At 40.8% G+C, this 60,948-nt stretch overlaps 7 protein-coding genes across 10 annotated transcripts in view; 5 read left to right on the forward strand and 2 right to left on the reverse strand.

Moving 5' to 3' along the window:
- Window positions 1–3,953, forward strand: part of emd (emerin) — a 5,779-nt gene extending 1,826 nt beyond the window's left edge. The window contains exons 3-7 of the mRNA XM_078254220.1: window positions 235–330; window positions 2,482–2,522; window positions 2,624–2,646; window positions 2,750–2,809; window positions 2,897–3,953. Of these exons, the coding sequence (XP_078110346.1) occupies window positions 235–330; window positions 2,482–2,522; window positions 2,624–2,646; window positions 2,750–2,809; window positions 2,897–3,086 (410 nt within the window). The 3' untranslated portion in view covers window positions 3,087–3,953. The remainder of the gene's footprint in view (window positions 1–234; window positions 331–2,481; window positions 2,523–2,623; window positions 2,647–2,749; window positions 2,810–2,896) is intronic.
- Window positions 3,954–4,047: 94 nt separating this feature from the next.
- On the reverse strand, window positions 4,048–11,797 carry LOC144520482 (ninjurin-1). Its single transcript, XM_078254219.1, has 4 exons — window positions 10,694–11,797; window positions 6,902–7,130; window positions 6,138–6,273; window positions 4,048–6,059 (listed from the first exon to the last, which is right to left on the reverse strand). Exons 1-4 carry the CDS (start codon window positions 10,748–10,750, stop codon window positions 5,981–5,983), a joined length of 501 nt encoding a protein of 166 aa, XP_078110345.1. The 5' UTR covers window positions 10,751–11,797; the 3' UTR covers window positions 4,048–5,980.
- Window positions 11,798–16,629: 4,832 nt separating this feature from the next.
- On the forward strand, window positions 16,630–17,460 carry mrpl49 (mitochondrial ribosomal protein L49). The gene has a single exon (XM_078254221.1). The coding sequence runs from the start codon at window positions 16,659–16,661 to the stop codon at window positions 17,196–17,198; it is 540 nt and encodes a 179-aa protein (XP_078110347.1). The 5' UTR covers window positions 16,630–16,658; the 3' UTR covers window positions 17,199–17,460.
- A 1,326-nt stretch (window positions 17,461–18,786) lies between these two features.
- haus7 (HAUS augmin-like complex, subunit 7) lies at window positions 18,787–27,154 on the reverse strand. 2 transcript variants are annotated; one of them, XM_078254222.1, is made up of 9 exons: window positions 27,074–27,154; window positions 25,084–25,199; window positions 24,912–24,982; window positions 24,655–24,716; window positions 24,349–24,539; window positions 23,419–23,530; window positions 22,423–22,635; window positions 22,198–22,309; window positions 18,787–19,617 (listed from the first exon to the last, which is right to left on the reverse strand). In XM_078254222.1, exons 1-9 carry the CDS (start codon window positions 27,128–27,130, stop codon window positions 19,556–19,558), a joined length of 996 nt encoding a protein of 331 aa, XP_078110348.1. In that variant the 5' UTR covers window positions 27,131–27,154; the 3' UTR covers window positions 18,787–19,555. The 2 variants fall into 2 exon arrangements, with proteins under 2 accessions (XP_078110348.1, XP_078110349.1); XM_078254223.1 differs by lacking the exon at window positions 27,074–27,154 and adding an exon at window positions 26,270–26,443.
- Window positions 27,155–28,845: 1,691 nt separating this feature from the next.
- Window positions 28,846–42,079, forward strand: LOC144520487 (tumor necrosis factor receptor superfamily member 14-like). Of its 2 annotated transcripts, XR_013502230.1 has the most exons (9): window positions 28,846–29,011; window positions 29,133–29,225; window positions 35,706–35,831; window positions 38,969–39,127; window positions 40,414–40,498; window positions 40,881–41,017; window positions 41,142–41,166; window positions 41,293–41,483; window positions 41,611–42,079. XR_013502230.1 is itself a non-coding variant. In XM_078254224.1 (8 exons), exons 1-7 carry the CDS (start codon window positions 28,969–28,971, stop codon window positions 41,162–41,164), a joined length of 666 nt encoding a protein of 221 aa, XP_078110350.1. In that variant the 5' UTR covers window positions 28,846–28,968; the 3' UTR covers window positions 41,165–41,166; window positions 41,293–42,079. The 2 variants fall into 2 exon arrangements, 1 of the variants encoding a protein (XP_078110350.1); XM_078254224.1 differs by having other exon boundaries at window positions 41,293–42,079.
- Window positions 42,080–42,781: 702 nt separating this feature from the next.
- las1l (LAS1 like ribosome biogenesis factor) lies at window positions 42,782–45,439 on the forward strand. The gene has a single exon (XM_078254225.1). It carries the CDS (start codon window positions 42,971–42,973, stop codon window positions 44,675–44,677), a length of 1,707 nt encoding a protein of 568 aa, XP_078110351.1. The 5' UTR covers window positions 42,782–42,970; the 3' UTR covers window positions 44,678–45,439.
- A 978-nt stretch (window positions 45,440–46,417) lies between these two features.
- crebzf (CREB/ATF bZIP transcription factor) lies at window positions 46,418–49,491 on the forward strand. 2 transcript variants are annotated; one of them, XM_078254226.1, is made up of 4 exons: window positions 46,418–46,612; window positions 47,601–48,441; window positions 48,630–48,704; window positions 49,104–49,491. In XM_078254226.1, the coding sequence occupies exons 2-3, from the start codon at window positions 47,660–47,662 to the stop codon at window positions 48,637–48,639; spliced, it is 792 nt and encodes a 263-aa protein (XP_078110352.1). In that variant the 5' UTR covers window positions 46,418–46,612; window positions 47,601–47,659; the 3' UTR covers window positions 48,640–48,704; window positions 49,104–49,491. The 2 variants fall into 2 exon arrangements, with proteins under 2 accessions (XP_078110352.1, XP_078110353.1); XM_078254227.1 differs by having other exon boundaries at window positions 47,601–48,704.
- Window positions 49,492–60,948: the final 11,457 nt, after the last annotated feature.

The following is a 60,948-nucleotide window of genomic DNA, read 5'->3' on the forward strand; positions in this document are numbered from 1 at the left end:
CTATTTTCATAATACACCAATTCAATTGAACAGATTTGTTTTAACTTTTCACATAATGAAAATCCATGTCATATTTCTCCAAATTCCCTCCAACAAACAGACCGTTAAAAAAGACAATTACAACAGTTAAAGACATACAATTTCCCAGTAGTCTCAGAGAGCACCAAGCCCCTGTGTCCGCCATCTTTGCATCGTGCATAATGAAGCCCTGTTAATGTGTTTGTGTCAACATAGACTCTACTCGAAAGCTGTATGAGAAGAAGCTTGAAAAGGCGATGAAGAGCCCTCCAGTGCAACCCTCGCCTGATAAGACCTACTACAGAGAGGAAGGTAGGATGCTCTTCAGTCTCTGTCACTTTTTAGACACTTTATGGTTGATTGTTCATTTGTGGGTCTAAAAATGTCCTTGTTATTATTCACTTTTACCTAAATTCTGCAAATGCCTATTTACTGTGTGTGTGTGTGTGTGTGTATATATATATATTCACTGCCCATGGTTCTGAACTAGAGCTTCAAAGAATAATCGAAAAATACATCAGTTGTCAACTATTAAATTATTGGCCAATTATTTTGATAATCGATTAATTGGTTTGAGCCTTTTCATGGTAATAAAGTTAAAGGAGAAATCCGGCGCAAAATGAACCTAGGGGTTAATAACACATTTGTACCGAATCGACCGTTCTCTGGGATTTGTTTTCATGCTAATCGAATGTGGCCAGTTTTAGCGCAAACCGCTAATTAGCTTATAACGCTAGTCGTCGGGGCACGGGTAAAGTAAAAAGAAATCACTATTTCTATACCACTAACAAGGCTCACAATAGCACCACACTTCCACGGTAGCATAATGAGGGTCCCTACCTGTAAACTGAAGCATTGAGAACTTTGTAAGTGTACAGACAGTTTATTAAAAAGATAGTTTAGAAAGACTGTACCGTTCACGTATACAGGCAGGCGCCATCTTGGGAAAACAGTCACGACCAGTTGAATGACGAATGCCGTGCAACCAGTAACCAGTAACATAGCTCAAGCACGGCGTTCTTTAAACCAATCACAATCGTCATAGGTGGCGCCAAGCTCCGCACGGAGCCGCTGTAAAAAAAGTTGTGCAACAGAAAACTCAGATTGGACAGATAGTCTAGCTAGCTGTCTGGATTTACCCTGCAGAGATCTGAGGAGCAGTTAACCATAGTCCTCAGAAATCCACCGGAGTTTAAAATTACAACACAAAGAAAGAGGAAGGAAACGGACATCGGCGAAATACATCTGGCGGAATTTCCTGCAGCACCGGAGCAATCCCGGAAGTGGAACGTCAAGGATATAGACTAGCGCTCCGCTAACTTTAATAGGGATTAAATGATTTAATCGCGCGGCTCTTCTAGACTTTCCAAATGTAATCGGACAGAATGGATCAAATTCTGATAGCGGAACGAGTTATTTCGCGGGCTTTGTGACGCCCAAAATATGTATCCACTGATTCACAGATGTCTCTTTCTCCATGTAAGTCTATGGGGGAAAAGTATTTTCGGGCCAGAGGGCATCACGTGACGGACACGGAAGTTGTCACTCCACTTTTTGGCCGCTCATCAAATTGACTTCAAAGCCCGGCCCGCTTCCTATGGGCCTGGTGTTGTCTAACAGTGTGGCGGCCATTTTGTGCAGTTCGAAGTTAATGTAACACAAATGTACATTTTCCAATCTACCCTAAAAGTTCTCATGCATCATAACAATCCAGGCCTGAGGACCTGCCAACTGGTGTTCATTCTCTATGAACACTTTATTTCTATTATTATCATCATCTTATCATATTCTCAAAAATGAATAGATAGTCGATAAATGGGGGCAGTGGTGGCCAAAAGTTTAGAGCTTGTGACCGGGAGGTCATCGGTTCAATCCCCAGACCCAAGATAAAATCTGGGTGGGGAAAGTGAAAGAGCAGCGCTTGTCCCTCCCTCATCACCACCACTGAGGTGCCCTTGAGCAAGGCCCTTAACCTCCAACCGTTCCAGTGGAGCTGCTCAGTGGCCAGCAGATCAGACTGGGCTTGTACTGGGCAGCTTCCAGGTATGAATGTGGAACTGTGTGAATGTGATCAGGGCCTTCCTGCAAAAGAGAGGCATCCTCTCAGTGAACCTTCCCTGAATAAATAAAGGTTAAAAAAAAATAAAAATGTTTACTGTATGTCAAGGAGGTCCAAAATGTGCTAAGATTCATTTATTTTATTAGGACAATGCACATTAATCAACATTTCTGTAAATGTGCCAGTGTTAGCCAGCCGGCTAATTTCCAACTGTAGTCGTAGTTACGTAGCATGCATGTCTTTATGGTGGGAGGAAACCTGGAGCACCCAGAGGAAACCCACAGTAAAGATGGGGAGAACATGCAAACTCCACACAGAAAGGCCCTGCCCAAACTTTCTGTGAGGCAGAAGTGCTAACCACTGAGCCACCAGGCCGTGCTAATGTCTTTTTTTCCCCTTTACAGCGGAGGAAGTTACCTACATCACGTACCACCAGTCCAGTCCGGTGAGACCTTATTATCCGCTTATCCCTCTGTGTTCGTGCCAAATGTATCTGCTCTCTAACTGTAAATAATCTCACTAACTATCCTGCTTTCATTTTCACAGGTTCAAGCGGTGTATTCAGACATGTAAGTGCAGTTTTAACACACACACACACACACACACACACACACACACACACACACACACACACCAACCAACTTTGACTATATACAGATTTCTTCCATTCAGGCTGAAACGAAGAGGCAACGTTGAGCCAGATGAAGCCAAGAAATCAGACCAAGACACAGAGTGAGTCTGTACTATAAACTAGTGGCGTGTTTGAGCAAAACGAGTTCATCACCTGGTCTAAATATTATCTTTCATCCTGTGCTTCAGGCCACCTATCCAGAGCACTAACAGAGCAGCCAATCACAGCACAATACGCTCCGGGGAGCTGGTCAGAAAGTCTGGAGGCGGCATGTGGAAGGTGATACGGCTGCTGCTGCTGTTAGCCGTAATAGCAGCTTTCCTCTACTACTCCTACTGCCGTCTGAACGATATAGAAAATCCTTTTGCAATTCAATAATCTGATAATCAGGTTTTGTTTTGTTTTTCTCATTCCAATACAAAGATCTTATAAATCTTTAAATGCTGGCAGTTTTCTATATTTCTGTCACCAAATGAGTAAAATGAACAAAACCAGACACATTATAGGCTGTGTATCCAATATACAGTATCTTATTCATCTGTGTCATCAGTGTTTCCTCAACCTCTTTATTCCACCTATCGTCCGCCCCTCCCCGATAGGTGGGTGTTTTATAATTAATAAATATAAAAATATTAGGAAACAACCTTGAGATTGAAGGTTGAAATAATGTCCCTTAATCATGTAACTTTAAAGTATTGTATATTCTGAATGTTGTGGTGTTATTTCCACATACAAATAAAATAAAAAAGGTTGAGTTGTTGATCTTTTCATAGTTGTAAATCTTTCAAAGGCTGCACATTAGTTGTGGCAAGAGACACTTTCCAGAACCGTACACACTGCCTGTCTGACAAAAAAAACCAAAGCAGTCAAAAATATTTTGAAACACCATGTGCCTTGTAGCCGAGGAGATAAAGAAATGGTTGTGGTCTTTTCAAGAAAAAATGAGAATAATGCTAGCCCTCTCCTTCAATTTCTTTGCTTTTTTGCATGAAATGTTGCACTTTGTGTTCCATCTATGCAGAGTTTTGCGTATCTGATTTCTTTTATGCAGTTTTCTAACATACTGTATGTGATTTGTTCTTATTTGTGGGATATACATGATGATTACATGATGTCATGCAGCACAACAGATTTGTGAACTGAGGCTGTCTTTCATATTTCCGAGCTGTCCTCCAAATCTCTAAAACCAAAGGCTGTTGTCTAAATGTGTTGATTTTTTAAAAAATAAATGAAAAAAGGTCCCCAGCTCCTTCGATTGTTTGAACTTTCTTTAAAACAATACATTGGAGATGCAAAATATGTTAATGTGAAAATGAGAGTTAAATATTAACAAACCCTGTCAAATAATGAATTGATTTATTTTGTTACAAAATGTAAGCTCAATTCCACCATCCTGACATTTGAACAGAAGCGCTGTTATATTTACAACATAGAAGCTTAAAATAGTTTGGCAAAAATCAAAAATACACTGCAGTAGAGCAGGGGCAAAGCGAGGGGGCAGCTTCTGGGGCTCCAGCCCCGAATGCTTTCTTAAAGTGCTCATATTATGCTCATTTTCAGGTTCATAATTGTATTTTGAGGTTATATCAGAATAGGTTTACATGGTTTAATAAAAAAAAAAACACCATATTTTTGTTGTACTGCACATTGCTGCAGCTCCTCTTTTCACCCTGTGTGTTGAGCTCTCTGTTTTAGCTACAGAGTGAGACATCGCACTTCTGTTACATCTTTGTTGCACATGCGCAGTACCTAGGTAAGGACTACTAGCCAGTCAGAAGCAGAGTATGAGGGCATGCCACGCTAGAAGCTAGGCGAGCATTATAACGTGTTACAAGTAAAGGCTGGACTACAATGGAGTAGTTTGTGAACAGTGTTTTCTATGGAAGATGGTAAGTGCCTTTGGGGTGGACTTTGGGCTTTTTCACTTTGTAAACCTACCTGAATATTTACAATGCCATGTACTCGAAGGAAGATGAGGCAGTGGTAATGTACTCTTTTTTTTTTTTTTCAGTTGTCAATCTGTGGCCTCCCAATATCTATTACTAACCTAAAATTTAGACATTTCCGGTTCACAATTAGATGATCCCCCACTTGTTATGCCCAGCTTGTTTAAGAGCTTAACAAAAGAGGGAGGTCCACACCATGAGTTAAATAAACAACTAACTTGATTAAAGACAACTAAATAAAACTACTGTATGTGATGTCAGTAATCAGTAGTGTATTGTGGGTGTTGGATGCTATGGGAACGAAATGCTCACCCAACCTTTAACATAAACAAGGATATAACTAAACACAAGGAAACCACAAAACCAAGTTGGGGTGCCAGCATGGCACCAACCTGCCTGGAGGGAGAGTGAGACCAGATCTCATGGACTAGATCTTTTTCACGGCAGACATGTTGACATGTCATAGTAGGGAAAGCACAGGTTTATTCAGAACCATTAATGATGGCTGCATTCCACTTAGGAGAGGCCCTGGTATTGTGCATGCTGACTCACTGAAATAGCTTACTGGGACACTTGATGGAATTGAGCCATCGTTAAGGTTATCAATTTCAGCTCCATCACCCAGCTTTATAGACTCCCAGCAGGTGAGGCCAATCCCCCAATGAGGTGGGAGGAGCCAATCAATCAGGTACCTGAATGAGACAGACACAAGCCAAAACAGGTAGTCATACGGTGTCATAAGTTGAATTCAACAGCTGTAATACTGAGTTGAGGTTGTGGTCGATAGTCACTGAGGACGAGGCTCAGGTGGTAGAGCGGCCGTCTACCAATCAGGGTCAGTGGTTTGATCCCTGGCAGTCTACATGTCAAAGTGTCCTTGGGCAAGACACTGAACCCCAAATTGCTCCTAATGCTGTGCCATCGGTGTCTGAATGTGCATGAATGTTTATCTGATGAGACCTTGTATGGCAATCTCGGCCACCAGTGTATGACTACGGTGCCATGATGAATGGTGCCCATACTGTGTACGTCGTTTTGAGTAGTCGTTAAGACTAGAAAAGCGCTACTCAGAAACTTCATCCAACTTCCGAATCCTATTTCATGAATGCTCAAGCTTAAGTCTAAGTCTAAGTGTGCAAGTCCAAATCGAGTCACGAGTCCAGAGAATAGCGACTCGAGTCCGAGTCCAGGACTCGAGTTCTCCTTCACTGCAGGGAGCAAATACAGACGTTAGAAAAAGGCGGCTGTGCCACCATAACCCTTTAGATTTCAAGGCTTTGAGATAAAAGGTGAACAAAGAAAGTCTTATTTTGGTCCAAAGACGGTCTAAATGCCAACAGCCATGTTCAGGTCGGTGGGCAGAAGGGAAAGCGGAGGGTCTGACATCACTGGTGACCCTGATGACCTGGTAAGAAAAACAAGGTGACGTGAGTTTACAACAGTAAGAGAGCCTTCTGTGAATGTGTGTTCTGTAATGGCCTACCTGACAGCATTTTCCTCATATCCAAGCGCTGTGATGAAGATGTTGATGAGGACAGTGAAGAAGACAAGCACTGTCGCTACATTGTTCTTTTGGTTCAACTTGGCGTGTTTACTCTCGTCGTTCAGATCATACTTCACTGCTGGCACAGAATCGCACAACAGCAATACTTAATGAGCTACATGAAAAGCTGATGAGCAAAGACACAAAGAAAGACTTAAAGAGAGGGAGGAACAGAAAAGAAAAGAACTTTGTTTTATTTAAGGAAACTGATGTTTGATTTAGAGAAGAAAGTTCTGTTTAGTTACGGATTACAAAAAAAGATGATGATTAAAAATGTAATGAAATGTTGTCGGTACCAAACTCGGCTGATATAGGCTACACACTTTAAATTAAATATCAAATATGTTTTTATATTACAAATAGAAAGAATATTCAAATCACAGAAGAATGAAGTATCTGACTACTAAATGTAGGACGCTAAGTCTGACAAGTTGATTTTGTAAAGTAAAGATCTTAATAAATTTGGTAGAAAAGGTCCTGAGGAGAACAGATGCACCAATGTTCTCTTTACTCTCGGTCAGACCGACAAGACTTGTTTTCAAGTTGGATTGTCGTCTCTTGATTGATTAAATCAGTAAGCCTCTTTTTAAGAGTCTTTGTCTATGCGTGCTTTGATTCTTCTCACCTTCCAAACTTAATGATTCCAAGAGCAAAGGTATTAGAGTGCAAGAAAGATGGAGAAACAAAAAGTCTGGGTCACTTGCCAATAAAGACGAGCAGCAGCCCCACCAAGACCTGTAAAGTGATGGACAGAGACAGCAGGACGAGGAGGGGGATGTAGAAACGGTAATGAGGCCCCACATAGAGAACAGTCTTCAGCTGAGACGAGTTGGCCATCAGCAGGGCAACGTCCAGCATGCTCTGAGCCACACTCTTCTTAGTGGCGTAGTGATTCAAGTTCATGGGGCCGTTACTAGAGGGGGACGTGTGTGCCTGCGAGTGTTGAGAGGGTACGTTAGGTCTCAGAAAAAGTCAAGTTTCAGGCCCTGTTAAAGAACAAAGTCAGTACAGATCAACATTTGACAGTAAAGGATAAAATGATTGTGAAAGAGTGTTATTTTTTGTTCTCTGTCACAGGTCCAGTGACGTAAGGTATGATGTGCATGCTAGTTAGTTTTTTTTGAAAGTGCCCACCCTTTTCCAAACAGTTTCCAATGATGGTAAGATGGTTCTGTGTTAACAAAGTTATGTTGTGTGCACCATGTGGTGCATCAGGTTAACTGAGTATTTTACCAAAAAAACAAAAAAAAAAACATGATGGAGATAGGTTTGACTTTTCAAAGGCATATATAGCAAATGGCACCTTTTTTCATTCAATGTCAGTCTTTCCTGCTTTGAGCACAGGTGTGTTTCCAAGCTGGCAATCTTAATCACTTACAAAGGGCTGTACTTTGCCCAAAACATTGTTGCAGGGCCTGGGCCCCCCACCCATGGTCATGCGCTGTCTATATGTATACCCCTGCATAGGTCTGATTGCTCTCTGTACATGTGTCCAAGTCAATGTGTCACAAACCCAGAGAGGTGTTTTGTTAATATGCTCTCTATGTACTCAGGTTGTCAAAGGAGAAGTGGGAGTGGCAGAGCAGCAGGTGATAACTCACCTGGGCCAAAGAGAGAGAGAAAGAAAGGCAACGAGACGCAACACGCTGTGAAGTGTTCTCTTTCTACAACTCTAGAAATCTGACGATTAGTCCCATGAACCGATACGTGCTTGCCTGGTGCAGGGAGAGCAAACTAAAACTGACTCTGTAGGTGACAGGAGACAACAAGTCCTCCAAACCATACAACGATATACTGTAGGTCGTATATTCCTTTCCTCTAATACAGGAGTGTGAAACTCATTTTAGTCCACATGCAGCCCAATTTTATCTTAAAGGTGCTCTAAGCGATGTCACACGTTTTTTATGCTACAACATTTTTTGTCACATACAGCAAACATCTCCTCACTATCTTCTAGCTGCCTGTCATCTCCTCACTAACAGCTAGCTGCCTGTCCCGTGAACACACTGTAAAAAAACGCGGTCTCTGTAGACAGCCCAGGCTCCACAAACGGCAACAAAAACAAACTGCGCCAACCTGCACCACCAAACATAACAAACAGTGTTCCAGCGTTGCAGCCAATAACCAACGAGAAGGATTTGGGGGGGGTAGTTGGGAGGTTAGTGCGCGGAAGCACGGAAGGGAGGGAGAGGGGACGGGATGATGAGGAGGGAGGGGCGAGCTAGCCTCAGTTTTGTTTGACAATACTTTGAACGTCAACAAGAAGTTAACGTCACCCAACATCGCTGAGAGCACCTTTAAGTGGGCCGGAAAATCATCGCCATGATGATAGCGGTGCTATATATATATATTCCTTGAGGTGCTGTGAGCAACCAATTGGGCTTACTCTTATGACAGAATCACCCCCAGTGGACAAATAGAATAGCAGTGCATTTTATTGAAAAAGTGGAATGAATGACTGTTGTTGTTGCACTGTTGTATAGCAGGTATTAGGGGGGGCTTTCACACCTGCCTCATTTAGTGCAGTTGAATCGCACTAGAGTTCATTTTCCCATTCATGGAAAATACTTCTCGTCGACATTGACCAATCTCAGTTTGTTATGTCTACAAGAAGTATTTTTCCATCTACCATCTGTATCCGTTAGGTGGTTGATGATAGTATAGCGACCCATGCTGACCTATTACTACAAAAGGAAAACCACACGGTTTTCCCCACTGACTCCTCCGAAATGACACATCTCTTTCTAAAGCATGGGTTTCTTTAATTACATTACATTACATGTCATTTAGCTGACGCTTTTATCTAAAGCGACTTCCAGTTAAGTGCTTTCAACCTTGAAGGAACAAACTCTGGACAGCAAGAAGTAAGTGGAAGTACATTAGCTTTAAATAAGCCAAACTACAAAGAGCCATATGAAAGTGCAACTGTGAGTTGTTTTTTTAACATCCGAAGTGCAGTCGGAAGAGATGTGTTTTTTAGCCTGTGACGAAAGATGTGTAGGCTTTCGGCCATCCTGATGTCAGTGGGGAGCTCATTCTACCATTTACAAGCCAGGATGCAAACAGTGATAAAATAAAAATCATCCTGGTCACAGTTATGTCCCTACCGTCATCTCCCTCTGCCCACAGTGGTTTGTTTGTTTAAACCACATCAGTGTTTTTTCTCAGGGATTTGTTCAGTCCTGTAGCATAGACGAGATGTCACACCTGGGTGCAACTCTCTCTGAGACACACAGCTTTCATTCATCTCAACGCACAGCTGACAACTATGGATGGAAACGCTGATTTCACATGAGGTTCTGTTACAAAGGACATTTTAGCAGTGGTTCCTCTTTTTTAAACTTTTTTATTTAATATTTCCCCTTTTTTTGAAATGCTGGAAAATTCTTTGCGTTTGGAGCCTTCTATAATTATTCCACAAAACAGGGAGTAAATCTCTCTTTGGTTTAACTGGTCATGACTGGTTAACATGCCACCTATTAATAGGGGTTCAACAGTGGACACTGTTTTGTTTTAAGGGGTCACAGGCCAAAAACGTTTGGGAACCACTGTGGGACCCAAAGTGGGTGCGATGCATGGGCCAAAGTTGACCTGTAATTTGGTTGATAATAGGTTTCTCCACCTACTGCAATATGTAAAAACATATTTTAGTCCAATAAGTGTGATAATTCTAGGCCAAAGAAAATTATGTAAATGACATCCCTGTGTTACCAGTGACCTCCACCACCACCAATATCTAACTGCCAACAATTTACAATTACATCCTTAATGAATGTAAATATAATGAATGTATTAAGGCAAACACTGTGTAAAGTTATTTACCCTCTGAGATCTAAGGGCATGTTCACATATGTTCTTAAATTCACCTTTTGAAGGTATTTGCATATAACTGATCCATGTGTTTCATATCAAAATGTTCAAAACAAACTCAGCTTTCCGTATAGTGGCGTCTGAATTATTTTTATTTTTTATGTGTAAAGAGATAATTTGGCGCTGAAGCTGAAACGTCGATGTTGGCTGTTTGAAAGTCTTCAGATCTCTTTTTAAAACAAACCTTAACTTATGATGTGTTGTACGAATATTTTCCGTCTCTGAAATGAGTTCACCAAAGTCTTAGGTTGTATTTTATGTAATTTCTAAACTGTATCTATTTCTAATGTATTTATTATCCTTCCCTTTCCCTAAGTGGCTATGCCACTTATCAGGCCATCGTTGTAAATAAGAACCTGTTCTTAATGACTTGCCTGTAAAAATAAAAAATAAAGTTTTAAAAAATATGATTAAAATAGCAAATAAATGTCTGAAATGAAATTTTGCAATATCACTATTAGAGTAGGGGCTTTGCCAAACATCGTTTGGACGCGTCGGTGCGTCTTTCGCCCTCACAGGGTTAAAGATGAAATGAAGGGATCTGGGATATAATTTGCATCTGAATACAATATATCTAACAAAATAGAATGGTAATGGAAGAGGGTTTGTGTGTCTGTGTCGCTTACCTCTATGTCGCCCAGTTTATCCAGAGGTATGTCCTCTCCATTCAGTCTGTGCGCCATTCTCCCCTCTTTGATAACGCCACAGCAGCGATCAGGAAACTGTCCGTCTGCTGCTGATGGGGTGAATATGTGCTGAGATGTATAGTCTCAGAGCTCACTGTTGTATAGCTCCAGAGAATGTCGAGGAAGTAGACAGGCCCAACAAGTCAGGAAACTCTTCCAGTGCAGGGACATTGGAAAGATCCCTCCCACTATGTGTCATTCTCTTCAGTTTAACTTTTTAGAGGGGCTTTAATTACAGTGCAACTGTGTTGGAATAAAGCATGTGATAAAGCAGTAAGAAATAGGAACCGTGCCTACAGAGCCCTGAGAAAGTGGCCAACAGAGAACAAAGCAACAGAATATAAAAGGTTGAGAGATACATGAAAGGCAAATAGACATCACTAGTTCTCTCATCAAAATAGTGAAGAATTCACTTTTTTAATCTGGGAGAGAGAAAAGGCATTCCGCTGCTATGACTTGACTGGGACTGGAACACTGTGGGCTAAAACATGGGACTAAAATTACTATAGAATAAAAGTTGCTGACAGTTAAAATTGCATTGTGTTGCAAAAGAGCTGTGTTAGTCCTTGAGGAAGTGGTTAAACAGAAAGTTAAGCTTAAATCATAAAAACAGTTTAGGCTTTTATGGCATAAGAATGCATTGTGTACCAGACAGATAAGCAGTAGAACAGGAAAAGACAATTTAATAATAATAATTAATTACAGTTTTTCTCAGTCGCTTTGGTACATTTCTTGAATCATCCTCAACATTTGCAAAACAGTAAGTGCATTTCTCAAAACAATTCGTACAAATAGCAAAACACCATGGATTACCTGCAAAAACCAATATCTTACTCAAAATCCTTAGTTCATCTCTCAAAAGTAAATATCTGTGTCAATGAACATGTCAGTGCCATCAGAATGACAAGTCCATGTGTCATTGTGTACGAATAAGACAGTCAAATTGCTTAGTCATGTTGTCAGTATACTCTGGAGAGATATTCTGATGTAAACTATGGCTAAAGTTTTGATGACAATTATTGTAAATTGTAAGTTACACCTTAGTGTATGTGGGAGTTGGCAAGAGACTGGACAAGATTCACATTTACGCTTTTACTCTTTGTACTGTAATTTGTTGACAGACCATGTCATTACGATACAGAAAGGAAAAGACAGCACTGCATAGCACAAAGAAAAAAAACAAAAGTAGAAATGTGAACATAGGACATCTCCTTAGGGAAAACTGTACATGCAGTGCTGTAGGAATTACAGTGCAGTCTTCCTCCTACCTCCTGATGTTCCTGTCTGTTGGGCCACAAATTCTTATCCACATCACAACGAATATCTTCTCTTGCGATGCAGCGTGGAAAGTAGAAAAAAAATCTAACGGAAATGTACAGAAATATGCTTGACATATTATGACAACTTGTTCAACCGTTTTGCATGTAAAGACTTATGCTATGAACTAATGCCTAAATGTTGTGGGGGGTGAGACTATTCAACAGAGACCCATTATAATACATTTTGATTAATATGACATAAGCAATTGATAATGTAGGAAACAGCAGAGAATTGTACATCATCATTTGCATGGACGTACCAAAGCATTTGCAACTTGTTCAAAGAAATGAGAAACTGCTTTTTTGATGTGCACAAGTGACACGATGTGAAGATTGAACAGGTAGTTTTGAGAATTTCAATTCTGATCTGAGAAATGTACCAAAGCGACTGAGAAAAACTGTAAAAGAGGATAGGATAAAAGCTTGAGGGAGAGAGGGAGAGAACAGATCGGAGCTCATCATTCAGAGGACAACTTGGTGGACCGAGCTTCTGACTTGATGTCTGTGACTAGGGAAACTTAGTCTCTGTTTTGTGAACCCACAATTGTGTTGTAACTTTTATGCTGGACTCAGTAAACTTTGCTTAAGTGAACTCTCCGTCTCAGATTGATCCTTGTGTTCTGGTAAACTTAAGTCCGATGTAAGAAGGCGCGGAAATTAATAAATTGGAGTCAGATTTGACAGGCCTTATGGCCTTATTTTAGACATAATTCCATCTACAATACTGTGGCCAAACATGAGACTGGACTGTTCGGAACCTGCAGAAAACAACAAACTGTGAAACATCTACTCATGTTCTGTTATGTGGAAGAAAGAGCGAGGCTGCTGCATTATCACACCTGGGAACAAAGACAGAAAGACAGTGACAACGAAGAGCCTGCTTAATCCCACCGAGAATCAGCATTACACACGGAAATAAAATAGTTTTAAACTCCAATTTAATCCTGACCTGTAAGAGACAGCAATGTGCCGTGAGGCATCCAGTCTGCTGGAAATCCAGAAAAAGAAGAAGCTACAGGAAGTTTCATTTTTATTTTTAAAAAACAGCATAGTAAACATATAAAACATAGGCTGCATTAACAGGAAATGATTTATGAATATGAGATTTGATCTTGCATATCTAATTGATATGTGTGTCTAATGTAGAAGAGTAAGAACAAAAAAGCCAAACAATACATTTTTAATATATTGGGAAATACATGTATTTGCAATAAATAAATAAATACAGGAGTGGGGACAAGACCAGTTCTCTTAATACATCCATGACAAGACCAGAATAAATGGCATAAATCTTCTGGAACCAGAAATGAGCCAGAACAGGAAATTCTTCACTATTACAAACTGGGAAGTCAAGCTTTGCTTTTTATATTCCTCAACTTGAAATTGTACAGCTCAAACAACTGTCTGAGGGGGTATCGGTTTATACAACAGAGCTAATAGCTACAATTTGGGAACTACAGTGGGTGAAGGAAGTGCTGCCAAGGAGAGCGGTTATATGTTCAGATTCGGTCTCACTTTTAAAAACTCTGATAGGAAGCAATTGGGGAGCCAGGCCAGACCTTGTTATGGAAGTAATGGCTCTGTTGTATAAGATCGAGAAGGCTGGAGGATTGGTGGGTTTTTGTTTTGGGTGCCTGCCCATGTTGGGGTAGATGGGAATGAGATAGCAGATAAGGCAGCTAAAATGGCACTGAAAAGAGACATTCAGTGTAAGGGTATGTGTTGGGATATCTGAATGCCGGTCTCTCATTAGGAAAAATGTTACAGCGGTGTGGCAAAGGAAGTGGGAAAAGGAAAAGAGGGGTCGTCATTATTTTTCAAATCAAAATAGGGTACAGACAGAGCAGTGCTATTTTGGCAAAAAAAGAAGACACTCCGTAATAATGACAAGGCTGAGACTCGGGCATTGTGGACTTGCATGGGATCTAGCAAAGATGGGCAAGCATGAGGATGGACTTTGTGGAACCTGCAAACAGAAACAAAATGTTCAACATGTAGCCTACTTTTGGACTGTCAATACAAAAATGAAAGAGAACAGTTGTTCCTATGTCACATGGGAATACAGAACATGACATAGAGCTCAACAGTCCCGTCCACAGCGGGTTCCGGAAGTAAAAATACAATGCAATTTCTCCATTGACCAATTGGAGTATAAGCCATAAAATCGTAACCGTCGATGGTAGACTTAAAACCAGCATGCCGACATGACTCAGCGATTGTATATGCTCATATAGACACCACAAATCATGGGGCACTACCCTTGTTTTGAGATAAATGTCTTTTATTCGCGATGTCTTGGATAAGTACTTCATTACCCACAATCCTGAACAATCCCACAATCCCACAGTGATGCCTCTGATTGGTGGTACTCATGCTGGTGAGGAGGGGGGGTGTCAGTACCCGATCTGTGCTGCCTGCACGATCCGTCACGAGGATTTACGACATTGCACGAATCACAATCTGTTCCACGCTTCGCTTTAGTTTAGCTAACAGCTAATTCGGCTAACCGCTAGCTGACAGCTTGATTCAGTCTAAAATAACGTTAACTCAAACTTAACACTGGGTAAAGCGTCTACAGCTGACGTAACAGCCGTTATATATGTTAGCGGTTACTTTCAGGTTTTATTTTGAGGGTCTTTTAAAGTTATTACATGCTGTCTCAGCTAGCAGTTAGCCGAATTAGCTGTTAGCTAAACTAACGTTAGCTTCCTTTGTTCAGTGGTGTGCGGTGGTTTATGGGATGAGTAGTTACTTCGCTCTGAGATGACGATATGTACACAGTCTTGTACCTTTGACTTTTTGGGGATTTTCTGTTCTTTTTTTACTCAAAATGATACCTTGTATGCTTATGAGTCACGTACCACCTGGTTAGCCTAAGGCATGGTCTAAAACTCTTTATATACGGATTTTTCCAGACGTCAATGGGAGAAATGAATGGGAAATTTACTTCCGGAACCCAAGGTCTCTCAGAGGAGGGGCGGGACTGTTGAGCTCTATTGAGATCCTTACTAAATCCACCTGAATATCAATTTGAGATAGTGGAAGCCGTCATGGATTTTATATCTCTGCTACAGGACTACTAGCCTGGATGCCAGCCGAATTTAGCCCCGCCCACAACATTCGAGATCGGGAAGTTCGGTCTGGACTTGATCGTTGAGGAGCAATTATGCTCGAACAAGATCTGTTCGGACCAATCAAATTGTAGGACAGATGATCAACAGTAACAGAATCCACCACGTCACCAAAGAGCGCTTGGGTTGAATTTGTTTACAACAGGTGGCTGCCGCTGGAGAATTGAGATGTGTAGATTCCACCATCGTCTGTTACAGAAGATATCAACAGCGCATTCATTTTAAAATCCTCAACCGGCCTGTCTCAAACTAGCTGATGGCGGAGTGGCAGAGGCTGGTTTTAGAACGTAAGAGGCTTCACCTGTTTCAACGGCCAATAGAGAAGTCAGCTGGTGAAGTCAGATATAAACTATATTAATAAAATGATCATTAATCCATTTTATGTCTCCGTTACAAACAGCTTTAGGAAATGACAGAGTTTTAGACGGAGCGGAGCCTCAACAACCGCCCGAAAGCACCTAGCGTTCTATGGTGGAGAGATAGAGAGAGACTGAAGAGAGGGAGCGCCCAGCGGGGTTAGAACAAAGCCGTGAATCAGAGAAATAAAATGTGTTTTCGCCGATTCATCTCTAGAAATGCAACTGTAGCAAGAATGTCACTATCACTAACGTTATCCACATTTATATTTACACGCAACAAATGATATATCCAGCTTCAAAAAAGTCTAAAAGTCGGAAGTTAGAACAAATGCATTGTGCAGAGAGTGGTTGCTTTGGAGACGTTACACGGTGTTGAGTTCTGTTGACAGTTGAGTTCTGTTGCTCTGATTGGTTGTAGATCTAGCCAATGAATGCAGAGGCATTTTCTTTCCTGGTTCGGTTGGAACACGCCCCATAATCACAGCCCAATGGAGCGGTTTCAGACTCCGAAACAGACATTGTGACATTGTGGGGGGGGGTCGGGGGAGCACTGCCCCCCCTGGTGGCTGAAACTGGGAAATTGCACTGTTTCACTGTGGAATAATTACGTCTGGCATGACCAGATCTTTTATAAATATTTTAAATAACACAAAACAACAAAATGGTGGTAGGTAATACATCTGATTTCATATACTGCTTTCATATACTGATTTAAAATATGCTTTAAAAATAAACATATATGTTTATTTAGCATGTTTGTTTTGTCCATATGTGCTCGTGCTGTGTTCCCCAAGTGGTAGGCCAGGTCTCAGCTGCTACAATGAGGTTTTTTTTGTTGCCCCCGCTGGCTGAATGTCAAACTCCGCCTATGCTAGAATCTGAGTATGACCACGTCAGGCTACAGGACTACTCTACTGAATTTGACAATACTTTCGAATGTTATTTAAACTGTCCTGTCAAATAAAGGCCTAAAAATGCCCCAAAAAAAACAATCTTTAAACTGTCCTGTGAGAGGCAGCAATTTACCGCAAGGCTTCTAGTCTGCCGGAAAGCCAGAAGAAGAAGTTCTTCACTATTTCCGGTCCTGCTGCTTTACATGCTACACAAGATGGCGGTGTGCTTTACCCTTCGGTCTATCGTGCTCGGCAGGGCGCTACGAGGAGCTCTTAGACCGGCACGTCCTGCCGCGGCTGTCGGGCTTAGGTTTGTTTGTAACGCTGCTCCAGAAGAAAACAAGAGGGTCATAGGCCTATCAGAATCTACGGAGGAATACAAGTTCGTAGAGCGGCTCATCCCGCCGTCACGGGTCCCCGCTCCGCCTAAACACGCCGGTCCTACGCCGTCTGGCTGGACCCCTCCGGCAGACTCACCGCCGCCTCTGCCCTACATGATCCGCCGCTCCCGCATGCACAACATCCCGGTTTACTCCGACCTGACCCACGGCAGCCGCAGGACAACGCTCGTACGGAAAGTGGAGGGGGACATCTGGGCTCTGGAGAAGGACGTGAAGCAATATCTGAAGGAGGTGACGGGGAAAGAGCTGCCCACACAGGTCAATGAGGTCACCATGACATTAAAAGTCAAAGGTCACTTCGATACGGAGCTGAAGGAATGGCTGGCCGCCAAAGGCTTCTGACTGCGGGGATCCTCAGTCACGTTCAGGGGGCAGAGCTGTCCGTATGAAGGGGGAGATGGGAGAGGACCAGCTGGCAGTTCAACGCCTGGAAACATTGTCCTGCAGTACTTTAAACCCTATTTCAATCCACACGGATGGACCGCATTGATTACTGCCAGTTTATTGAACTTTCTTTAGACACCAGATATGTTGAAGTTATTGGATCAACCAGTGTACATACGTGTATGTAATGTAATGATGGGACATTAAATATAAAAGCATAGCCCACTTCCTGTTATGAATTTTTACTCAGCTGAACCAGTGAGAGATGCAGGAAAAGATGTCATGGTACACGCAAGACACCAGCTTTTTCACCTAAATGTCAGAAGCCGTTAAGAGTGTGTGGAGTTTAGTTTTTGTCTCCATCTGAGACGGTTTGGCTTTTCTGCAGTGATGTAATTAAGATAAGACAGACTTTATTAATCCCACACTGGGGAAATTCCTGTGCTACAGCAGCTCAAAAGAATAAAACAAATACACATTAAGTAGACATAGGAGAAAAAAAATATAAAATATAGGAAATGGAAAAATAGAATTAGTAATAAAACAAACCTTATATAAACAGATATACAGCTGAGTAAGGTGCGAATGAATAGATATGACATATTGCACGGTTGGAGGTGACGCAGAGTGATAAATAGATAAATGTGCATAGTGAAAAATAGTGCAAAATATTGTCCAGTGATGGCTCATATTGCAGAAACAGCTAGCAGTGCTACATTATGTTGTATTAAAGAGTCTGACTGCTGCTGGAATGAAGGACCTGCGGTAGTGCTCCTTCTTGCACTTGAGGGTGCAGCAGTCTGCTGCTGAAGGAGCTGCTCAGGGAACTCACAGTCTCATGTAGGGGGTGAGAGGTGTTGCCCATCGTTGATGCCAGCCTGGCTAACATCCTCCTCTCCCCCCACCTCCTCTATGGTGTCCAGAGGGCAGACCACAACAGATCTAGCCCTTTTCACCAGTCAATTAAATTGCTCGTTTTGTTTTATCCATATATTTTAAATGATACGAAATAGGACTGCAACTAACTTATTTTTATTGTTGATTATTTTCTCGATTCATCGAATAGTTGCTGTCTATAGAATTCAAAATGGTAAAAAATGTGGATCAGTGTTTCCCAAAGCCCAAGATGACGTCCTCAAATATCTTTTGTTTTGTTCACAACTCAAAGATATTCAGTTTACTGTCACAGAGGAGAGAAGAAACTAGAAAATATTCACATTTAAGAAGCTGGAAAAAGAGAATTTACCCCTTTTTTTTTTCATAAGAAATACTAAAACCAATTATCAAAATAGTTGGCAATTAATTGAATAGTTGACAACTAATCGATAGATCTTTGCAGCTCTAATACAAGACCGCAGAGGAGCAGTGAATCCTCACGTGGGCGAAGCATGGACCAGTGAATGTTTAGCTTGTTCGTAATGAAACTACCTCAAACAACTGATCGCTCATCAACATTTTCTGTCAATCAAAACTAATTGCTGCAGCCCTAAATGATAAATCAAAAAAGCACAATAAATGAAACTTCACAATATCAAACCTGTTACCATTGAAGTTTAAAAACATTTCAATTTATTCAGCAATACAATATGAACATTTGGAGTACTGCAAAGGACAATACAAGTTGGGGTGAAAAAACAAAAAGGAACGTTGAATTCTGATGACACAATTATCAACAAAACGAACCCTTCTGCCTATTACTGTATAGAAATTCATGTTAACTGTGGCCGGGTTAGCTCAGTTGGTAGAGCAGGCGTACATATATAGAGGTTTATTCCTCAACGCAGAAGGTCCAGGGTTTGAGTCTGACCTGTGACAATTTCCTGCATGTCTTCCCCCCCCCCTCTCTCCTTATATATCTAGCTTTCCTATCCATTAAAAGCAGAAATGCCCAAAAATAATCTTTAGAGAAAAAGAAATTCATGTTAACTACATGGAATAAAGTGTTGCTAGTATTATGATGTGAATTATTACAAAAACACCTCAGTCATACTGAAGCTAAGAGTGATAAACAGTTTTAGTTCTATGACAGATACACAAAGATTTTGTTCTGCTAAAATGTTTCAGAGCAACTGATGCCGTTTACTGTTTAACCTTTGTAAAAATCAAACAAACTCACTGTTGGTCACAATTCTGTTTGACATTTAAAATTTTAACAATAGATCAGACTCTCCCATTATTACTACATTCTGTTAAGTGCTTTGCTCACTCAAGCAGTCAACCAACATTCACCCTGATGGTTTGATGTTTTTGGAGTGTGTGTGTGTGTGTGTGTGTGTGTGTGTGTGTGTGTGTACTGCATGGTGTTAAGGATGCCATCAGGAATGAAGCAGGGAGGAAAAGTCTCTAATTCGCCTCGTAAGTTCATCCAATTGGTCGGCTGGGGGGAAAAAAAAGCAGGAAACAAAGATTTACCAATGTGCAAGAAACCAGTGTGAGTGTGTGAATGTGAAAGAGAATATTCACTTACCAGACTGATCTCATTAAGTGGTGTATGTATGACACGCTAATTCGTATGCCATTTTGGCGTGTTATCAAGACGCATAATTGCTTTTTAGCGTGTTTATCAACACTGTTTGGCCTCCATTGACTTACATTACCTTGCGATTGCGTGTCAATTTACGCCGTAGCGAGTAGTACGAAAAGCCAAAAATCAGAGTAGGGAGGTTGGTCGGGGTGGAGGATGGGTCAAACACAGGACTTTGACCCAGGAGACCGAGGATCCTAAACCCACCCGTCACTTTCTTCTTTTCCTAAATCCAACCGTCCCGTTGTTCTTTTCCTAAACCTAACCCGTCTGCTGTACACGCGGATAGCTCCAAATGCAACGTCCCGTGCTTCGGCGTAAACATATGAATGAATTTTTTTTATTTATTTTTTTTATTGGTCGTAACCAAAGGGTAGAGTCGGAAGCTTCAGCTTATATAAGGCCCCCCCTTGTCACATTTTTTAAATAAACTAATTTTCAAGGAAATAAAATCAACAAGACAAAAAAAATAAAAGAAATTAAACGGAACGAAAAAAAAAGAAAAAAAAACCTGAATCAAAACATGCCTACATCATACCTACGTACATACACACACACCTACATATACCCATTTAGGGTCAGTGCTTATATACATTGCAATTGCCACCTTAAGGTAAATAATATCATAATTAATGATGACAACCATAATGGTAATGATGCTTATCATCATCAACATGATTATCCACCTTCGCACACAATATTATTACTCAATTTCTATACCTATCTAGTATCATATCTTTGAACCCTTTTTTAAATATAAAAACATTCCCGATATGTTTTAATTCCCTTGACAACGCGTTCCATAACTTCACGCCACAGACAGAAATGCACCTGCTTTTCATTACTGTGTTACAGGTAGGTTGTTTCCAATTTAGGTCGCCTCTGAGGGCGTAACCCCCTTCTCTTTCTCTAAACATGGTTTGAATGTTGGGGGGGGGGGGAAAGTAGATTATTTCGGGCCTTATACAGAACTAACGTAGTATTTTGGTTCACCAGGTCCATGAATTTCAGTGTGTTTGATTTAATAAATAAAGAATTAGTATGATAATTGAAGCGGACATTATTCACAATTCGTATAGCTCTTTTCTGAACTGTGCACACTGTCTGTAGAGTGGTTTTACAGGCATTGCCCCAAATCTCAACACAGTACGTTAAATATGGTAGTATCAGCGTGCTGGAGAGAGTGTTCATAGATCTATAATTTAGGAAGTGTCTGACTTTACTCAACACCCCAATGCTTCTGGACATTTTGGATCTTATTTTTTTTTATGGTCAATTATTACCACTAGAAAAGGTGTGTTCATAAACTCTCTCTAACTCTTCAGTTTCTATCCTTAAGCTTACATGAGTTGTTAAATGTGTTTTGCGATTTCCAAAAATCATAAACTTTGTTTTTTTTCAAATTTAGAGATAACTTGTTTACATCAAACCACAGTTTCAATGTACCTAGTTCTGCTGTCACCTTGTCCATTAGCTTTTGTAAACAGTCGTCTGTACAGAAAATGTTAGTATCATCTGCAAAAATGACATATTTCAATATATTGGACACGTTACAAATATCATTTATATACATAATGAATAATTTTGGTCCAATTATCGAACCCTGTGGCACGCCACACGTGATGTTCACTAACTTGGACATGGCATTTCCCACTTGTACATACTGTCTCCTATTTTTGATGTAGCTCTTCAGCCATTCCAGACCTACACCTCTGATTCCAATCCTATTCCATTTTTTCCAACATAATATCATGGTGTATGGTATCAAATGCTTTCCTGAGGTCTATGAACACTCCAACTGCAAACTTCTTATCATCAACTGAACCTGTAAGTTTTTCCATAAGTTCCATCGATGTTGATCTTCTTTCTCTAAATCCATATTGACAATCAATTAATAGATTATGTTTTTCCACAAAGCAGTCCAGTCTTGCAACAAAGAGTTTTTCAAGTATTTTTGAAAATTGAGATAAGAGTGAGACAGGTCTATAATTTGTATATAATTTTTTATCTCCAGCCTTGAACAGTGGAATTACTTTTGCTGTTTTCATTTTGTCAGGGAAACAGTCCAATTGGAATGATAGGTTACAAATGCATGCCAAAGGCACTACAATGTCTGAAATGACTTATTTTACTATTGTCATGTCTATCCCATTCCAGTCTATTGATTTTTTTGTTTTTCAATTTATTCTCAAGTTCAATTATCTCATTTTCTCCCACTTTTCTCAGGAACATTGATTCAGAATTTCTGGCTCCATAAAATTGTTCTACACTGCCCCCATCTGGCGGTATAATTTCCCCTGCCAGATTGGGGCCTACTGTTACAAAAAACTTATTAAAACCTTCTGCCACGCGGATAGCTCAAAATACGTACAGATAACACGCCACTAGTGACGTGTATGTTTACGTAAAGTCATGTTGTCATGTTGCACTTACGCAAGTTACGCTTATCTCCTCGGCTCCAGTAGCAAGGCTGTGATTGTAGCTGGTTTACGTCCTCATTCATGGATACTGAAGCTTCTGATACTTCCTTAAGCATTTCCAGCTCCTGAGAAACAAGACACACGCAAGAGAAAAAAGGTGAGTATGACTTTTTTTTTTCTACAGGTCGGGCTTGTGTTGAGACTGATTCTTACACCCGTTTACGACATGTGGGAGTACCGTGATGAAGGCCAGCAGTAGTTGGTGTATTCTCTGGAAGACGTCGGTCTCTGTGCTGAAGCTGGGGGGATCTCTGCTGCAGTAAGATCTCAAGTCCGTTTCAAAAACATGGCTGAAAGTAGCCATCAACACCTGGAGGTCGCACGCCGCCACACGCAACGAGCTCGGAGAGAGGACGCCGGGACTCTGAGCCTCACTGCTCAGGAATTCACACTGAGGAGAACAAGAGTGTAGGAAGAGAAGAACACAGAAAAAAAGAGAGCGATCATTACTACAGTGACATTCAGCCACGTCCAGCCAAATCTATGGGCTTGGTGCTTGTGCATCATAATACCGCTATTTCAACGTGACATCATGACACGCCACTTTCTAAAGCCATGTGGCGTGTTATCTGTACGCATTTTGAGCTATCCGCGTGTATGTGGGAGGTGTCTGAGCCCGCCCACCATTTTGGGATCCTACGCTATCGGTTGCCAGGGGCAACAGTGTAAGACACAGAGACGGAGCAGGAAAGACGGCTCGAGGAATTAGCATCACGGCGAACAGGTTGGGTTTAGGAAACGTGACACGCAGGACACAATCCCCGGTCTCCTGGGTCAAAGTCCTGTGTTTGACCCATTCTCCACCCCGACCAACCTCCCTACTCGGATTTTCGGCCTTTCATACTACTCACTACGGCGTAAATTGACACGCAATCGCAAGGTAATGTAAGTCAATGGAGGCCAAACGGCGTTGATAAACACGCTAAAAAGCGATTATGTGTCTTGATAACGCGCCAAAATGGCATACGAATTGGCGTGTCATACATACGCCACTTCTTGCAATCAGTCTGGCTATTTAAAGAATCATTACTGATCTGAAGAGCGTTAGAAGAGCACTTTGAGTGTGTGACAAATGTTTTTAATTCACATTGTAGTAACTTAGCATGGACACCTTGTTTCAATTAAAGGCTCTATAATGCTGCAGGCAACACCGACAGCCACATGAACACCATACCTCTGACTGTAGCTGCTCCAGTGTTGACTGAGTCAGCTGTAGAAGGGTGGCAACATCAGCAGCCCCTTCTCTACTTGGCTTATAGGATGACTTGTTGGCCATGTGTAAAGCCCTGTGAAGTAAGGAAAAGCAGTAAGAAGGGTTGGAGAAGGCAACAACAGGGAACCAAACATCTCCAGTCTCTTATTGGAAGTACATTTCAAAAGAGAGAGACAACATGCAGCAGATTAAACAGAGTAAGGGATATAGGGCCCTATTTTAACGATCTGGCGCAGGTGCGTTTAGGGTGTGTACGAATCCACTTTTGCTAGTTTAATGGCAGAAAAAAGGGTCCGTGCGCCGGGCGCATTGTACTTAGTGTCTTTATTAATTCATAGGTGTGTTTTGGGCGTAACATGCAATAAACCAATCAGAGTGTCATCTCCCATTCCCTTTAAAAGCCAGGCGCGTTTGGACCTCGGAGCATTGCGATTATGATGGAGGATTTGCTGAGCAGGAAGGAGAGATTTTCAGGAGAAGAAACTGATCTGCTCATGCGTGAAGTCAAAGCGTGTGAGCAGATCATATCATAATACTATTTCACATTGTATTATATTTATTTTTAATCTTTTGCATGTTTGTGTGCTGCTGCGTTTCCCTGTGTGTGTGTAACAAGCATAGTGTGTGAGCGCTGTGCACGAGCCCAGGCACATTTTACCAATTTGCTGTTAAAATAACAATGAAATGCTGCGTTATTGACTTTAGACCAGGTTTTTGATGGTCAATGGCGTGATCACTTCCCGCTGCCTCAAGATAGCAATACGCCAAGAATGCACCTCCCTGTAAGACCAGCACGCCCATGGGCGCTTGCGTCGGGCTTTGGGCTGTGCTGGGTGCAAGATAGGACCCGTAATATGTGTGCAACAGGATAATTAAAGACAGCATACATACTTGATGTGTGCAGGCCAGGGGTCGAATGTGGGTTTGAGCATTTGTGTGAAGTGAGGCAGATTCTCCGCGGCGAAGAGCTCGTTCAGTAGCATCTCTTGATCCGCCCTGTGCACAGAAGACTCCTTGCAGCCAGGTATTAAAGTTAAAAGCTGCTCGAGGAACTGAAGCTGTGAGTAAGGACTCGCATCACCCTGGATAAATGGTTTTGACATACAAAACAGGACATTTTCTGTCATTTTATTGTGACAATGCATATCTTTATATATAAATAGATTACATCTACACTAATGTAATGCAACCTCTCACCCTGATCAGGTCCAGGTCATCTGCTTTGCACAGCATCAGCTCCTGCCCAAGGACAGCCATTTCTATTTGTACAAAAACAGACCACAGCAGTATGAAGGGCTGTTTTAGACTAAAGGGGAACAAAACGGAACTAGTGCATGTGCACACAATGAGGTTATTATTACGTTCTCTTCCATTAGGTGTCTATCAAAAGACATGCAAGACTGTGAAGCGTGTGCTGTGTAGAAAAGTTAGCCTTTGACAGACAATAATGTTACCTTTGGTTAAAACATCTGGGCCTTTGAATCCCATTGCTATCGTCTTGGAATTGACAAAGTTTGGGTTGATACTGTAAAAGTGACAGGACAAGACAGGGAAGAGGGATTCACTTTATATGTATACGAATTATGGTTGATGGATGAGAACAGGGTTCTATGTCCCTTCTTCTACCTGCTACAGATCCACGCCAGTATGTCGGTGCGGTGCTGAGAGGGAGTACACAGCAGCTGCAGCATGCTGTCTGCTTCCTGTAGGTACAGACCTTCCACCAAGGGACAGGACACAGCCTCAACAAAGACAACAAAGACAGGACATTCAATTTTAAGACGATTTGATGTAGTCCATTCCTCTTTTATTGCAGGAATACATGGCAAGGGACAGTGAGAATAACAATATGACAGGGGTTCATGTGAAAAACCTTTCCTTATGCCATGTATATATGAATAGTCATCAAGGTTTTAGTTCAGGTAGAGTGCTGAATGTTTTGGATGTATTGTACCATTTTTGACAAATGTAAACATACATTTTTTTTCAAAATGATAAGAACATATTCATACAATATTTGTTTTGAATTGCAGAAATAATAAAACCCTAAGAGTGTATCTCTAGTATTGTCTTTGTTAAATATTGTTCAGTATTATTACCTGATGGCGCCCTTACCCAATGTATTATTTATTTATTATCGCACACTTTACAAATGTTATATAGTGTTTGAACAATTCGGCATCATACTTACAAAACATAAACATATATTAATTTCCATCCAAAGAACTTTACAACCTTACTTAATGATAAAAAAATAAAAATAAAACTCAAGAAGAAATAAAGAGAAAAAAAGAAAACAATACAAAATACAGAAAATACAATACAAAGAAAAGGTGAAATGGAATGTAGGCTATATAATCACATTTCCTTGCAGTACATCAGCTATATAAATACTTTACTTATTATTAATAATTTGGATAGACTCAAAATTCTGGAGTGAGTAAAAGCTGGCCGAGATGTCGCGTTATGGATATGAAATTTCCCTTGTAGAATTAATAGGTTGACAGGTTTTTGTCATCCAAATTAAGAATACCATCTTTTTCTTCCAATTTAATTACGTGATTCTTTTGAATATTGAAATAGTTTTCAATTTTCTTCCAGAACTCCACAGAATAAATGTATAATAGTTTCTTTTTCAATTTGACAAAATTCACATTTATTGTTACCCAATGTATTAGACTTAATGTCACGTTCAGATGTGATATCATCACGCTGTGTATGCGTAACCTGCATAATGAAGCGATATGAAGAGCCGCAACTGGTGTTTGTCGGAGAAAGACATGTAACATGAAGTTAACTGTGTTTGCCTTACATACGCAGGTCTGTTCACCATCACGTCCTCAAAATGAAAATAATGTTTGGTTGTAATGCAGTCATCTTCGGATATATAACCCGTTGCTGGGTAACGGGTTTAAATTATCGTTGTGATGTATTGCCGCGTTCTATTTACCTCGCAACTCGGTTTTAACGAGGTCAAAGTCGTAAACACGCCCCCTGACCTCGGATTTACGAGCCGATTTACGAGCTCGGAACTCGTACAATCTCGCAGTAGCCCGAGTTCAAAATCCAACATGGCTGCCCCCTGTATCAACAGTTGTGAAAAGCTGCAGTAACATAAAGTTATAAGCACTTCTGTCTTATTTGTGTCACTAAATCAGTCGTTCACACAGGCATGTTCAACTTCTATCTGTGGACATGTTGTTACGCTGTTTACATGCACAAAAAACGGCGTAATGCGTTGTTATCAACTGATATTGCTAACAATAGCTAACCGAGCTAGAGCCATAGACAGTATATAAGAAGGCTAGAGCTAATGAAAACAATGAAAATCCGACTTTTAAATAGAACGCATTCAACTCGGGTATGACGTCATTCCCAGCTCCGGCTTCCGAGTTCCGAGGTAAATAGAACGCGGCACAGACTTTGTGAACGAATCCCGCAGGAACGTCATCATATGAAGTGCTAACAACATCTAACGTTATGGCTAAGTTAGCAGCCCAAAAATAAGAGGAGCACAAATGTTCCTTTATGATAATAAACAACATTAACCAAACGTCCGGAAAGCACGCGCTATGCTTTAACTTAAATGTGTCCCTGTTACTTTAACTTCTTTTACCTGCAATGCAGCATAAACATGTCGCACAAGTTGTTGTTCTTTCAAAGCACCCGCCATTTGCCGAACAAGTCGCTGTTTTTCTTCTTTTGTGGTTTGTTCTTGGCAAACAACCTTCGGTGCATTATCGCCCCCCACTGATTTGGAGTGTGGACTCGGGGTGGAAAGAACAAAAATGAAAAAAATAAAAAATAATAAATGAGGCGATGAAAATCCATGTGAATTGAAAAATAGAGGGATAAATTATCAAGTGATTTAATATATATACACTACCGGTCAAAAGTTTGGGGTCACTTAGAAATTTCCATTCCACTCCATTACAGACAGAATACCAGCTGAGATCAGTTGCATTGTTTTTTTTATTTAACCAGGGCAGCAGTTTTCAGATTACATTATGTGCTTACATAATAGCAAAAGGGTTCTCCAATGTTTTCTCAGTTAGCCTTTTAAAATGATATCAGATTAGTTAACAGAATGGGCCTTTGGAACATTGGATGAATGGTTGCTGATAATGGGCAATGGAGATATTGCATTAAAGATCACTTCTTTCTACAACAGTCGAGAACCCTTTTCCAATTATGTAAGCACATAATGTAATCTGAAAATTGCTGCCCTGATTAAAAAAACAATGCAACTGATCTCAGCTGGTATAATGTCTGTAATGGAGTGGAATGGAAATTTCTAAGTGACCCCAAACTTTTGACCGGTAGTGTATATATATATATATATATATATATATATATATATATATATATGTATATATATATATATATAGTATATATATATTGTTGTCCTTCGTGCGATACGAGATTCGATTCACTGGCGTGAAACTTGAACATAAGTTATATATATAAGAGGAAGAGGTTTTCGACGGGATGGCGGACAGCAGTTTGAGGAAAATAACAGATGTCCCAGCAGCGTGTAATTTTAATTTACAGATTGAAAAACGTGTGCTGCAGAATTTTTTAACAGTTTGGACTCGCAGTGAATGAAGAGAGAAAACCTTCACTTAATCTTTTCATAGGCATTTAGTTCATCATCATCATAATAATCGTTATAGGACTGTCTATTGATTATCTCATAATTGCTGTATTGGGGTATTACCAGCCTGTTGCAACCCGGCCCCGGCGCTGGGGTTTTGCGCTGGGTCTGGTCCGACTGCAGCGCTGGTGTGAGTGCTGACCCGCTACTTGCAAAGCAGTCTCAGCGGTGAGACTGCACTATCTAGTTCTAGTTAGCCTGGAAACCAGACAAATCTGCCAAACTCATGTTTTTTATTTCCTCTGGCAAATAGTGATATGCTGGCGATTCCAGGCTACTAGCTATTGCTTTGAGTCTTTTTTATTGCCTAATTTATTTATTTCAGGATATATTTCATATGCATATTGAGTGAAATGGCATTCCGTACAAGTTGAGCATGTAGAAAAAGTAGTTTTGGACAGTCAGCTTTTTCCTTTCGAGCAGCCCATACATGGAATGCCATACCCACAGAACTAAGGAACATCACATCTATCAAATCCTCCAAATCCATAAAACATTGGTTATTGACTAATCAAATATGCTGCCATAATCCAGAATAATGTGTTTGTCTTTTTCGCTGAAGTAGTGTCTCTGTGTGTTTACATGTTAGACTCTGTACCATAGACTGTATATATTAGTAATATCAAAGAATTTCTAATAAGGGTAATATTAACAGTCTATGCTCTGTACCAAAGCCCGTCCCCTTATTAGAAATTCTTTGTCTGTACTCAAGTTGATTAATGTGCGTTGTTAAATTAAGAAAAAAAAAAACGTGTGACACACCCATACTGTTTGTGAGGGGAATTCCTACTGCTGTTGAGTTAATTTAGTTGTTTACAATATTCTAAAAAATACAGTATTATATTTAATAAAACTATATGATAGCCTGCGTTTTAATGCATTCGACATTGGTGATCTTGGGTAAGTATCTAACTGTAGACGGAAGCCTTGTAACGTTACTGGCTTTAGCTGACGTTAGCCTAGCCTAGCCTAGCATAGTGCAGGCGGTGGGTATAACTAAAACCTTTTCTTTATGTAATAGGGTATGTCGCTGCTTTTATGACACCAGGACTGGGATGTCTTCCACAGGAATATGCAACAAGGGATGGACAGTGCTGTCCGATGTGCCACGAAGGTACACTACTACTCTATCCAAAGTTAGCTGCATTTTCGTTACGTGTAGTGAAAGCACGAAACACACTTGTATTGTCCTCTAGCGTTTGAATCCTCCTGATGTGGCTGATCTCGGTTTATTTGCAGAGCTGTAAAGTAACGATGTAGAACTACTTTACTACTGTACTTAAGTACTAAACAGCTGTATCTGTACTCTACTGGAGTATTCTTTTTTTTCTCCTACTTCCACTTTTACTTGAGTACATATTTTCGATGAGTTTAATACTTGTACTCCGATACATTTGTTATGTGCTGCATCGTTACTCGTTACTGTTGTGAATTCCTCACACTACGGAGACTGTGGAGGTTACAGTGTGGTTACGGCTACGTTAGTTAAGTACGATAATTAAAGAAATCCCAGAGATCGCGTCGTGTTTCTTTTCATTACGGTTGCCTGTTCAGAAGTCAGAGACGATGTAAGTTTGTGTTCTTTCTATTTAGTTATTGTTGCAGCAGATTAAACTATTCCTGAGTTGTTTCAGTCTGCAATGAGCAATGAGTGAATGTTAACAGTTTTACCCTGTGATGTGAAGCTGCTAGTTTATCTGTATTTTGCTAGCTTGCTAACTTTCTCCTACATCACACATTTTATTTCAGTATTTGTTAATAAGTGATTAATAACCCACTGTTATATCAGATAATAGTACTTATAACAGCTGTGACATTAATGTACCTTTTTGGGTTTATTTCAGAAACTTCCTTCATATCCAGCAATGTACAGCTTGTGACTGCCTTAATACCAAGTAAAAAGTTGAACTCCAACAATATGATATTCAAAATTTGACTGCTTTCTTTAATAACTACATAACACAATACTTTTAGTACTTGAGTAGTACATTTTAAAATAAACTACTTGCAATACTTAGGTACAAAAAATGTTGAATATTTTAGTACTTCCACTTAAGTGGGGTGCTTAAAGAGAGAGTCCGGAGACTCAAACGGGGGTTGGAGGTAACCATAGACTGTATATAAACTGGACCAACAGATCCCGTTGTTCTGGAGGACCGTAGACAGTATATAAGAATGGACCAACAGATCCCGTTGCTCTGGAGGACCGTAGACAGTATATAAGAATGGACCAACAGATCCCGTTGTTCTGGACGGAGACCAGTGAAGGATATTAGAAGCACTTTTCCGGTGAGCGCTGAGCGTTACTGCGCAGCCTCCAACTGAGAGAGACAATGTAAATGTGACGTGAGCAACCTGTCTGAAAGTTGTAAGTCTTCTGGTAGCTGTGCCAAGAGAAATCTCAATCATTCCCAATCTTGCAGAGACGGAGAGCGTAGGTATACGTAAGGAGATAACATAGGCACAGGCTAATTCTTGCTAAGTAAAATGCTAGTTAACATTAGTAATTACACTTAAACAGCTAATGTAAGTCGAAACTGCCTGCGAGCTTCTCCTGTACTATATGGTAATTCCTCTACTAGCTATGCAACAGTAAGTGGCGTGGTTATGACACAATCGTTAGCCTATTTTTATAAAAACGTCTGCTACGGAGCCATAACGTGAGGTACAAGGTAATGGAGCCTTTTATACATTGCCGTGTTGCTTTAGAAATAAACAATGGACAAATAAAGTCTTTAAACGCTTCAGATGTAAAGTTATTCACTGTCAAAGTGACGTCAAAATGAATAGCAGTCAATGGAATGCTAACGTTGGGTGATCGCTTTGTAGCATCAAAATGGCGCCATAGGAGGTTCGAGCTCTGAAGCGAAGCTTACCCCCTTGCTCTGGATGGAGACCGGTGAAGGATGATTTCCATCATGATTTCCGGTGATGGCTGAGCGTTACTGCGCAGACGTAAATGTGACGTGAGCAACCTGTCTGAAAGTGGGAAGTCTTCTGGTAGCTGAACCAAGAATAAATCTCAATCATTCCCAATCTTGCAGAGACGAAGAGCGTAGGTATATGTAAGGAGATAACATGGGCATAGGCTAATTATTGCTAACTAAAATGCTAGTTAACATTAGTAATTAAACTTAAACAGCTAATGTAAGTCCAAACTGCCTGAGAGCTTCTCCTGTACTATACGGTAATTCCTCTACTGTGAGACAGAAAGTCCAGTGGTTATGACACAATCATTAGCCTATTTTTATAAAAACGTCTGCTACGGAGCCATAACGTGAGATACAAGGTAATGGAGCCTTTTATACATTGTCGTGTTTCTTTAGAAATAAACAATGGACAAATAAAGTCTTTAAACACTTCAGATGTAAAGTTATTCGCTGTCAAAGTGACGTCAAAATGAATGGGAGTCAATGGAATGCTAACGGGAGGTGATGACTTGTTAGCATCAAAATGGCGCCATAGGAGGTTCGCGTTGTGAGGAGAAGCTTACCCCCTTGGAGGTAACGGAACAAAAAAAATGACACTGCCTATGTAGCTTCTCTGACTAAAAAAACCTAAACAACGCTGTGTGTACATCAGGGCAATGTTTATTTTTATTTCAGAACATGCATCGGTGCGAAATGTAATAAAAAATAAATAAATACAATGTAACAATCGTTTTCACAAGCAGCAATTCTCGATCGGACTATTAAATTAAGCAAAAAACCCACCGTGGTCACCACATTCTTGATCGGCAGAAACGGTTTTTGCTTGTTTGGGATCTGACCGGCCAGCGTTTTTGAAAAAGTTAGGCAAACTTTGTTATCTTTTTGACATTTTTCCCCTGAGTGAAACGAGGCAATCTCAACCAGGACAAGCGCATGTGTCACTTGAAGTGCCTCCCCTCCCTCCCCCCCTCTGTCTTACCCTGAAAATTCACCTCAAAACGCATCGAAAATGCAAACACAAGATTTTTGTGGAACTTCAATGGGGAATAAAGACTAACAAGACAGATAACATTGAACACTACACAAACAGTCATTTATTATTTTTCATTTAGGCGATTCATTTTTCATAGTGACACAGGAGGTGCCGATCCAATAAAAAAGGTTCCGGATCCGACGTCGGAGGTGCCGGAACATATTCTGGCGTGTTCCGACTCAAATTAAGCCCTGGGTCTGTAACGTTACAGCACTTTGGTCAACACTTTGGTTGTTTTTAAATAAGATAAGATAAGCCTATATTGTCTGCTATCGGAGAAATTCGTCTTGGGCAGTCGAGAGAACTGAAAATGGGGACCCATTGCACATAAACATACAGTAAACATACGTACAGTCAGGTCCATAAATATTGGGACATCGACACAATTCTAATCTTTTTGGCTCTATACACCACCACAATGGAGTTGAAATGAAACGAACAAGATGTGCTTTAACTGCAGACTTTCAGCTTTAATTTGAGGGTATTTACATCCAAATCAGGTGAACGGTGTAGGAATTACAACAGTTTGTATATGTGCCTCCCACTTTTTAAGGGACCAAAAGTAATGGGACAGATTAACAATCATAAATCAAACTTTCACTTTTTAATACTTGGTTGCAAATCCTTTGCAATCAATTCCAGCCTGAAGTCTGGAACGCATAGACATCACCAGACGCTGGGTTTCATCCCTGGTGAGGCTCTGCCAGGCCTCTACTGCAACTGTCTTCAGTTCCTGCTTGTTCTTGGGGCATTTTCCCTTCAGTTTTGTCTTCAGCAAGTGAAATGCATGCTCAATCGGATTCATGTCAGGTGATTGACTTGGCCATTGCATAACATTCCACTTCTTTCCCATAAAAAACTCTTTGGTTGCTTTCGCAGTATGCTTCAGGGTCATTGTCCATCTGCACTGTGAGCGCAGTCCAATGAGTTCTGAAGCATTGGCTGAATATGAGCAGATAATATTGCCCGAAACACTTCAGAATTCATCCTGCTGCTTTTGTCAGCAGTCACATCATCAATAAATACAAGAGAACCAGTTCCATTGGCAGCCATACATGCCCACGCCATGACACTGCCACCACCATACTTCACTGATGAGGTGGTATGCTTTGGATCATGAGCAGTTCCTTTCCTTCTCCATACTCTTCTCTTCCCATCACTCTGGTACAAGTTGATCTTTGTCTCATCTGTTCATAGGATGTTGTTCCAGAAATGTGAAGGCTTTTTTAGATGTTGTTTGGCAAACTCTAATCTGGCCTTCCTGTTTTTGAGGCTCACCAATGGTTTACATCTTGTAGTGAACCCTCTGTATTCACTCTGGTGAAGTCTTCTCTGGATTGTTGACTTTGACACACATACACCTGCCTCCTGGAGAGTGTTCTTGATCCGGCCAACTGTTGTGAAGGGTGTTTTCTTCACCAGGTAAAGTATTCTTCGGTCATCCACCACAGTTGTTTTCCGTGGCCTTCCGGGTCTTTTGGTGTTGCTGAGCTCACCGGTGCGTTCTTTCTTTTTAAGAATGTTCCAAACAGTTGATTTGGCCACACCTAATGTTTTTGCTATCTCTATGATGGGTTTGTTTAGATTTTTCAGCCTAATGATGGCTTGCTTCACTGATAGTGACAACTCTTTGGATCTCATATTGAGAGTTGACAGCAACAGATTCCAAATGTAAATAGCACACTTGAAATGAACTCTGGACCTTTTATCTGCTCCTTGTAAATGGGATAATGACGGAATAATACACACCTGGCCATGGAACAGCTGAGCAGCCAATTGTCCCATTACTTTTGGTCCCTTAAAAAGTGGGAGGCACATATACAAACTGTTGTAATTCCTACACCGTTCACCTGATTTGGATGTAAATACCCTCAAATTAAAGCTGAAAGTCTGCAGTTAAAGCACATCTTGTTCGTTTCATTTCAACTCCATTGTGGTGGTGTATAGAGCCAAAAAGATTAGAATTGTGTCGATGTCCCAATATTTATGGACCTGACTGTACAGTATGCTCATAGTTTAAAATGCCTAAGAGTTTTTAAGTCTATTGTTGTGCAGTCTAATTGCTGTAGGCACAAAAGACTTGCTGTACCTTGTAGTCCTAATTTTCCTTTGCAGCAGTCTGCCACTTGACCTGTTGCTTCTTAAAAAATTCTGGTGAAGAGGGTGGGTTGAATCATTTAAAATGTGTTCAATCTTTTTTAAGCTAAGGTCATTGTACAGTTGAGCTACAGATACCTGATCAACTCCAGTGGTCTTACTGGCTGTTTTGACTATTCGTTGCAGTTTCTTCTGGTCCTTAATATACATGTTACCAAAGGCACAAATAAGGCCAAATGATAAGACACTCTGCAAGAGAGCGTTGTAAAACATCTGAAGAATACTGCTGTCTATTCTAAAATTATTGAGTTTCCTTAGAGAAAACATCCTCTTCTGTAACTTTTTGGACTTGTTTTGTGCACATTCATTAAATGTCAGTTTATTGTCTATTTCAACACCCAAATATGTGTATGTTGTAACCCGCTCTACCACTACACCATTTATATTTGAAGGTGGAACTATAATTCCCTTTTTATAAAAATCTGTGGTCATCTCCTTTGTTTTTTTCGCATTAACCACAAGGAAATGATCTGTACACCATTTAGTAAAACCCTTCACCTCCCTCTCAAAACCCTCTAGGGATATAGAATATTAGACTTTACAAAACCCACTAATGCTGTGTGATCAGCGTATTTAAAATAAGTGTGGTCTGAGAAGGTTGCTTGGTAGTTATTGGTGTATAAGGTGTATAGAACAGGGGACAGAACGCACCCTTGTGGTGCCCCTGTATTTATGGCTTTTAACGATGAGACACACGAGTTGAATTTGACTTGTTGACTACGGTTCGTCAAAAATCTACAAAACTAATCTTGGGTTAACCCCGAGGTGTACCAGTTTTTTTACCATCAGGTGGGGTTGGATTGTGTCGAAGGCACTGCTGAAGTCTATGAACACAATCTTGACAAGACTCTTTGCCTGTTCAAGGTGCTCATATATGTTGTTTGTCAGGGTCAGCAGTGCATCTTCAACCCCTCTGTCTGCACGATATGCAAATTGCTTTGGATCTAAGGATGGTGTAACCTCACATAAAAGCTGTTTCAGGATTATTTTTTCAAAACATTTCATTGCTGTGGATGTTAGGGCAACAGGGCGCAGGTCATTAAGTTCCCTAGGTTTATTGTTTTTGGGTACGGGCACGATCAAAGATTTTTTCCATACACAAGGAACTACACCAGTGTCTATTGACAGCTGGAACAGCCTTTGAAAGGGCTGTGCCAACTGATCTGCACACACCCTTAATGTCCTGCTGCTAATACCATCAGGCCCACTAGCTTTACGGGGGTTCACATGTCTAAAGTAGGATTTAACATCATCTATAGAAATGCTAATGTCCCCACACTTCATACTACTGATTTCTTCATAGACCAATTCGCGTGTTAAATCATTAGTTAAACTGATCCTAAAGTGAATATTTAGCTGCCCTCTGGTCTGTGATGTGGGCATTTTTATACACTAGCACAATAAAGACCTGAAACAAGATTATTGTCAGCTACAGTATCTTAACTTCTTTTTTGTGTTTGTTATTTCCCATCAGGTGGAGTTGTTCGAAAAGACTGCACACTACAGTCAGGCACACAGTGCAGCTCATGTGCAAATGGGACTTTTATGAACAAACCCAACGGCCTGAGTAGCTGTATCCCCTGCACCATCTGTGACCAAGGTATGTCCATAATGAATTGATTGACATATCTCTTTCTTTCTTATTGACAACCTCCAAATCAAGTTTAATTGTGACAAGTAAGTTGCAGTAATGTGGACAAGGTTGAAAGGAATTAGGATATATGACAACAGTTGTGTTGTCAAATGTTACAAATAGGGATGCTTCCCAAATCCAATATCAGTTAAGGTTGGGAACCTGTTCTAAAGGAGTAATTACCTGGATTATTTTTAAAGCGTAACTCTCACCACAATGCAACCTAGGGTCTTTTTGTGAATGTACCCGAGTCAAACTTTAGTTTAAAAGCATAATTAGGACGGAAGCGCCACTTTTTAAGATTTACCATATTTTCGTTTTTTGGTCAAATGGCCTTTTAAATGGGAGAGCTAGGGGCACTACTATGATCACATCAAAATCATATTTTTAAAACACTAAGAAGGCTCGACACAACATGAGACTTTGCTCCAAGTAACACCAGGGGCTCTACACATGAACTCCAGCATTGACAACATTTGTCAATGCTGGAGTTGTTGTCAATTGTTTGTGTTCACAGAGTTTACTAAAAAGAAAGGTTTTGAACAACTCACTTTGGCAATTTGTTTTTCCGCTCGCAGCCATCTCGCCGCCAGCCAACGTAACAGGGAGGAGAGTAAAGATGGAAAGCTCCTAAAGCTTAGTTCCATATAAATGCACGGGTAATTTGTTGTTTTGTCGTTAGTGAAACACAATATTGACCTTGTAGTTGAAAAGGAGCCTCATATAAGAATGACATTCCTCCTATGGAGTCCGTTCATTCACATTCATAGATTGACTCTTTTTGACTGGCAAAGATGGCTGCGAACAGAAACAACAACAGCTAGTGAGTTGTTCAAAACCTTAGTAGTGCCCCTAGCTCTCCCATTCAAAAGGCCATTTGACCCAAAAACGACAATACGGTAAATTTAAAAAGTGGCGCTTCCGTCCTAATTATGCTTTTAAACTAAAGTTTGACTCTGGTACATTCACAAAATGACCCTAGGTTGCATTTTTGTGAGAGTTACGCTTAAAAATAATCCAGGTAATTACTCCTTTAGAACAGGTTCCCAACCTTAACTGGTATTGGATTTGGGAAGCATCCCTATTTGTAACATTTGGTCAAATGTTGTCATATCTCCAAATTCCTTTACGTTTTAAGGTTAGTTCTTGTATTAGTACTTAGAGTATGATTGAAGCAAGCAAATTATTTATATAGCACCTTTCACAGACACCAGTCAAAGAAATAAAATCTAATAGAGTCAAATAAACAACGGATACAACACCAGATAAAATATACAAGAAGAACAGACATAGGACACTTATCTTATTTCATTTTATTTATTCTTATTTTTCTTTTACTTTGTCATGTTCTTCTCTGTCTGTTTGTGCTGCGGCAACACCCACATTTCTCCTCTGGGGATCAATAAAGATATATCTTATTTTGTCTTATCTAAGGTGCCGTCAATGTCAATGGATTTTTCCTTAGCGGTGGGTACAGTGTTTCCTTTAGGATTTTTTTTTGCAGTGGGGGCAGGTCTGTCTGAACAACAACGTGAGCTGACAGAACTGACAAGTTGAATGTTAGAAAGGACCCACTGCGGTGACGTTTTTGTGGAGCTGTTCGTTTAATAGTCGACAATAAACTACATCAACACAACAGTATGTGGAGTTAAAGTGGACGGGCCCAATAACCTCTGAATAGTTCTACTTGTTAAATTGCAATGTGAGCGGCAGCTGCATAATGTCGGCAGGATCATTTAAAAGGCATCTGATACTGTGGCGGCAGACATTTTGCCATGGTGGGCCGCCACTACAAAATCAACATAGAGGAAACACTGGGGTAGCTAGCAAAGAAGCCCACTGACAGCGTTATTGTTCATATTTGGTAAATATTTGGTAAATGTTTTGTATATGTGAATTGACCGAGTCATATTTTCTTGGTATATAATACAGTAAGTAATACAGTTAATTAAATTTTTTTTTTAATGTATACTTTTTATTAATCCCCAGTGGGGAAAGTACAATTTACACTCTGTTGTTATTACACACTACACACAGGCCTGAAATACACACACATGCTCAGGTCCTATACATGCACTAATGGAGAGATGTCAGAGTGAGTGGGCTGCTGCACAGGCGCCCTGAGCGGTTGGGGGGGGGGTTCGGTGCCTTGCTCAAGTGCACCTGGGCAGTGCCCAGGAGGTGAGCTGGCATCTCTCAAGCTAGCAATCCACACTCGGTCCGTACGGAACCTGCGACCCTGAGGTACTGCCACCCCCCAGTTCAAGTGGCTTCATTTTAGGCTTGTGAAGCAGTATTGGCGCTTTTCCATTACATGGTACCTGCTCGACTTGCCTCGACTCTACTCGCCTTTTTTAGTTTTCCATTACGAAAAAAAAGTATCTGGTACCTGCTAACAGGTACTTTTTTTAGTACCGCCTCAGTCGAGGTTCCAAGCGTGCTGAGGCGATGCCAAAAGGTGACGTGAGAGCGACAGAGGGGGGTGTCCTGAACAAACCCGCCATTTTTAAATAGTTTAGCCAGCTGTGTTTATTTTTTTGCTGCCTCCAGCTTCATTTGAAAACAAAATGTGTCTTCTGGCTGTGGCAACAACAACAACACACCTTCCACGTTCTGTGTGTCGCGTTAGGTCACGGCAGTTTACTGCGGCGCCGCTATGGTGACCAGCCACGCTGAGGCGGTACTAAAATCTGCAATGGAAAACAGACGCACAGTGAGGCGAGTAGAGTCGAGGCGAGGCGAGCAGGTACCATGTAATGGAAAACGCTATGGTTCATTGTTATCCTAACCAAACTTTGGCCAAGAAAAAGCAAAAGCTGAGTTAACTTCATATCACTAGTTGGTTGTGTTTGCTTAAAGTCTGTGTCATACTGTGTTGAATGTGTTTATATAATGGACTTACCTGCTTATGTATTCTGCCCTGGCGGTTGCTTATGCATATTCACATGTATGCTAAAAATGTGTTATGTATGGAAATTTTCCCTTAATTGCAGTCAACCGAGAAGCACATAATCGCATTATTTCAAATAATATTTAAGCTTGCATAAAATGTTTAAATGTATGAATAACAATAGTATAATGACTTTGTTTGTGTTTGCTCTTAGGTCATGGTCTCTTTGTCAAACAGAAGTGCACAACAACAACGGACACAGTCTGTGATGTTTTAAGTGGGTATTTCTGCAAAGAGTTGATGGATGATACAGGATGTAGTTTGGCACAAAAACATACACACTGTGCACCCGGTGAGAGGATAAAAGAACCTGGTAAGAAAAAAAATTCAAGTCTGATAGTGAGTAAGTTTACATGCACACTACTATCCTGGTTTGGAGTCTCATCTTGGGTTTGATCACATTCAGGGTACGGCATTTAAATGGCACATACTGCAGTCTGGTTATTCAGCTCCGTGTATACATGGTGCTAACAGTACCCTGGTTTCTGAGCCTCTGCGACAGCTCACGCATGCCTTTCCAGCAGATTTGTCATTTCTGTGCCAGTTTGATTCCCGGTGGCCTGGACGCTCAATGGTGTTTTAAGCCTCCAGCGTCACCTTCCAGGCAGCTAACCCTAACCTTAACCCTAAACATAACCATTGCCGCGCTGCCTGGAAGGTGACGTTGGGGGCCTAAAACACCAAACGCCGGCCTGGACTCTGCTTTTAGCCTTTCCATCTGATCATTGAGTGACAATTTAGTTTATTATCTGTGTCAGACTGGTGTCAGATTTTTTTTTTTCAGCACACAGACCATTATCACATCAAGTATCATCATATTTTTTTCTTACAACTCTATAACTTGAGTTGCAGCAGCACACATGAACAGAAACCTCTTCCAGTTTCTGTTTGAGTACTCCAGCTAGCATATTCAGGTTTCTGAAACCAGGATATGGTGACCTGGGTTCTTACTTCTTTTTTTTAAGATAATTTTTTGGGACATTTTCGGCCTTTATTTTTAACAGGACAGCTGAAGACATAAAAGGGGAGAGAGGGGAGGATGACATGCAGCAAAAGGCTGCAGGTCGGAGTCAAACCCGGCCTGCTGCTTCGAGGAGTAAACCTCTGTATATGGGCGCCCACTCTACCAACTGAGCTATCTGGGAGCCCACCTGGGCCCATACTTATCAACGTCTCATTAACCCTCCTGAAAGTTAACCTACAGTAGGACTAAATTTACTTATATCTCAAAATTATTGTTATGGACACAGGCCAAATTTCGTTTTAAAGTTGTTATTTTTATAATTGTCATACCTGCCCAGGGACTTAGGAAATTTGGAAATTGTTGCTATAACCTGGCCCAAGACATATTCTCTTGTATTACATGTGTAATGTTTATTTGTGCATTGTCCCTGTTTCAAATAAATCAATTACCATTTCATTCCATTCCATTTCCTGCACTGACCGGCTTGATAAACACATATCCTGATGATAACTGGGATACTATTGTGCATGTAACAACACTTAATGAAGGCACTGATTTGAGTCTGATTAATGATGGATCTTCACTGGATGTTGGGTTTCTGTGTAATGACTCTCTCTTTTGTCTGTTTCTCTCAGGAACCAGGAAAACTGACACCGTGTGTGAACAGTGTCAGCCAGGCTATTTTTCAAAGGATGGTGTGAATTGCACCGATTGGACTATGTAAGACATTGTTTATTAAGGAATTAGTTGTAAAAAAAAGTAAGTGTTTTCCCTGCCCTGTAGCATAAAATGACCTTTTTTGTTTTTGCACTAATTGGATTGTTGATAAGTAGTTGAGTTTTATGGTTTCAAATTTCCTCTGTGATGAACAAATCCTTCCCGTCGGCGGGAGAGTCCAAACATTTCCAATCCCCGAGTCTCATTTTAACCAAATTTCACAAAACATAACAATGTTTTGTGAAATTTTTACCTTTAATATTGATTTGTTTTTAATTAGTTTGCCATTACCCACTTTGTACTTTTAAGATTATGATGACACTTCAACGTGTCCTATGAAACACACAAAGTACTTAATCTGGCTTTCATTTCTCTTTTCCAACAGTTGTTTAGATACCCAAGTAAAGGTCACAGAAGGAAGCACGAGCAGTGATGTTGTCTGTGGAACTGCTTCAAGACAGCATTACCTTTATATACCTATAATATTATTAGCATTAACAGTCCCTGGGCTTGTGATCACAGGTTAGTGCTTGTTTTGCATCCCTAATTTAACTGACAAATATATAACATCTTTTCCTCTCCATTGCCTCCAGTGGACGGCCGCTAATGGTTTTTGGCTAATACGTTTCTTGCTTTTGGATTTCAGGCAGACTAACATCAAAAAAATAACAGTAAGTTCTCCATATCTGTTTCTCAAATGTTGCACCCCATGGAATTCTACATACAAATAAATAATAAAGATAATCCACAGACCTGGTTGGGAGCAGTTTTTTAAAGGAAGTATTTTCTTTTTACAGAACTACACCCACAACCGTATCACCACACAAAAGGAAGTGTACCCATGGACAAGAGCCCATGGCCCATGGTCTGCTTGCTTGTGGCGATTACAGAGCTAACTGATACTGCTAGCTCTGTTTTAACACTAAATAAAAATATATATATATATTTACAAAAGTTTACAACTACCCAGGCAGCTCAGTGCTTTAAAGTAAGTGCTAACATGACCCTAATTTAGGCTACACACATCTTGTAAAATCTAATTTGAATGTTTCGGTGTTTTTGACTGTTCTAATGTATTCATTCCCTTTGTGTAACGCTTTGAATTGCCTCCGTAGTGGTATACCAATAAAGGACAAGGACAGACTGCAGTGCATCATCCACTCTGCTGAGAGGGTGATTGGCTGCAAGCTGCCGTCTTTCCTGGACCTGTATGCCTCCAGGAAAGATTGTAGCTGATCCCTCTCACCCCGGACACAAACTGTTTAACCTCACTCCACAAAAACAGTTTCTTCCCCTCAGCAGTAAGCCTCACCAACAAGGCCCCTGACCCCCACTGACTCTTAACCATCCCCATCCCTAGCCACAACACTTTGCACTAATCTTCATCCTGGACTGTACATCTGCCCATATATTCTTTGCCAATTTTTTATACAACAGTTATTTTGTATGTATATATTTGTTTTTCTGTATGTATTGTTTACTTAATATTCATGTTTAATTAAATTTGTTTATGTATGTACTTTTCACCAAGGCACATTATATAAATGTACTTATTGTGGCAATAAAACCTTTTTCTGGTTCTGATTCTGAAGTTTGGAACATTTTCTGGGGGCTGGGATGACATCTTATCAAACGGGGGTCCTTGGCCTCATTCGTGTAAATCAGGGGTCTTCAACGTTTTTGAACCTCTTAAGTGAAAGAGAGATGGAGCACTCCCCACTACATATATTGTATATAATGAAGTTGCATATTAAACTGGGCCTACAATAAGGTGTAGGGCAGCCTAAAGCCTTTATAAATAATTTTTTTGCATATAATACTAAGCTATTAAAATAGCCTAATAATTGTTGGCATGATTTTATAAATCATGTTTTAATGTTAAACATACAGTACATGTAGCACAGTGAATCCTTAGGATGAACTGCGTATGTTGATGGCCTTAGTGACTACCCTACCTATGGGCCAGTTAGCAGTGGAGATTTATGTTTACTAGTATGTTGAATTCATGTTGAGACTTTTTAATTTTTGAAAAAACTTTCAAAAATGAACAATAATTTGGATGCCCCCCTTCACTGCACTCTGAGGACCCCCTGCTGAAGATCCATGGTGTAAATGAAGGGGTCTTTCACGTGAAAGTTTGGAAACCCCTGACATGGTCAGTTTCCGAATGAGAACAGGACTGATGAGGAAACTGTGCAGATACTGTAGGAGGTAACTAACTCCAGAAGAGGGCGGTAATGTAATACTAAGGCTGCCAGCTGCAGATGTACCTTAACGAGAAGAAGAAGGACGTCATTTCCGGGATGCGGTACAAGATTTTTGGTATCTCAAAACGCTGCGACATAAAGCTATTTCTGTTCCAGTTTTAATTGAGTGCGTGTCAGAAGATAGAGTAATTCATCGGCGTTAATTTAAGAGCGTTATGTGTACACGGTGTTAACGTAGAGTCGACCGTACGCCTCTTGCGCCGTTAAAATGAAGAAAAAGAGCTCCGAGAAAAAACGCCATGTGGTGGCATGGGCCAACAAAGCTGAGTGGGACCAAGTTCTGGAGTATCTTTACTCGAAGGACTCCGCCTTACAGAGGTACGCACTGCAGAGGATATCGGCTTGGAGAGGCAGGTATGCCAATAGCACTCCTGTGGCAGTGGACTGCACAGCGGACCTGGTGAGGTGCCAGGTGCTGGACCGGTCCGGACGGCTGGATGGAGATGATCTGGTCTTGCTTTATGGAGCAGGGCTGGTGAGGTTCGTCAATCTGATCACCGAGCGACAACAGGGCAGAACAGCCCGCCCTCTGAGGCGGCTGGCTGGGAAGTTAAACATCCCAGAGTGGGTCGTAGACCTGAGGCACGATATCACACACAGGAAGCTTCCTACCTTAAAATGGTGTCGAAAGGGATGCAAGGTGGTTCTAGAGTGGCTGCAGCAGGAGTACTGGTCCAGGCAGTTGGGAGGTGGGCCTAATGAGGACTGGGAATCCGAGTCGGATGGAGAGGAGGAAGAGAGTGACCTAAAACGCCAAGGAGACGAGCTCCTTGCCAGGCAAAAAGAAATGGAGGCCTACAAGAATGCACGGGAACTTCTGATATCTTTTGAGAAGGAGCAGTACCAGGCTTTTGATGGGCTTCCTGAAGACAAAGAGAAGAACTTGTGGCCAGCCCCCTTTGCAGACATGAGCTGGCTACTAGGTGAGATCAAGCAGTTCGCTTTGCAGTCAAGTAATCTGCTGGTTGATGTGTTGCTGGAGGATGGATTTCTAGTTCCTACTGTTGAACAACTGGAAACATTAGGCTGCGATACTTCTGACAACACCAGTCCCACTGAACCCAGACTCGCTCAAACCTTCCTGCGTTTTTGGCTGCCCCTGCTGAAGATGCTCAACTCGCCTGCCTTTATTCATCTCCTTCTGGAGAAGCTGTTTGGTGAATTGAAAGTGCTCGCCAAAGAGCAGAATAATCACAGGGCTTTCTACCTTTCTGGTTGGATTGCAGAACTCATCCTCTGTAACGGCAACAAATTTGAATACCATTTTGAAACAAAGGGACAGAAGAAGGCCAGAATGAAGGACAGGATCTTTGTAAACCGCATCCAGCTGAGGTGGCAACAGCTGCTCTCGGCATGCCTGGATGCTCCCTGTATCAGCACGCCTCACTTGCTCCAGTTAATCCTGGATGACATGGAGCATCCTCTCCCTCTGGAAACCCGACAGAGGCTGTTCCAGCTCTGCTCCATCTACACACAGTCTTCACATTCCGAATGTGATACTTCTCCGGCGCAGAAACAGCAGCCCATATACACACTGGAGAGTTTGCATGAGAAGCTGCAGCATTCACGTCGCCGTTCCACAGCTGTAGCGGAGAGGAGCGAGTCCTCCCAGGAGTACAGTTGGGCAGATGCTCACGCTGAAAAAGCCAGATTGCTCAGAGGTTCTCCATGGCAGCTGTGCAGCGATAAGGTTTTGTGGAAGAACTATCCTCTTGGTAAAGTCCCCGGACAGTCTGATGACCCTTCATGCCTCATGGTGGAGAACTACTCAACAATGACTGTCTTTGACCAGCCGGTGGAGTTGGAGAGTAACACAACACACAATGTCCCAGGAGCACCAGTGAGAACAGCTGATGGCCTTCTTTGGAACCACAGTGATGTTAATAAGCTTAAATCTGGACTGCAACTTTTTTGAGTTGTGAAATCCTTCCTTTAGCATCTGACACATTGTTGAAACTAAATGTTCAAAATATGTAAACTTCAATACTTAACAGTTTGTTCCAGGATATAACAAATGTGTCAAGCAGCGTACGGGTCATTTATCTGAGTCATTTATCATGCAAGAATGCCAAACATAACTGGTTCCAGCATCTTTAATGTGAGGATTTGCTGATTTTTCTGTTTTATATCATTTAGGGTAGCAACTAATACTTATTTTTTTTTATTACAAATGATCTTCTCGATTAATAAAATGTCAGAAACTACTGAAAAATGCCCATTACAATTTCCCAGAGCCCAAGGTGACATTTAAAAAAAAAAATAAATGTCACAAGTTTCTGACATTTTGCAGACAAAACAATTCATAAATTAATTAGAAATAATAATCCGAAGAGTTATTGATATAAAAAACAATTGTTAGTTGCAGCCCTAATGTAAAGCATTTGTAAAAAAAAAAAAAAAAAAAAACCTTCATGTTGGATGCTGTCTACAATATTTCCAATTGGTGGAACGTGCCGATATTTAACACATCCTATGAAACATCATATACTGCGCATGACAAGGGAAGAATGTGGGATAGAACTTATACCGTCGTCGGCCCCTACAAAGTGTTTTGGAGTAGATGCCTTTCAGTTGAAAACCTTTTGCAGAGAGGATATTGTTGTAAGCACAAGGTGGTTTTGTGTTATACGTTTTATTTTGCGCACTTATGTTCAATAAAAAAAAAAATTCTACTGAAGGAATGTGATTGTGTTCTTTTTGAGTGTAAGATTAATGGAGCTGAATGGCAGCATATTTGTTTGGAAAGGATGTCTAATGTGGAGAATGGCTAATTGTAGCATGTTGAGCAGACACTGTTCACGAGGGCATAAAAGCAGCACTGTGTTCAACAAACTAGTGTTTGTTCTGTTACTGCCTGCTATGCCAATTTCAGCCGGAGAGCATAATGGATCCACATTTACATCCCCACCTGAACGGTAAAAGAGAACTGAACATACAAAAATAAGATAACCTTTCTACTCCTATCACTTTAGCCAACTTAGTAGGATTAGGACAGTACAAATGAAATAAATACAATCATAAAGCACAATATAACAGGATAGCTTCTTAGAATATTTACATAGTGACCTAAAAATAGAAACACCTGTATAAAATGTAACAGAACATACATGTAACAGTAGTAATAGTTTATTTTGTAAAAACGTAAAAAAAAAAGATAATATATAAATATATACATACATACATACATACATATATAAAATTAAAATGACAGATAAATAAGGACATGTACTTCTCAGCACAATCTACCAAAAGTATTATAAGTCAGTAAAATAAGAAATTCCCATGTTCAAAAAGGAGTAGGAAGAAGTTCATGAACTTTTCTAGTCCTACCCCCTTTCTCTATTTTTATCCTTTAGTTAAATACAAAACAATTCAACACAATTCTTCTTTACATACACGTACACCGTATAACTACCTACAGCTCACATATACCCATGCATACACAGACACAGATGCATAACACGTGTACGAAATGTAAGAATTCAAATGCTACTTTTATGAAGCTTAGAATCTGTAATTTCTTTTGAGACTGTGTCAGAGTAGTGTTGATTTGTCTGGTCGTTCTGTAAAAATAAGTGCGCCATATTGAAAAGTAGTTGTACACTGAGCAAAGTTCAGGAGGACTTTTATTTTGAATACTGTGTCCGGAAGTGTCTACGCAGGTCGTCCTTGTTCGTCTCGCCAAAGCCCGTCTCGCCTTCAGTAGACCGCGCCATTGTCTTTTAATTTTCTAGCTGTGCGCCGTTGAACCGGGTTGAACAAGCATTCAGTAACCAGCAACAGTTTCATCGAATGACACTGTTGCTATATTTTTTATTTTTTTAATTGCATTTATTTTTCAAACACGACGGTAAGTTGTTGGTTGACGAAGTGCCGTTAAAAGATGCTGCGTCATTTCTTGGTTCTGGTTTAACGCCTCATGGCTTTAGTCAACTTTAGCTGGGTTAGCTTTAACGCAAACAGAGCGCGCACTTGCTAGTTAGCTAAATAGGTAACGTTACCCAGCTGAATAAGATGAACAATGTCGCCGTGGGTGAGTTAGAGGTTGACTTTTTGTTTGAATGCACCAGAACACCCAGCAGATGACTTAACGTTAGACACATAGCTAAACTAACGTTAGCTGGATGCTAAAGCAGATGTGCTGCTAAGACAATCGAGGCCTTGTGAGTAAAGCTAATGTGCCGAATATCAGATGTCATCCTTTGTCGATTGGACTAATAAATTAGCTAGCTTAAGTATTGCAACAGTGGGGGAATTATGTTTCGTTAGTACATGTGTGACAGGGTGCATTAACATTCATTGTAAAGCATCGTATAGCTAGTGCTAACCTAGATGACCTGGCTTCAACAAGAAGTCACTTACGTTGGTAATACGTTTAGCCAACACACACCTTCTACGCCGTAAGAAAATGGAGGATGTCAGGAGCGAACTAAATAGATTGCACGGTGTAAAGTATATATTTTTTTCCCCCCAGTAACTCGCTGGCATTTTGCATATTGTTAAACGTTTACTGCATTGACAACTTTACACTAACTGTGCCTAGCTAACGGGTTACCAAGTTTAAGTGTTACAATTCAAAAGAGCCTGCTTTATTGCAGAAATGTTGATAACACAACAATCATTACCACTCAGTCCACACTGAGCTATTGATTTGTCTAGAGTCCACAGCGAAAATGTATAGCTTCTTGCTTAGTCAGTTATGAAATGGTGAAAAGCACTCACGTTTTTAGTTTAAAAACCTTTACTGTGCTACAAGGACTAAAAATGTCCTTGAAAAATGAAGTAGTTAATTGCTGCAAGATTACAAACTAACAACATATGTTTGTTGTCCTTAACAGGTGAGGAATCAAAAGTAATCTTCTGGACAGCTTACTTGCAGCCCCACTGTCAAACCACGATGATTACCAGAAGAAGAGGGCGTGTTGTGAACAACACAGAGGTGCATCCTCAGGAGGTTGAAGTGGTAGATGTTGTGGAAACTGTCGAAGATCTCCCATGTCCATATGAGGGGTTCCCAGCTGACGATATTAACACCGCTGGAATTGAGCTAGATGACCTGTTTGGAATTGAAGACTTAAAATGGACACTTGAAAGAGATACTACGTCCTCGCTCTTCGATATTGAGTTGGCGGATCTTGGCGTGTGCAGTGCCAAAGACCAAGATTCCGAGATCGATGTTTCAACTGCCTCATCTCCAGAGAGAATGTCATCCGACTCGAAGATTAACAACAGGAAAAACCAGTCAAGTCACATGATCAACAAAAATGCCATCGCTGCCAGATTGAATCGTCTCAGGAAGAAAGAATATGTAGACAGCTTGGAGAAGAAAGTTGGCATCCTGTCGTCAGAAAACAACATGCTCAAACAGGAAAATTCTCAGCTGACTAAGAGAGTGGAAGAGTTGGAAGATGAGACCAGGTACCTGAGAGCTGTGCTGGCCAATGAGAGCATGTTAGCCCAGCTCTTGTCCAGGCTGAGCGGTGTGAATGGGATGAAATTATCTTCTTCGCTTTTCCAGGGGCCCGACTCGAATGACCATGACTATGCCTTACCCAGGAAGCGTGTGAAAGTGGAGGAGAAAGAGACAGCCGGTGGCGTGTGTCTGCATGTGGACAAGAACCACGTCTCAGTGGAGTTCTGCACCAAGTGTGCAGAGAGTGCAAGCACATCGCTCAAAATGTAGGGTCAAGTACTTATCTCTGTTTTCAGATTTTGAGACTGAACTTGCTATGACTCTGTACTGAACTTCTTGAGGGTTGGATGAACACTGTTGAATTAGTTAAGATTACCTAAGAACTGCTCAATGTGCATGTGTATTTTGTGAAATGATGGATTGAATACACGTTACTGCTAAACCTTGTTGACAGTTTCTTCTAGGTAATGGTTGATCCACCATGCGGGATGAGTGGCTTTCTGAACATCTTTACCCGCTTGACTCCATGGTAAGGATCAGACAAGAAAAGACTTTTTCTTTTTGTTTTTTTACAGGCTTGAGGCATTCAGCAGCGACCTTTGTAACTATTATTTTTAGTTAAAGAAAAAACAAAAGAAAATCACAGTGGATTTTGAGAACTTTATCAAATTTTCTGTTAATAGTTTGTTATAGGAAATGATTTGAGTTAACATTTTACAAAGAGTTCAATCAAAGTTTCCTAAATTCTACAATGTTAAGATAAAGGTGAAGCTCCACAAAGATTGATCTTGAATCAGCAGTCAAATTGGAAAAGCTAAAAAAAAGATCTAAAGATAAGACTGGGTTAGAATTGATCTCTTTGTGAACCAGCACCATTGTACAAAAGAATGCTTTCATTTAGCGCCACCTATTTTTCTTTATGCTAAAGTGGATTCTGCTGGTGGAAGGGGAAGAGGCTGGACAAGCTGCTGCCAACGTGGCCTGGTATTTTTTTAAAGGTAGTATCGGTAACAAATGGTATACGTAATTATATTTTGCCAATACTCCACAACATCTGTAGCTCTTGTCAGCGTCAACTCATGCATTGTTGTGCTTGACTGCTGCTGCTCCATTACTAGAGATGCTATCAGAGGCTTAATAGCCTCATCATGTCTTGATATATTGGAATGTATTATTTAAATGCATCCAAAATTATCTGAATAAGTGGTGAAATTGCCAGTTTTGTGTAATTAAATGTAAATGTGTATATAACTTTGAATACATTTTGTTTGAGGCAAATGGCCTTGATGTTGGACAAATAAATCATATTTTCATTATGTTTGAGTTACAAATATTTACTGTGTCTTGTTCTGTACTGTTGATATTAATGCATCTCTTTTTCTCTTTCTAAACAGCAAGCTCTGCCGATAATGGTCTTACTTTTCCTGAACAGTTGGGTCAAGTCTGGTAAAGGTTGTCTAAACAAAATGACCGAGGCCTCATTTGATGGAAGTACAAAGCATGCAGCCTGCCCACAGGGATTAATCATCCTGCCCATGTTTTAGCCCATTTACTTAAAACCATAGACCACATAGCTTTTTATTATTATTTTATAATAGACCTTTTTCACAGCAGACATTTTGACATGTCATAGTAGGGAATGCACAGGTGAAATTTAACCTTAACGATGGCTCAGTTCCATTAAGTGTCCCAGTACGCTATTCCAGGAAGCCGACATGAACAGTTCCAGGACCTCCCTTAAAGGAACATGCTGACTTATTGAGACTTTAGCTTAATCACCGTATCCCCCAGAGTTAGATAAGTCCATACATACCCTTCTCAACTCCGCCACCATTTTCCTATTTATATATATATATATATATATATATATATATATATATATATATATATATATATATATATATATATATATATATATATATATATATATATAAATAACAAGGTCACATGAGACAGAGCCATCATCTAAGCATATACATACTGGGAAGCACTGCTACTTCTGCTACTTGGGTGGAGTGATTAGCACAACACCTGAAAAGCACCGTTGTTGCTCCTCACCACGGGGCTTCTCAGGTGCTGCGAGCAAATCCCTCGGCCCAAGTAGCAGAAGTAGCAGTGCTTCGCCTTCTGAGAAATGGTTACAACACGCACAGAGATGAGAAGGGTATGTGTGGACTTATCTAATTCTGGGGGATACAGTGAATAAGCTAAAGTCCGAATAAGTCGGCGTGTTCCTTTTTAAGAGGAACGCAGTCATCGGTGTTATTAAATACACCTGTGCTTTTACTACTATGACGAGACAAAATGTGTGCTGTGAAAAAGGTCTGCTACAATTAATATTGGGTGGTTTTTTTTCATGGGCTTGGGTCAGTCTGCTTAAAGTGCTATTTCGGATATTTTTGATTGGGGTTGTATGAGGTACTTATCCGCAATCGGTGTATTAGCTACAGTAGATGGTGATTGCCGCGCCCCAGGTTTGGAGAAGCACACATGAGCTAAGCAATGTACTGCTGTGGACGGAGGCAGCAGCTAAACATTTAACCAAAAAAAGGCAATCCTTAAATTATCATTAGCATAAGTGCACTCTAAATTAAGATTATTTTCACCGCTTTACCTTGTCGTCAGACAGCTCTTTTGGACAAGGAACTGAAGCCGTTATACCCAACTTTGCTTTTGTCAGTGCCGTCAGACGCCTTTGACAAAACAGTAATTTTACAGGAGAGGATTTCAAAGAGATCATAGACGGCTAGGTAAAGCAGTGCAACATTTTCTAAATATATGACACTTAAAGTTGCAGGAGTTAGAATTGAAAAACAAACTGCAGATTTTCAAATAATGCAAGACCTCTTTCTGCAGCACTCCCCTCTCTGTCTAGCCCATCCCCCCCCCCATCAGGCGAGCACAGGCTTATTGCACTGGCTTCATACAGTAACTGGTACGAGTACTAATCATGTACTGTCCTGTTTTCTTTGCAAAGCCCTTTTAAGATGACATACTGTGATTTGAGGCTCTAGTCTAGCTACATTAACATGATCTTGGCTGCAGCCGTGAGCTAGGGTTAGCAGAAGGCTAAACTACTGGCTGGTCTACCGTGTTTTTCCTCTCCCCCAGCGTCCGTTGTGTCCTTTGTTCAAATGGTTGCCTCGGCTTCGGGTCCTTGTAGCAGGCTGCTGTTGCCATCTGAACGAGGAGACGTTGGAGGCTGTGTGAAAGGAAACAAACGAGCTGGTGTTAGTGCTGGGTGAAGGCTAACCCCACAGACCAGCTGTTAAGACGGTTTTCACAGCAAATGTCCGTTCCCTGAAAAATAAACGACTACTTTTCTTACAGTTTGGTGCTTCCATGTACTGTATATAGATGGATCACAATAAAGTCGCTTATCTAACAGTTTTGCCATGAATTAGCTGCAGCCGTGAACCTTTGGCTACTGTAAACAGAACTTTAACTGACAGAACGTACATGCGCATCTGGATTCTCAGAACAGTCGATAGGAACGTTCTCTCTGAAATGACCTGTGATTGGCCAAAGTCTCCTGTGGCGGCTAGATTAACTAAAGCTGAAAACAGCCCAGAGGAGATGCAGAAGTCTAGTCTTTCGGTGCTCAAAATAAAATGCCTACTCCAGCTTTAAGAGAATATATTTATTTATTTAGGTAGCTAAATTACAATTGGCTGCTTCCCCCGTCCACAGCAGTACATTGCTTAGCTGCATGCATGCTTCTCCAAACTGGGGGGCGTGCCGACCGTTGTCTAAGTACTAGGGATGCCACGGTGAGGACATTTTCCCACTGGGTAATAAACTTGTGACAACACCGGTGTTGACGATTACTCCATAAATAAAAATGTGTCTGGCCTCCAGTCGAGCTTTTGCTCCGCAGCTCATTTAGGTAGACGCTGGGTTGAGACGGGGTGGAAGTGCCCTGAAGCGCTGCCTGCTTCCCTTAGCATCCATGTTAATCACAGACAGTATCTGAATATGTTAAAGTGCTCATTTTTGGCGTTTTCCCTTTCCTTTATTGTGTTCTATATCTTTTTTGTGCATGTAATAGGTTTACAAAGTGAAAAAGCCCAAAGTCCCCCCGCAAAGGGACTTACCATCTCCAACAGAAAACACTGTTCACAAACTGCTCCAAACAGCTCTATTGTAGTCCAGCCTTTACTTCAGAGACAAATGCTCATCACTTTGTAACACACATTATAATGCTCGCCTAGCTGCTAGCGTGGCACGCCCTCATACTCCGCTTCTGACTGGCTAGTAGTCCTTACCTAGCTACTGTCAGGGCATGTCCTCATACTCTGCTTCTGACTGACTAGTAGTCCTTACCTAGGTACTGCGCATGTGCGACTCCCAACAAAGATGGAACCGAAGTGAGATGTCAACACACAGGGTGAAAAGAGGAGCTGCAGCAATGTGCATTACAACAAATATATGGTGTTTTTTTGAGAATTAAACCACGTAAACCTAGTCATGAAATAACCTCTAAATACAATTATGAACCTGAAAATGAGCATAATATGAGCACTTTAACAAATTGGTCTTTTTTATAAATATAAATGATGGGATTCTGCACTTTTGCTTTTCACTTTGACACCAAATCCTCCACCGTTGTCTTGTCAGTCTACTCGGCGAGTAACTCCTGCTACTCTGGAGCGGAGCAACACTTATATGGGCGCTGATATGCAAAAATGAACTAAATGGCGTTAAATTTCTATTTTAAAAAGTCAGTGGGGGGTGGTGGGCAAGAAATGTATATTTGTGTGCCCAAACACTGTAAGGCCGGCTTCACACTGGCTGCGTGGCGTTTCTGTTGCGTGTCAGCTGCGTGGATTTTTCTCTTTTCACACCAGAAACGCGTCTGATGCGGCGCTGCTGCTGCTAGCCTTGTCTGTACACATGTATGTTTCCCATTGATAAAATGAAATGCCATGTTAAACATAAATATATTCTGATCTGATTACAGCAAAGCCAACGTCGTCAGTATTGACGGCAAAATAGGCTACAGAATATTTTGTTCTCTATTGACAGGTGCAATATTTGAAAATCGATAATTTTTTAAAATTACATTTATATCTGTATTTATGTCAAAACCTAGAGACTTTCAAACATCAACATGTCATTTATTAATATGTATTTGTGTCAAAATGACAAACATCTTTTTGCATTCTATTTTGCCTGGAAACGCTTCCAACATGCTTGCGTATCGCATGAAAAATAGGCGTCGGTTCTATTTCTAGCATGCATGAGTCTCAGGCACGGCTCAAGCCACGCCTGAGACGTCCGTGTCACGCAGGCAGTGTGTAAGCTCTAACCTGTTAACATGGGAGCCGAAATATAAACGGACACGCCACGCAGCCAGTGTGAAGGATGCCTAACTACTACAGTAAGCCTAAAAGGTATATCATACATCTCCGCTTTACACACATGCTGGATGTTTATTATCGTGAAAAGTGAATTGGTTGTGTGCGGCATTAGTCCTGACTGTAAATTTAGCTGCACTGGTCTTTACATTGCTATGACATCACAGATGAGGACTGGCCTAGCAGTCAAATGGGCAGATGATGTGTCGATGGTCAAAGCCATTGGTGTGAAATGAGGCAGGTGAAGTCCAATGGTAATCCCCTTTAGTACACAGTAGTTGTGTGTAAGGTACAACATTAAAATTTTGGAAAAACTTGGAGATGACGCCCTGAATGATAATCGCTTAGGCTTTTGTCACCTCTGGTGTCCTACCTATCACAATAAAATCCCAACTTAAATTTGCCAAGTATTTTGCTAAAAATACGCACACAGGCTCTCTGGTGTTGGAGATGCAGGCATCAGAGGGCAGTTTGAGCAAAGGCACCAGCAGTCGGTGTTTGGTCTCAGCAGCTCCTGGAGGCTCTCTTCGGCTGTTTCCTTCCCACCACACTCCCTCTCTCTCTCTCTCTCTCTCTCTCTCTCTCTCTCTCTCTCTCTCTCTCTCTCTCTCTCTGCATTTTTTCAGTTGTATACTCTGGCTAGAATAGATACAACTAAATATCCGAGTCAGCCAAAACACCGAAATGTATCCTTGTCCATAACATCCTCTGCGCTCATATTTTGGGATGCCATTTCCACTGTTGGAAACATACAGTAGCTAGTTTGCAATACAAGTAAAGAGAACAAGGAAGTTCTGTTTTTGATTGGCATCTATCTATCTAACTGAATACGCTGTAGTTCTGGATGCAGGAAGAGGAACAGATTTTGCAGTTGCAAAATGCAGTATAATGCTTCAACCAACTACATTAACCATCAACACTGATTGGACATCCACATAAAAAGTGGCAGATTTCTCTTATAACTGTAAATTAAGAGACCGAAGTATATCAGCATGCAATTCCTTAACTCTCATATTGACATAGTTTTCAGCATATATTGTATATTATGACATATATACAACAGCTTAACCCTTGTATGACTTTGGGTCACGTTGGTCCGTTTTTAATTTTTGTTTCATATCAGAAAAAATGGGACGTAGAAATAAGCGCTGAAAATGTGTAGAAGAAACATTTTACAATTTAAAATGTTGGAAAAAGCAAAAACAAACGTCGAAAGGTTGGCGGGAAGACAACACAAGGGTTAATAGAATTCCTGAAATTCAGTTATGGGTTTTGGTGTGCCACACCGAGATTTTCAGTGGCCTCGCTTATAAGAACCGTCTGCTACTATAACACCATACATACATGTTACAGCAGGTTTAAGCAATACAATTATGGCTGAGTTCCATTTAGCTGTCTCAGGGTCATGGCTCCCTGCAACAATTCAATTCTGAATTGTGAAGCACTTTTACAAGGTCTGTTTCTGAGTGCTAAAATGTAATCATTCATCCTTCTGACAGTTAATGACTTTAATTGAAATATTGTTGCAATGATGGTTTGCATATATCCTACATGTGATATATAAATACCCACAGCTGTGCGTAATAAGGCTCATGCACGTGCTCCAATGATTGAGACTTATAAAACCGAACCAGATGTACGTACGGCTTTATAAACCTGACAAAAAGAATGTACGTGCATGTTTCTGTTTCGTGCGTGAATCTACATAGGGCTTTACGCATCATGGTGTCCTAATTCTAGTCTCCATTAACCATAGCGACGATTATGTGGTTAAAAATGGGGTTCAGAAAACAGTCTCCACAGTTCCATGTGGAAGTGTGCTCCGGACAGAGGCGCCCCCCTACTGGAAGATCTCTGCGACTGAAAGTGACACAGGTCATCTCACCAAAGATTCAGGTAGACTGAAAATATATTTTTTTAGGTTTATCTAGCCAAAAGACTCCTCTATTGACCAAAATGTTCATAAACAATTCAAAAATGTGATGCTGCACACTTAGTCTATATATGAATATCGGGATATTTGTTTACAACATAGGCATGCGTACTACTGTACCTTCCTAAGTATATGTTGTGTCTGGAAATCGGCACTTACAGATGTCATGCAGCTGATGTAATACAACCCATCACACTCTGTGGTCAGAGGAGGAATCAATGGAGGCCTGAACCGTTGAGTTCAAAAGGGTTGAGTTTTATCAAAAACTAATGAAAGGATTACACACTTTTTGTTTGTCATTTGAATGAGTGTGTTGAGTTCACGTTTTTTTTATGATATAGTCTGCTTTTTTAAACATAAATCATAGTATTTGTGCATTTAGTATTATATTTTTTATACATCAACGTTGACAACAAAAATGAGACTACAAAGAAGACCTCCTTACAAAAACCAACCAGGGAAAATTGGCACAAAGTTACCTCAAAAATATCATCCGGTGTTGCTGGGCAGCCAAGTAACAAGTGGGTGGGGCATCTTGTCCTGTCTTCTCAAGCCAGCTACACAAATAAATGGAATGCAGCCTTTATTAATGTTATTCACACCTGTGTTTGACAATAATGTCTGCTGTGAAGTAGTTCTAATGGAGAAAGACACTTGGCCCTGTGAGAGTGATTTTTCACTCACAGAAATGTCTTTTAAAAAAAATTAATAATCATCTTTCATTTGCAATATCGTACATTCCTCAGGCTCTGTTTGTGCCTGTTTGTGCCATCGGTGTGTAAATGTGTGTCAATGTTTATCTGAGGGCAGTGTATGTGGGAATGAAATGAAAGAATGAAAGAAAGTTTGCGGCAGTTTGCCCTGCTGCCCAAGCATACTTGATCATACATTATTTTATTACATTACATGTCTTTATGTACTAGGCTGACGCTTTTACCCAAAGCGACTTACAATTGCTATATATGTCAGAGGTAACATGCTTCTGGAGTAAATAGGGGTTAAGTATCTTGCTCAGGGACACAGTGGTTGATATATCGCAGTGGGAATCGAACCCGGGACGCCCAGACCAAAGGCATGTGTCATATCAAAGCCCGTCTACGGAAAGCCGTTCCTCTCCCTATTCAGCCTCATTGTACCGAATTTGGTTGCAGTTCCACCAGAGTTCCACTGGGGGTGATCACGGTCCAGTGCTAACCTGTCAGCTGTGTTGTATTAACAGAGAGTCTAACCTGTCAGCTGTGTTGTATTAACAGAGAGAGTCTAACCTGTCAGCTGTGTTGTATTAACAGAGAATCTAACCTGTCAGCTGTGTTGTATTAACAGAGAATCTAACCTGTCAGCTGTGTTGTATTAACAGGGAGAGCCTAACCTGTCAGCTGTGTTGTATTAACAGGGAGAGTCTAACCTGTCAGCTGTGTTGTATTAACAGAGAGTCTAACCTGTCAGCTGTGTTGTATTAACAGGGAGAGTCTAACCTGTCAGCTGTGTTGTATTAACAGAGAATCTAACCTGTCAGCTGTGTTGTATTAACAGGGAGAGCCTAACCTGTCAGCTGTGTTGTATTAACAGGGAGAGTCTAACCTGTCAGCTGTGTTGTATTAACAGGGAGAGTCTAACCTGTCAGCTGTGTTGTATTAACAGGGAGAGTCTAACCTGTCAGCTGTGTTGTATTAACAGGGAGAGTCTAACCTGTCAGCTGTGTTGTATTAACAGGGAGAGTCTAACCTGTCAGCTGTGTTGTATTAACAGAGAGAGCCTAACCTGTCAGCTGTGTTGTATTAACAGGGAGAGTCTAACCTGTCAGCTGTGTTGTCGATGCTTCGAGAGAACAAAGGAAGCGACTCAGAGCTTGCCGTAAAGCAGTATCTCTGGCCGTATATGTGTATGACGTCATTGACATTTTAAAAAGATCTAACACCCAGCAGTGTGTATTTTCTTAGCCTCCCCTTTCGAATGCAACATTCAAATTACTAGACAAACAATGATATCCTGAGAAAAGTGGATGTTGAGGGGTATAGCTCCATAGAGTCCCATTCATTCTGCACTGGCCTGTGCGCGCCCCCTATATGGAACTCTGGTGGAACTGCAACCAGTTTAGAAGCCGGAAGTAACGAGAGAGTGGAACTTCTTCCCTGATTAGAAATTCTTTGGTCATATCCACTGCGCCATCACCACCCGCATGTTAGTGCACATTAGAAATGTAGTCTATATCCACAGTGTTCCACTTCCGGGATTGCTCCGGTGACTGCTGGATGTTCCTTATTTTCGGCCGGATATCCCTCACCTTCCGCTTCCTTTGTGTTCTAATTCTAAACTCTTTTTATGATTTCTGAGGACTATGGTTAACTGCTCCTCAGATCTCTGCAGGGTAAATCCAGACAGCTAGCTAGACTATCTGTCCAATCTGAGTTTTCTGTTGCACGACTAAAACAACCTTTGAACGTACACGTTCCACCAAAACAAGTTCCTTCCCGAGACTATTTTGCAGAGGCACTGTGGCTCCGTCCGGCACTTAGCACCGCCCAAGAAGATTGTGATTGGTTTAAAGAAATGCCAATAAACCAGAGCACGTTTTTCTCCCATCCCGGAATATTGTGTTGACTAGCCAGACCCTCCTTCGCAGTGCTGTGGAGGAAGGTCTGGTAATGCGAGACTATTAGAAAAGTGACAACATTAAATTACATTATTTTATATTTAACAGCTAACATTCAAACTTATGAATACACGCAAGTCATCTGAGTCATCATGCCTCCAGTCAAGTCTCAAGTCGTTTATTTTTTGTCAAGTCGCAAGTCATCAAAACGGTGTCTCAAGTCCACATCTCTCTTTTTTTCAGAGGTTTAAAATTTAAGCACAGACTTGCATCCTTGTGAACAAACAACACAGGACCACACAGACTTTGTCAAAGTTATTATTGTAGAATACTTTGATGTATTTTTTTCTTTCATACAGACAAAAGGTGTTGGACTTAATTCCCATTAAATTCTCTTAGATTTCCATACAGATTTAGTCTACAGTATACAGGTGTGTTCTTTCTCATATATAGATATTTATTCGCTTAAATAACAGGCAGGTAACTCTTTAATATATTCAATAGTCTTTATGTTTTTTTTCTTCTTTTTTTTTTTTGGTCTTTTTTCATTTCAGCACAGTTAAGGCTGCATTTTCTGTCTGCAGAACAGCACTGCATTGTGCAAGAAGGGGGACCATTCCACACACAATATTTACAACAGTATGTATAATGAATAATGTAAAACGTTAATTTCTTCCCATCGTAACATGGCAGTAAATAGTTGTAGCAGATCTAAAAGAGCAGCCTAAACAATGCATGGATGCATTGCACTTCTGCAGTCTCTAGCTCTGCATCGTGCTCCAGTTCTCCATCCTCCCTGGGTCTCCACTTTGTCCAGTCCTTTAGATCATAATGAGGTACATTAGTATCTCCTGTTCTCTATTTACAGAGTGGTGTCTCTGGTCTTAAGAGACTATAAGCATCTCCACACCTCTGCACACTTCAGAGGCTGTTCAATGGACAGAAAACACAGCCCTCAAAATATGCTCAGGAGAATGTGCAACTGTCTTTTTCCATCAGTGAGAGCACCAATGGAGAAAATCTAAAATAGTCATAATAATAATAATAATAATAATAATAATAATAATAATTTACAAGCGCTTCCATTTTGTTGTTCCTCTCTTTACAGAAAGCAATAGGATTAAAAGAAACATAAAGTGTTAACAGGAACATAGTACCTGTAAATCAAAGATGCACATTTGGGCAATCTGTACAGTAGTGGTGCAGTTGTACAATTTATAATTTTGATAAATATATATTCTTTTTCACATTGTATTTTGCCTTCTGTGAAACTGTCTCACAACATCATGATGTAACATGGCTGGACTGATGGACAGAGATGGCTGGAACTGGACAGTCAAATTTACACCACTGTAGATTATCCGCCTGTTGTTTGGTTTATGTGTGTGTGTGTGTGTTTGTTTGTATACCGCAGAAAGCATTGATAGAGCTGTGCTAAGAGGTGCTGAAATAGAATAGGTTGGACAGGATGTCTGTGTCTGTGTGTGTGTGTGTGTGTGTGTGTGTGTGTGTGTGTGTGTGTGTGTGTGTGTGTGTGTAAAAGAGAGACGAAGAGAGCAGATGTGAAGAGATCATAGCACACAGTAGTGACAGTAGCCTAAATGATTTACCAACACATAAAGAGTGACATTAATGATACCAAATGCATGCTTCAAAACAGACAGACCAATACAATGTCACCACCCGCCCACTCCGACAGGTCAGGTCAGGGTGGCGGCGATGATGATGATGATGATGAGCATTCGAGAAGACAGGGTTCTGTACAGGTAAGGGTGTTCCCAGAAAGCCCTGCGCGCATCCTCAAACAGAACTAGCAGGACAGACATGTTCTCTTACCGTGTTTGCATGTGTTCTCATCTTTGTAAGACTCTATTTCTAACCCTACGTCTGGGTACAGGTGTTGACATGGCAGTCTGTTGCATAATGTCTGCCATTGCCTTTCTCAGGGAAGGCAACAGGGGATAACTGAGGGGGGGAGGGAGAGAGAGAGAGAGAAGGGGGGGATCCGGATTCAATTGCATTGCAGTCACGCTCCGAGGCAACACGAAGTCAGCTGTTCACCCACACCTAGTGCAACATGGGATACAGGAGGGCACTCTCACACCCAGTCTGGAATGTGATGCGGCTGTTTTTGGAATGTATGTTCCATGGAATGTTGAGGTGGAGTTCGGCGAGGTGACGGTGGAAGGTGATGTCACGAGCGCTGCCCTCGTCGTGACAGGTGACTTTCCAAATGTTTTCTGTGATTTACTTCTCTTTTTTTTGGTTGTTGTTGGGATGTGCTCATGCAGCATGTTATGCCATTTTACATTGGAAAGCCTCAACATAATACGTCTCTTAAACATAGACTTTAAAAATGAAGATGGACGACGCGTCTCCACTTCCTCCCACTGTACAAAAGTGAAGCCAAAACATCCCGGATACGGGCGCCGCCTTCTTGCGAGTCAATCACAGCTGTCAATCATGTTTTTGTAGCATTCAATTACTAATAAAATCCAAACTTATCGGAAAAATGAACACTCAAACAACCATCAGCGTGATAAGAACTATCTAAAATGATCGAAAGATTTATTTGACGTGTACTCTGACTTTTTTTAGTTTGGCCCCTGTCCCATCCGCTAACATGGAGGGGGCGGGGTTTATGACCAATACTGCAGCCAGCCACAAGGGGGAGATCCAGATGTTTTGGCTTCACTTATACAGTCTATGCATTTATCCCTGGTCTTAAAGCAATATTTCGCTTGCTTTCTTGCAATCTTGAGAAGATTGATACCACTCTCATATGTCCATTCAATGTGAAGCTAAAGCCAGTAGTTAGCTTAGCTTAGCATAAATACTGGAAATAGGGAGAAAACAGCAATCCTGGCTCGGTCCAAAAGTAACAAAATCC

Source organism: Sander vitreus, chromosome 7 (assembly GCF_031162955.1).
Source record: "Sander vitreus isolate 19-12246 chromosome 7, sanVit1, whole genome shotgun sequence".
Classification (NCBI taxonomy): Eukaryota; Metazoa; Chordata; class Actinopteri; order Perciformes; family Percidae; genus Sander; species Sander vitreus.

Bases quoted from the DNA above. Each gene is read 5' to 3' on its own strand.
- LOC144520482 (XM_078254219.1), bottom strand. From the start codon at position 10,750: ATGGCGCACAGACTGAATGGAGAGGACATACCTCTGGATAAACTGGGC. The intron at 6,274-6,901 runs GCAAGTGACCCA...CTGTGCCAGCAG, and splicing joins GCTGCTGCTCGTCTTTATTG to TGAAGTATGATCTGAACGAC. The intron at 6,060-6,137 runs GTAGGCCATTAC...TTTTCTTACCAG, and splicing joins TATGAGGAAAATGCTGTCAG to GTCATCAGGGTCACCAGTGA.
- mrpl49 (XM_078254221.1), top strand. From the start codon at position 16,659: ATGCTACACAAGATGGCGGTGTGCTTTACCCTTCGGTCTATCGTGCTC.
- haus7 (XM_078254222.1), bottom strand. From the start codon at position 27,130: ATGGCGGGTGCTTTGAAAGAACAACAACTTGTGCGACATGTTTATGCT. The intron at 24,983-25,083 runs GTAGAAGAAGGG...TCACTTTTACAG, and splicing joins CTGGCGTGGATCTGTAGCAG to TATCAACCCAAACTTTGTCA. The intron at 24,540-24,654 runs GTGAGAGGTTGC...CCATTTATCCAG, and splicing joins ATGACCTGGACCTGATCAGG to GGTGATGCGAGTCCTTACTC.
- LOC144520487 (XM_078254224.1), top strand. From the start codon at position 28,969: ATGATAGCCTGCGTTTTAATGCATTCGACATTGGTGATCTTGG. The intron at 39,128-40,413 runs GTAAGAAAAAAA...TGTTTCTCTCAG, and splicing joins TGAGAGGATAAAAGAACCTG to GAACCAGGAAAACTGACACC. The intron at 41,018-41,141 runs GTTAGTGCTTGT...TTTGGATTTCAG, and splicing joins CCCTGGGCTTGTGATCACAG to GCAGACTAACATCAAAAAAA.
- las1l (XM_078254225.1), top strand. From the start codon at position 42,971: ATGAAGAAAAAGAGCTCCGAGAAAAAACGCCATGTGGTGGCATGGGCC.
- crebzf (XM_078254226.1), top strand. From the start codon at position 47,660: ATGATTACCAGAAGAAGAGGGCGTGTTGTGAACAACACAGAGGTGCAT.